At 43.5% G+C, this 72,089-nt stretch overlaps 1 protein-coding gene and 1 long non-coding RNA gene across 2 annotated transcripts; both read right to left on the reverse strand.

The window, feature by feature from the left end:
• Positions 1–18,932: 18,932 nt before the first annotated feature.
• On the reverse strand, positions 18,933–24,431 carry LOC117971875 (uncharacterized). The gene is made up of 4 exons (XR_009311072.1): positions 24,222–24,431; positions 23,021–23,053; positions 22,039–22,090; positions 18,933–20,918 (listed from the first exon to the last, which is right to left on the reverse strand). It is a non-coding gene; the product is annotated as an uncharacterized LOC117971875 (long non-coding RNA).
• Positions 24,432–31,579: 7,148 nt separating this feature from the next.
• On the reverse strand, positions 31,580–41,321 carry LOC131707236 (major histocompatibility complex class I-related gene protein-like). Its single transcript, XM_059009497.1, has 4 exons — positions 41,066–41,321; positions 33,078–33,411; positions 31,716–31,723; positions 31,580–31,608 (listed from the first exon to the last, which is right to left on the reverse strand). Exons 1-4 carry the CDS (start codon positions 41,319–41,321, stop codon positions 31,580–31,582), a joined length of 627 nt encoding a protein of 208 aa, XP_058865480.1.
• Between the last annotated feature and the right edge of the window lie 30,768 nt (positions 41,322–72,089).

Genomic DNA, 72,089 nt, shown 5'->3' on the forward strand with positions numbered 1-72,089 from the left:
AAGAACTACGTCACATGGTTCTGGTTTTCAGGTCATAGACTTACAAATACCAAGCATCAGTACAACTATTTAGTATTACTGTCATCTTTAAATAATTGAACAACTAATAATTATAACAATAAAGTAGTAACGTTTACAGAATAAAAGCAAATAAACCAAATATGTAAAACTCAATTTAACGTACAGTACTACACGTAGATAACAATGAACGGTAATTCTTAATTTCTTTAAATGCTGTAAAATACCTGCTGTTATATGCTGTTCCCGTGCCATTAACGCCTAGAATCGCACTGAGTTCAGAGAGCCTCTCGTTTTCCTCTTCTAAAATATTGTTCATCCCTCGGATCCCAGAGGAATTTGTGCTCTAAACAGTTCAATTAGAATAATTAAATCCACCTTCATTACAGAAAGCAGTATATATATATATATATATATATATATATATATATATATATATATATATATATATATATATATATATATATATGTCAAAATAAAAACGTCCTTTTATGGTTATATTATCACAGTGCTGCGGAGTAACAGTTTAAAAAAAGGTAACAAAATAACATAATATGGACATCGGTTTAGCAGAGTTACAAGAGCTACGTTTTTATTCCCCTATTATTATTATTATTATTATTATTATTATTATTATTATTATTATTGCTGTCTTTTATACAAAGGTATTTTAAATATTAAGAAGGGTAGATCTGAACAAAGGTGCAGTTCGGGCGTAGTTAACGATAGTTGGACAAAGATTTTAAGTAGTTTTAAAAACTTGTTAAAAGTAACTCTCCCAGCATTGGTTGTTATCAAAATAGTCCACTACCAAAATAACGATGTGTTGACCAACCTTCATAAAACTCGTATTTCTTTCTCCTGAGTCCAGGTAATTGCGGCTTTCGTTTCAATTTCAACTGTTGTTTTCACTGTAGCAGACAGAATCAGGTGACACACACCAGTGCTCTGACTGGACATTGCCTGGAACCTGCTGCTTGGAGTAGGATTGCTGTCCACTCAAGCAATCGCGCTGCCACGCATTTGCCAGAACGTTGACAGTACGTTGTCAGGGCTGTTACACGGGGCAATCCTCACGGGATTTGGTCGCAGGCGATAAAAGTTGCTGGTAAATTGACTCGTGTAACAAGGGCTTAAGTCCCTCTTTTATGATGCCACATGTTCTCCTGTATATATCCCATGATACATGTGGCTTTTTGAAGATTCCAACTTTATTTGTTCAATAAATGCACAAGATTGACATTCGGTAGATTTGTTACTATTTTTGGACAGATATTGCTATTGAAAAGTTTGACCAGTAATAACGTATAAATGCAGGGATACACAATACAACTTAGCATTGCATAATTTGAGTTTAAAGACAGACGTTCATATGATACCCATACCAAATTCATTAATGTCTGTAAACATTGTTAAATTGCCCGGTAACGTATGGAACATGTTTGACAGACATGGTTTCATATACGAAACTAAATTTTAAGAACAACATTTTTACCTAAAGTTAAAAAAAAAAAAACAACAACAACAAACACCCAGACAAAGACCCACAGCTATCCACTTCATTGCATGTCCATCATTACTCACCTGGAGAAAAAATATCTTATACAATGCTAAACTGAAAATCACTCCACCAGAATGTCCCATTTACCACTACAAAAAAGTCTGGACAGTCTTACCATTTATATGAATAACTTTTTTATTATTATTATATTACATGTACACAGACGCAGTTCCACTGAACACTACTGTGTAAACTGGGACATACAAACCTGCAAAACCGAAATGTTTTTTTTTTTCTAAAAGTAATATAAAAAGACTATATATAAAATATGTTTCATATTAGGCACATAAGTTGCTACCCTACCTGTCACTTCAGTTTGCTGCACGCATCTGAGTGCAGCGTGTCCTTGTAGCGTGAGAAACAGAAACTGCATCCCTGAGATAGAGCGGGTCTGTGCAGCCACGTGACCAAACGCGTCATTGATGCGCTGCAGCCCCTTCCTTATCAACGGAAAGATGGAAACGAAGCTTCCCGTGTTTAAAATCTCAGTAACCTATTATGTACTATTAACGTATTAAATACCAATTCATCCCCTTTATTTTGATGCAGTTCATGTGCCGATCTGACATAACAAAAGGAAAATAGAATACGTTGCATGAGTACGACGAGTGCGCATCTTTACGTTGTAGGTGTTTAACGATTATATTTGTGTGAAATTGATCGGTTTTTTTTCAGCATGCATAAAAAATAAAAATGTAATTATTACATGTACTACTTAATATGCTTCATAAGGTGTAGTTGAGTTCAATTTTAGGGACACATTGTGAGTCAGTGTAAAGTAATATTTAGTGAGCGTTCAAGACCCTAGCCAGCGGCACCCGAGGCACGGGCCTCAGTAAAAAATCATAGGAATCTATCCAGGCTCTTTTACACGTTGCTTTGCCGCAAAATAAAATGCATTTTAATCCGTCGTTTTGTGAGTACATGAATCCCTGAGTCCCGCTGATATCTACAGCCACTGCTTTTCAACATCTTTACTATTTACTTATGACGCGTGATTGATGTGTGTAGCAGGCTACTGTCTTTCAATTTAATGTCGTTATTTATTTATTTTTCTCTTTTTTTTCTGACGATGTACCTGCCTTTAAATATGTTTTATGCCGACTCTGTTTTTATTAAAAAAATAAAAACGCCCGGATGAACTTCTGAGCTTTTATTATTATTATTATTTGTTTATTTAGCAGACACCTTTATCCAAGGCGACTTACAGAGACTAGGGTGTGTGAACTATGCATCAGCTGCAGAGTCACTTACAACTACGGAGCACAAGGAGGTTAAGTGACTTGCTCAGGGTCACACACTGAGTCAGTGGCTGAGGTAGGATTTGAACCCGGGACCACCTGGTTACAGGTCATTTTCTTTAACATTTTCTCCCCAATTTGAAATGCCCAATTATTTTTAGGCTCAGCTCACCGCTACCACCCCTGCGCTGACTCGGGAGGGGCGAAGATGAACACACGCTGTCTTCCGAAGCGTGTGCCGTCAGCCGCTCGCTTCTTTACACTCTGCACTCACCGTGCAGCCGCCTCAGAGCTACAGCGTCGGAGGACAACGCAGCTCTGGGCAGCCTACAGGCAAGCCCGCAGGCGCCCGGCCAGACTACAGGGGTCGCTGGTGCGCGGTGAGCCGAGGACACCCTGGCCGACAGCTTCTCATACAGCCAGGCACAGCTTTTCATACAAGCACTGCTTCTCATACAGCCAGACAGAGCTTCTCATACAGACACAGCTTCTCATACAGCCAGACAGAGCTTCTCATACAGACACAGCTTCTCATACAGCCAGACAGAGATTCTCATACAGCCAGGCACAGCTTCTCATACAGACACAGCTTCTCATACAGACACAGCTTCTCATACAGGCACAGCTTTTCATACAAGCACAGCTTCTCATACAGCCAGACAGAGCTTCTCATACAGACACAGCTTCTCATACAGCCAGACAGAGATTCTCATACAGCCAGGCACAGCTTCTCATACAGACACAGCTTCTCATACAGACACAGCTTCTCATACAGGCACAGCTTTTCATACAAGCACAGCTTCTCATACAGCCAGACAGAGCTTCTCATACAGACACAGCTTCTCATACAGACACAGCTTCTCATACAGGCACAGCTTCTCATACAACCAGGCACAGCTTCTCATACAGACACAGCTTCTCATACAGCCAGGCACAGCTTCTCATACAGGCACAGCTTATCATACAACCAAGCACAGCTTCTCATACAGACACAGCTTCTCATACAGCCAGGCACAGCTTCTCATACAGACACAGCTTCTCATACAGGCACAGCTTCTCATACAGCCAGACAGAGCTTCTCATACAGACACAGCTTCTCATACAGCCAGGCACAGCATCTCATACAGACACAGCTTCTCATACAGACACAGCTTCTCATACAGGCACAGCTTCTCATACAGCCAGACAGAGATTCTCATACAAGCACAGCTTCTCATACAGACACAGCTTCTCATACAGACACAGCTTCTCATACAGACACAGCTTCTCGTACAGACACAGCTTCTCGTACAGGCACAGCTTCTCATACAGGCACAGCTTCTCATACAGGCACAGCTTCTCATACAGGCACAGCTTTTCATACAAGCACTGCTTCTCATACAGCCAGACAGAGCTTCTCATACAGACACAGCTTCTCATACAGCCAGACACAGCTTCTCATACAGACACAGCTTCTCATACAGACACAGCTTCTCACACAGGCACAGCTTCTCATACAGGCACAGCTTCTCATACAACCAGGCACAGCTTCTCATACAGACACAGCTTCTCATACAGGCACAGCTTCTCATACAGCCAGGCACAGTTTCTCATACAGACACAGCTTCTCATACAGGCACAGCTTTTCATACAAGCACTGCTTCTCATACAGCCAGACAGAGCTTCTCATACAGACACAGCTTCTCATACAGCCAGGCACAGCTTCTCATACAGACACAGCTTCTCATACAGGCACAGCTTCTCATACAGACACAGCTTCTCATACAGCCAGGCACAGCTTCTCACACAGACACAGCTTCTCATACAGACACAGCTTCTCATACAGGCACAGCTTCTCATACAGCCAGGCACAGCTTCTCACACAGACACAGCTTCTCATACAGCCAGGCACAGCTTCTCATACAGGCACAGCTTCTCATACAGACACAGCTTCTCACGCAGGCACAGCTTCTCATACAGGCACAGCTTCTCATACAGCCAGACACAGCTTCTCATACAGACACAGCTTCTCATACAGCCAGGCACAGCTTCTCATACAGCCAGGCACAGCTTCTCATACAGGCACAGCTTCTCATACAGCCAGGCACAGCTTCTCATACAGGCACAGCTTCTCATACAGACACAGCTTCTCATACAGACACAGCTTCTCATACAGCCAGACACAGCTTCTCATACAGACACAGCTTCTCATACAGCCAGACACAGCTTCTCATACAGGCACAGCTTCTCATACAGACACAGCTTCTCATACAGGCACAGCTTCTCATACAGACACAGCTTCTCATACAGCCAGGCACAGCTTCTCATACAGCCAGGCACAGCTTCTCATACAGGCACAGCTTCTCATACAGACACAGCTTCTCATACAGCCAGACACAGCTTCTCATACAGGCACAGCTTCTCATACAGACACAGCTTCTCATACAGCCAGGCACAGCTTCTCATACAGCCAGGCACAGCTTCTCATACAGGCACAGCTTCTCATACAGACACAGCTTCTCATACAGCCAGGCACAGCTTCTCATACAGCCAGGCACAGCTTCTCATACAGGCACAGCTTCTCATACAGCCAGGCACAGCTTCTCATACAGCCAGGCACAGCTTCAAATACAGGCACAGCTTCTCATACAGACACAGCTTCTCATACAGGCACAGCTTCTCATACAGCCAGGCACAGCTTCTCATACAGGCACAGCTTCTCATACAGCCAGACACAGCTTCTCATACAGACACAGCTTCTCATACAGACACAGCTTCTCATACAGACACAGCTTCTCATACAGCCAGGCACAGCTTCTCATACAGGCACAGCTTCTCATACAGACACAGCTTCTCATACAGCCAGGCACAGCTTCTCATACAGCCAGGCACAGCTTCTCATACAGACACAGCTTCTCATACAGCCAGGCACAGCTTCTCATACAGCCAGGCACAGCTTCTCATACAGGCACAGCTTCTCATACAGACACAGCTTCTCATACAGGCACAGCTTCTCATACAGCCAGGCACAGCTTCTCATACAGGCACAGCTTCTCATACAGCCAGACACAGCTTCTCATACAGACACAGCTTCTCATACAGACACAGCTTCTCATACAGACACAGCTTCTCATACAGGCACAGCTTCTTGTCTAACTTTGCTTTTAAAATCTATTCATTTATTTATTATTTACAAAAATATTACAGGTACGTTGAAAACTTCACATATTCTGTAAATCTCAAACCCACAATTGGATTAACCATGAATTATGCTTCAGTAAAATAATAAATTGGTTAAAAATGTTTTTACATGTTTTATTTATTGCATTTATATAGCGCTTTTCATAGAAAAGTATCACAAAGCACTGCACAGCACATTGCAAAAAGCATTTCCATTAACACAACACAATGCCTTTGTATAAAGGACCCCAGGCATGTCACACACACAACTGCTACACATTAAATAGCATATTTAAAAAACACTATATAAAAAAAAAAAAAAACACTATATCAACGGAAAGATGGAAACGAAGCTTCCCGTGTTTAAAATCTCAGTAACCTATTATGTACTATTAACGTATTAAATACCAATTCATCCCCTTTATTTTGATGCAGTTCATGTGCCGATCTGACATAACAAAAGGAAAATAGAATACGTTGCATGAGTACGACGAGTGCGCATCTTTACGTTGTAGGTGTTTAACGATTATATTTGTGTGAAATTGATCGGTTTTTTTTCAGCATGCATAAAAAATAAAAATGTAATTATTACATGTACTACTTAATATGCTTCATAAGGTGTAGTTGAGTTCAATTTTAGGGACACATTGTGAGTCAGTGTAAAGTAATATTTAGTGAGCGTTCAAGACCCTAGCCAGCGGCACCCGAGGCACGGGCCTCAGTAAAAAATCATAGGAATCTATCCAGGCTCTTTTACACGTTGCTTTGCCGCAAAATAAAATGCATTTTAATCCGTCGTTTTGTGAGTACATGAATCCCTGAGTCCCGCTGATATCTACAGCCACTGCTTTTCAACATCTTTACTATTTACTTATGACGCGTGATTGATGTGTGTAGCAGGCTACTGTCTTTCAATTTAATGTCGTTATTTATTTATTTTTCTCTTTTTTTTCTGACGATGTACCTGCCTTTAAATATGTTTTATGCCGACTCTGTTTTTATTAAAAAAATAAAAACGCCCGGATGAACTTCTGAGCTTTTATTATTATTATTATTTGTTTATTTAGCAGACACCTTTATCCAAGGCGACTTACAGAGACTAGGGTGTGTGAACTATGCATCAGCTGCAGAGTCACTTACAACTACGTCTCACCCGAAAGACGGAGCACAAGGAGGTTAAGTGACTTGCTCAGGGTCACACACTGAGTCAGTGGCTGAGGTAGGATTTGAACCCGGGACCACCTGGTTACAGGTCATTTTCTTTAACATTTTCTCCCCAATTTGAAATGCCCAATTATTTTTAGGCTCAGCTCACCGCTACCACCCCTGCGCTGACTCGGGAGGGGCGAAGATGAACACACGCTGTCTTCCGAAGCGTGTGCCGTCAGCCGCTCGCTTCTTTACACTCTGCACTCACCGTGCAGCCGCCTCAGAGCTACAGCGTCGGAGGACAACGCAGCTCTGGGCAGCCTACAGGCAAGCCCGCAGGCGCCCGGCCAGACTACAGGGGTCGCTGGTGCGCGGTGAGCCGAGGACACCCTGGCCGACAGCTTCTCATACAGCCAGGCACAGCTTTTCATACAAGCACTGCTTCTCATACAGCCAGACAGAGCTTCTCATACAGACACAGCTTCTCATACAGCCAGACAGAGCTTCTCATACAGACACAGCTTCTCATACAGCCAGACAGAGATTCTCATACAGCCAGGCACAGCTTCTCATACAGACACAGCTTCTCATACAGACACAGCTTCTCATACAGGCACAGCTTTTCATACAAGCACAGCTTCTCATACAGCCAGACAGAGCTTCTCATACAGACACAGCTTCTCATACAGCCAGACAGAGATTCTCATACAGCCAGGCACAGCTTCTCATACAGACACAGCTTCTCATACAGGCACAGCTTTTCATACAAGCACAGCTTCTCATACAGCCAGACAGAGCTTCTCATACAGACACAGCTTCTCATACAGACACAGCTTCTCATACAGGCACAGCTTCTCATACAACCAGGCACAGCTTCTCATACAGACACAGCTTCTCATACAGCCAGGCACAGCTTCTCATACAGGCACAGCTTATCATACAACCAAGCACAGCTTCTCATACAGACACAGCTTCTCATACAGCCAGGCACAGCTTCTCATACAGACACAGCTTCTCATACAGGCACAGCTTTTCATACAAGCACAGCTTCTCATACAGCCAGACAGAGCTTCTCATACAGACACAGCTTCTCATACAGCCAGGCACAGCATCTCATACAGACACAGCTTCTCATACAGACACAGCTTCTCATACAGGCACAGCTTCTCATACAGCCAGACAGAGATTCTCATACAAGCACAGCTTCTCATACAGACACAGCTTCTCATACAGACACAGCTTCTCATACAGACACAGCTTCTCGTACAGGCACAGCTTCTCATACAGGCACAGCTTCTCATACAGGCACAGCTTCTCATACAGACACAGCTTCTCATACAGGCACAGCTTTTCATACAAGCACTGCTTCTCATACAGCCAGACAGAGCTTCTCATACAGACACAGCTTCTCATACAGCCAGACACAGCTTCTCATACAGACACAGCTTCTCATACAGACACAGCTTCTCACACAGGCACAGCTTCTCATACAGGCACAGCTTCTCATACAACCAGGCACAGCTTCTCATACAGACACAGCTTCTCATACAGGCACAGCTTCTCATACAGCCAGGCACAGTTTCTCATACAGACACAGCTTCTCATACAGGCACAGCTTTTCATACAAGCACTGCTTCTCATACAGCCAGACAGAGCTTCTCATACAGACACAGCTTCTCATACAGCCAGGCACAGCTTCTCATACAGACACAGCTTCTCATACAGGCACAGCTTCTCATACAGACACAGCTTCTCATACAGCCAGGCACAGCTTCTCACACAGACACAGCTTCTCATACAGACACAGCTTCTCATACAGGCACAGCTTCTCATACAGCCAGGCACAGCTTCTCACACAGACACAGCTTCTCATACAGCCAGGCACAGCTTCTCATACAGGCACAGCTTCTCATACAGACACAGCTTCTCACGCAGGCACAGCTTCTCATACAGGCACAGCTTCTCATACAGCCAGACACAGCTTCTCATACAGACACAGCTTCTCATACAGCCAGGCACAGCTTCTCATACAGCCAGGCACAGCTTCTCATACAGGCACAGCTTCTCATACAGCCAGGCACAGCTTCTCATACAGGCACAGCTTCTCATACAGACACAGCTTCTCATACAGACACAGCTTCTCATACAGCCAGACACAGCTTCTCATACAGACACAGCTTCTCATACAGCCAGACACAGCTTCTCATACAGGCACAGCTTCTCATACAGACACAGCTTCTCATACAGGCACAGCTTCTCATACAGACACAGCTTCTCATACAGCCAGGCACAGCTTCTCATACAGCCAGGCACAGCTTCTCATACAGGCACAGCTTCTCATACAGACACAGCTTCTCATACAGCCAGACACAGCTTCTCATACAGGCACAGCTTCTCATACAGACACAGCTTCTCATACAGCCAGGCACAGCTTCTCATACAGCCAGGCACAGCTTCTCATACAGGCACAGCTTCTCATACAGACACAGCTTCTCATACAGCCAGGCACAGCTTCTCATACAGCCAGGCACAGCTTCTCATACAGGCACAGCTTCTCATACAGCCAGGCACAGCTTCTCATACAGCCAGGCACAGCTTCAAATACAGGCACAGCTTCTCATACAGACACAGCTTCTCATACAGGCACAGCTTCTCATACAGCCAGGCACAGCTTCTCATACAGGCACAGCTTCTCATACAGCCAGACACAGCTTCTCATACAGACACAGCTTCTCATACAGACACAGCTTCTCATACAGACACAGCTTCTCATACAGCCAGGCACAGCTTCTCATACAGGCACAGCTTCTCATACAGACACAGCTTCTCATACAGCCAGGCACAGCTTCTCATACAGCCAGGCACAGCTTCTCATACAGACACAGCTTCTCATACAGCCAGGCACAGCTTCTCATACAGCCAGGCACAGCTTCTCATACAGGCACAGCTTCTCATACAGACACAGCTTCTCATACAGGCACAGCTTCTCATACAGCCAGGCACAGCTTCTCATACAGGCACAGCTTCTCATACAGCCAGACACAGCTTCTCATACAGACACAGCTTCTCATACAGACACAGCTTCTCATACAGACACAGCTTCTCATACAGGCACAGCTTCTTGTCTAACTTTGCTTTTAAAATCTATTCATTTATTTATTATTTACAAAAATATTACAGGTACGTTGAAAACTTCACATATTCTGTAAATCTCAAACCCACAATTGGATTAACCATGAATTATGCTTCAGTAAAATAATAAATTGGTTAAAAATGTTTTTACATGTTTTATTTATTGCATTTATATAGCGCTTTTCATAGAAAAGTATCACAAAGCACTGCACAGCACATTGCAAAAAGCATTTCCATTAACACAACACAATGCCTTTGTATAAAGGACCCCAGGCATGTCACACACACAACTGCTACACATTAAATAGCATATTTAAAAAACACTATATAAAAAAAAAAAAAACACTATATCAACGGAAAGATGGAAACGAAGCTTCCCGTGTTTAAAATCTCAGTAACCTATTATGTACTATTAACGTATTAAATACCAATTCATCCCCTTTATTTTGATGCAGTTCATGTGCCGATCTGACATAACAAAAGGAAAATAGAATACGTTGCATGAGTACGACGAGTGCGCATCTTTACGTTGTAGGTGTTTAACGATTATATTTGTGTGAAATTGATCGGTTTTTTTTCAGCATGCATAAAAAATAAAAATGTAATTATTACATGTACTACTTAATATGCTTCATAAGGTGTAGTTGAGTTCAATTTTAGGGACACATTGTGAGTCAGTGTAAAGTAATATTTAGTGAGCGTTCAAGACCCTAGCCAGCGGCACCCGAGGCACGGGCCTCAGTAAAAAATCATAGGAATCTATCCAGGCTCTTTTACACGTTGCTTTGCCGCAAAATAAAATGCATTTTAATCCGTCGTTTTGTGAGTACATGAATCCCTGAGTCCCGCTGATATCTACAGCCACTGCTTTTCAACATCTTTACTATTTACTTATGACGCGTGATTGATGTGTGTAGCAGGCTACTGTCTTTCAATTTAATGTCGTTATTTATTTATTTTTCTCTTTTTTTTCTGACGATGTACCTGCCTTTAAATATGTTTTATGCCGACTCTGTTTTTATTAAAAAAATAAAAACGCCCGGATGAACTTCTGAGCTTTTATTATTATTATTATTTGTTTATTTAGCAGACACCTTTATCCAAGGCGACTTACAGAGACTAGGGTGTGTGAACTATGCATCAGCTGCAGAGTCACTTACAACTACGTCTCACCCGAAAGACGGAGCACAAGGAGGTTAAGTGACTTGCTCAGGGTCACACACTGAGTCAGTGGCTGAGGTAGGATTTGAACCCGGGACCACCTGGTTACAGGTCATTTTCTTTAACATTTTCTCCCCAATTTGAAATGCCCAATTATTTTTAGGCTCAGCTCACCGCTACCACCCCTGCGCTGACTCGGGAGGGGCGAAGATGAACACACGCTGTCTTCCGAAGCGTGTGCCGTCAGCCGCTCGCTTCTTTACACTCTGCACTCACCGTGCAGCCGCCTCAGAGCTACAGCGTCGGAGGACAACGCAGCTCTGGGCAGCCTACAGGCAAGCCCGCAGGCGCCCGGCCAGACTACAGGGGTCGCTGGTGCGCGGTGAGCCGAGGACACCCTGGCCGACAGCTTCTCATACAGCCAGGCACAGCTTTTCATACAAGCACTGCTTCTCATACAGCCAGACAGAGCTTCTCATACAGACACAGCTTCTCATACAGCCAGACAGAGCTTCTCATACAGACACAGCTTCTCATACAGCCAGACAGAGATTCTCATACAGCCAGGCACAGCTTCTCATACAGACACAGCTTCTCATACAGACACAGCTTCTCATACAGGCACAGCTTTTCATACAAGCACAGCTTCTCATACAGCCAGACAGAGCTTCTCATACAGACACAGCTTCTCATACAGCCAGACAGAGATTCTCATACAGCCAGGCACAGCTTCTCATACAGACACAGCTTCTCATACAGGCACAGCTTTTCATACAAGCACAGCTTCTCATACAGCCAGACAGAGCTTCTCATACAGACACAGCTTCTCATACAGACACAGCTTCTCATACAGGCACAGCTTCTCATACAACCAGGCACAGCTTCTCATACAGACACAGCTTCTCATACAGCCAGGCACAGCTTCTCATACAGGCACAGCTTATCATACAACCAAGCACAGCTTCTCATACAGACACAGCTTCTCATACAGCCAGGCACAGCTTCTCATACAGACACAGCTTCTCATACAGGCACAGCTTTTCATACAAGCACAGCTTCTCATACAGCCAGACAGAGCTTCTCATACAGACACAGCTTCTCATACAGCCAGGCACAGCATCTCATACAGACACAGCTTCTCATACAGACACAGCTTCTCATACAGGCACAGCTTCTCATACAGCCAGACAGAGATTCTCATACAAGCACAGCTTCTCATACAGACACAGCTTCTCATACAGACACAGCTTCTCATACAGACACAGCTTCTCGTACAGGCACAGCTTCTCATACAGGCACAGCTTCTCATACAGGCACAGCTTCTCATACAGACACAGCTTCTCATACAGGCACAGCTTTTCATACAAGCACTGCTTCTCATACAGCCAGACAGAGCTTCTCATACAGACACAGCTTCTCATACAGCCAGACACAGCTTCTCATACAGACACAGCTTCTCATACAGACACAGCTTCTCACACAGGCACAGCTTCTCATACAGGCACAGCTTCTCATACAACCAGGCACAGCTTCTCATACAGACACAGCTTCTCATACAGGCACAGCTTCTCATACAGCCAGGCACAGTTTCTCATACAGACACAGCTTCTCATACAGGCACAGCTTTTCATACAAGCACTGCTTCTCATACAGCCAGACAGAGCTTCTCATACAGACACAGCTTCTCATACAGCCAGGCACAGCTTCTCATACAGACACAGCTTCTCATACAGGCACAGCTTCTCATACAGACACAGCTTCTCATACAGCCAGGCACAGCTTCTCACACAGACACAGCTTCTCATACAGACACAGCTTCTCATACAGGCACAGCTTCTCATACAGCCAGGCACAGCTTCTCACACAGACACAGCTTCTCATACAGCCAGGCACAGCTTCTCATACAGGCACAGCTTCTCATACAGACACAGCTTCTCACGCAGGCACAGCTTCTCATACAGGCACAGCTTCTCATACAGCCAGACACAGCTTCTCATACAGACACAGCTTCTCATACAGCCAGGCACAGCTTCTCATACAGCCAGGCACAGCTTCTCATACAGGCACAGCTTCTCATACAGCCAGGCACAGCTTCTCATACAGGCACAGCTTCTCATACAGACACAGCTTCTCATACAGACACAGCTTCTCATACAGCCAGACACAGCTTCTCATACAGACACAGCTTCTCATACAGCCAGACACAGCTTCTCATACAGGCACAGCTTCTCATACAGACACAGCTTCTCATACAGGCACAGCTTCTCATACAGACACAGCTTCTCATACAGCCAGGCACAGCTTCTCATACAGCCAGGCACAGCTTCTCATACAGGCACAGCTTCTCATACAGACACAGCTTCTCATACAGCCAGACACAGCTTCTCATACAGGCACAGCTTCTCATACAGACACAGCTTCTCATACAGCCAGGCACAGCTTCTCATACAGCCAGGCACAGCTTCTCATACAGGCACAGCTTCTCATACAGACACAGCTTCTCATACAGCCAGGCACAGCTTCTCATACAGCCAGGCACAGCTTCTCATACAGGCACAGCTTCTCATACAGCCAGGCACAGCTTCTCATACAGCCAGGCACAGCTTCAAATACAGGCACAGCTTCTCATACAGACACAGCTTCTCATACAGGCACAGCTTCTCATACAGCCAGGCACAGCTTCTCATACAGGCACAGCTTCTCATACAGCCAGACACAGCTTCTCATACAGACACAGCTTCTCATACAGACACAGCTTCTCATACAGACACAGCTTCTCATACAGCCAGGCACAGCTTCTCATACAGGCACAGCTTCTCATACAGACACAGCTTCTCATACAGCCAGGCACAGCTTCTCATACAGCCAGGCACAGCTTCTCATACAGACACAGCTTCTCATACAGCCAGGCACAGCTTCTCATACAGCCAGGCACAGCTTCTCATACAGGCACAGCTTCTCATACAGACACAGCTTCTCATACAGGCACAGCTTCTCATACAGCCAGGCACAGCTTCTCATACAGGCACAGCTTCTCATACAGCCAGACACAGCTTCTCATACAGACACAGCTTCTCATACAGACACAGCTTCTCATACAGACACAGCTTCTCATACAGGCACAGCTTCTTGTCTAACTTTGCTTTTAAAATCTATTCATTTATTTATTATTTACAAAAATATTACAGGTACGTTGAAAACTTCACATATTCTGTAAATCTCAAACCCACAATTGGATTAACCATGAATTATGCTTCAGTAAAATAATAAATTGGTTAAAAATGTTTTTACATGTTTTATTTATTGCATTTATATAGCGCTTTTCATAGAAAAGTATCACAAAGCACTGCACAGCACATTGCAAAAAGCATTTCCATTAACACAACACAATGCCTTTGTATAAAGGACCCCAGGCATGTCACACACACAACTGCTACACATTAAATAGCATATTTAAAAAACACTATATAAAAAAAAACAAAACACTATATCAACGGAAAGATGGAAACGAAGCTTCCCGTGTTTAAAATCTCAGTAACCTATTATGTACTATTAACGTATTAAATACCAATTCATCCCCTTTATTTTGATGCAGTTCATGTGCCGATCTGACATAACAAAAGGAAAATAGAATACGTTGCATGAGTACGACGAGTGCGCATCTTTACGTTGTAGGTGTTTAACGATTATATTTGTGTGAAATTGATCGGTTTTTTTTCAGCATGCATAAAAAATAAAAATGTAATTATTACATGTACTACTTAATATGCTTCATAAGGTGTAGTTGAGTTCAATTTTAGGGACACATTGTGAGTCAGTGTAAAGTAATATTTAGTGAGCGTTCAAGACCCTAGCCAGCGGCACCCGAGGCACGGGCCTCAGTAAAAAATCATAGGAATCTATCCAGGCTCTTTTACACGTTGCTTTGCCGCAAAATAAAATGCATTTTAATCCGTCGTTTTGTGAGTACATGAATCCCTGAGTCCCGCTGATATCTACAGCCACTGCTTTTCAACATCTTTACTATTTACTTATGACGCGTGATTGATGTGTGTAGCAGGCTACTGTCTTTCAATTTAATGTCGTTATTTATTTATTTTTCTCTTTTTTTCTGACGATGTACCTGCCTTTAAATATGTTTTATGCCGACTCTGTTTTTATTAAAAAAATAAAAACGCCCGGATGAACTTCTGAGCTTTTATTATTATTATTATTTGTTTATTTAGCAGACACCTTTATCCAAGGCGACTTACAGAGACTAGGGTGTGTGAACTATGCATCAGCTGCAGAGTCACTTACAACTACGTCTCACCCGAAAGACGGAGCACAAGGAGGTTAAGTGACTTGCTCAGGGTCACACACTGAGTCAGTGGCTGAGGTAGGATTTGAACCCGGGACCACCTGGTTACAGGTCATTTTCTTTAACATTTTCTCCCCAATTTGAAATGCCCAATTATTTTTAGGCTCAGCTCACCGCTACCACCCCTGCGCTGACTCGGGAGGGGCGAAGATGAACACACGCTGTCTTCCGAAGCGTGTGCCGTCAGCCGCTCGCTTCTTTACACTCTGCACTCACCGTGCAGCCGCCTCAGAGCTACAGCGTCGGAGGACAACGCAGCTCTGGGCAGCCTACAGGCAAGCCCGCAGGCGCCCGGCCAGACTACAGGGGTCGCTGGTGCGCGGTGAGCCGAGGACACCCTGGCAGACAGCTTCTCATACAGCCAGGCACAGCTTTTCATACAAGCACTGCTTCTCATACAGCCAGACAGAGCTTCTCATACAGACACAGCTTCTCATACAGCCAGACAGAGCTTCTCATACAGACACAGCTTCTCATACAGCCAGACAGAGATTCTCATACAGCCAGGCACAGCTTCTCATACAGACACAGCTTCTCATACAGACACAGCTTCTCATACAGGCACAGCTTTTCATACAAGCACAGCTTCTCATACAGCCAGACAGAGCTTCTCATACAGACACAGCTTCTCATACAGCCAGACAGAGATTCTCATACAGCCAGGCACAGCTTCTCATACAGACACAGCTTCTCATACAGACACAGCTTCTCATACAGGCACAGCTTTTCATACAAGCACAGCTTCTCATACAGCCAGACAGAGCTTCTCATACAGACACAGCTTCTCATACAGACACAGCTTCTCATACAGGCACAGCTTCTCATACAACCAGGCACAGCTTCTCATACAGACACAGCTTCTCATACAGCCAGGCACAGCTTCTCATACAGGCACAGCTTATCATACAACCAAGCACAGCTTCTCATACAGACACAGCTTCTCATACAGCCAGGCACAGCTTCTCATACAGACACAGCTTCTCATACAGGCACAGCTTTTCATACAAGCACAGCTTCTCATACAGCCAGACAGAGCTTCTCATACAGACACAGCTTCTCATACAGCCAGGCACAGCATCTCATACAGACACAGCTTCTCATACAGACACAGCTTCTCATACAGGCACAGCTTCTCATACAGCCAGACAGAGATTCTCATACAAGCACAGCTTCTCATACAGACACAGCTTCTCATACAGACACAGCTTCTCATACAGACACAGCTTCTCATACAGACACAGCTTCTCGTACAGGCACAGCTTCTCATACAGGCACAGCTTCTCATACAGACACAGCTTCTCATACAGGCACAGCTTTTCATACAAGCACTGCTTCTCATACAGCCAGACAGAGCTTCTCATACAGACACAGCTTCTCATACAGCCAGACACAGCTTCTCATACAGACACAGCTTCTCATACAGACACAGCTTCTCACACAGGCACAGCTTCTCATACAGGCACAGCTTCTCATACAGGCACAGCTTCTCATACAGCCAGGCACAGTTTCTCATACAGACACAGCTTCTCATACAGGCACAGCTTTTCATACAAGCACTGCTTCTCATACAGCCAGACAGAGCTTCTCATACAGACACAGCTTCTCATACAGCCAGGCACAGCTTCTCATACAGACACAGCTTCTCATACAGGCACAGCTTCTCATACAGACACAGCTTCTCATACAGCCAGGCACAGCTTCTCACACAGACACAGCTTCTCATACAGACACAGCTTCTCATACAGGCACAGCTTCTCATACAGCCAGGCACAGCTTCTCACACAGACACAGCTTCTCATACAGCCAGGCACAGCTTCTCATACAGGCACAGCTTCTCATACAGACACAGCTTCTCACGCAGGCACAGCTTCTCATACAGGCACAGCTTCTCATACAGCCAGACACAGCTTCTCATACAGACACAGCTTCTCATACAGCCAGGCACAGCTTCTCATACAGCCAGGCACAGCTTCTCATACAGGCACAGCTTCTCATACAGCCAGGCACAGCTTCTCATACAGGCACAGCTTCTCATACAGACACAGCTTCTCATACAGACACAGCTTCTCATACAGCCAGACACAGCTTCTCATACAGACACAGCTTCTCATACAGCCAGACACAGCTTCTCATACAGGCACAGCTTCTCATACAGACACAGCTTCTCATACAGGCACAGCTTCTCATACAGACACAGCTTCTCATACAGCCAGGCACAGCTTCTCATACAGCCAGGCACAGCTTCTCATACAGGCACAGCTTCTCATACAGACACAGCTTCTCATACAGCCAGACACAGCTTCTCATACAGGCACAGCTTCTCATACAGACACAGCTTCTCATACAGCCAGGCACAGCTTCTCATACAGCCAGGCACAGCTTCTCATACAGGCACAGCTTCTCATACAGACACAGCTTCTCATACAGCCAGGCACAGCTTCTCATACAGCCAGGCACAGCTTCTCATACAGGCACAGCTTCTCATACAGCCAGGCACAGCTTCTCATACAGCCAGGCACAGCTTCTCATACAGGCACAGCTTCTCATACAGACACAGCTTCTCATACAGCCAGGCACAGCTTCTCATACAGGCACAGCTTCTCATACAGCCAGACACAGCTTCTCATACAGACACAGCTTCTCATACAGACACAGCTTCTCATACAGACACAGCTTCTCATACAGCCAGGCACAGCTTCTCATACAGGCACAGCTTCTCATACAGACACAGCTTCTCATACAGCCAGGCACAGCTTCTCATACAGCCAGGCACAGCTTCTCATACAGACACAGCTTCTCATACAGCCAGGCACAGCTTCTCATACAGCCAGGCACAGCTTCTCATACAGGCACAGCTTCTCATACAGACACAGCTTCTCATACAGGCACAGCTTCTCATACAGCCAGGCACAGCTTCTCATACAGGCACAGCTTCTCATACAGCCAGACACAGCTTCTCATACAGACACAGCTTCTCATACAGACACAGCTTCTCATACAGACACAGCTTCTCATACAGACACAGCTTCTCATACAGGCACAGCTTCTTGTCTAACTTTGCTTTTAAAATCTATTCATTTATTTATTATTTACAAAAATATTACAGGTACGTTGAAAACTTCACATATTCTGTAAATCTCAAACCCACAATTGGATTAACCATGAATTATGCTTCAGTAAAATAATAAATTGGTTAAAAATGTTTTTACATGTTTTATTTATTGCATTTATATAGCGCTTTTCATAGAAAAGTATCACAAAGCACTGCACAGCACATTGCAAAAAGCATTTCCATTAACACAACACAATGCCTTTGTATAAAGGACCCCAGGCATGTCACACACACAACTGCTACACATTAAATAGCATATTTAAAAAACACTATATAAAAAAATGAATGTTAAAAACTCACATTTCATAAAAGTATGTAAAACTGTAACAGTCTCAGCTTCCCTGTGAAGAAGGGAGGGCATTTCATCATTTAGCAGCTCTGCATGAAAAAGCCCTTCCTCCCGTGTTCATTCTGTTAACGCTAGGAATGACCAGTAGCCCTGCATTGTGTGATCTGGATGATGTATTAGCATCGAGTTATTTGCAGGAGTAACTGACCCCGTCAAATAACTAGGTGCTAATACATTTAGGGCTTTATAGGTTAACAGCAAGATCTTAAAATCAATTCTATGTTGAATTGGTAGCCAATGTAAGGAGGCTAAAATGGGTAATATGTTCACTTTTCCTGGTTTTAGTCAGAATTCTAGCAGAGGTATTCTGAAAGTGCTGTAAGTGAGACAGCACACCTTTTGGGATACCAGAGAGAAGTGCATTACAGTAATCAATTCTAGATGAAACAAAGGCATGCATTAGTCTCTCGGCACAGATGTATTGGTCTAAGTTTGGCTATATTTCTCAAATGGTAAAAAGATACTTTTGTAACTGAGCTAAGATGAGTCTCAAATGAGAGATCAGGATCAAATATGACCCCCACATTTTTAATTTCTAGTTTAATAGTTAATTAAATTACTAGGGTCGAATTCATGTAATCCCACATTTTTAGTTGGTTCCAAGAGCCCACTAGCATAACCTCTGTTTTACCTGAATTTAGTATTAAATAATTCTGAGACACCCAACACTTGATGTCTGCAAGACAAGCAGCAAGTAACTCCCCAGCAGAAGTATTTCCTGGCTTTAGGGACAGATATAGCTGGGTATCATCCGCATAGCAACGGAAGTTCACTCCGTGTGTGTGGATAATATCACCTAACGGTAGCATGTATAATGAAAATAACAAAGGACCTAAGACTGAGATCTATGGAACACTTCGGACATGTAGCAACAATTGCTAAAAATATAGCTAACAAATATGAAAGGAAAGAGCAAGTATAGGAGTTAACAGGTTTGACCATTCCCCACCTTTGTATCTGTATCCAGTTACATAAACAGGCTGGTACCGTCTATGGGATCCAGTGCCTCAACATAAAACAAGCAGCAGAGTCGTTATCAGCAACAAACGTGAGTCTGTAGCATCGCAGCTTCCACACGAAGGGTGACAGAAAAGAGCAGCAAAGACTGAGTCGTTATCAGCAACAAACGGGAGTCTGTAGCATCGCAGCTTCCACACAAAGGGTGACAGAAAAGAGTAGAAGATGGTGAAAGGTGCACCTCACATGAAATAGGGTTTCATACTTTTTTAAAAGAGACCAGAACCTTCTCATAATTTCCGGTATTTTTCTTCTGAAACTTCGTTACATCAGTGCCCCTGCTCACCAGACATCACACCATCGATCTTCTTGCCTCTGATGCCCCGACTGTACTGCAGATTCTCTTCTTCCTTTACAAGCAGGTGCTTTCCAACAAACAAGTAGTAATCCTCGAAGTAAAATCAATTTCTTCTTGTTTTCTTGCATGTCCCATAAAGCAATGTTACATTTTCTTAATGACAGGTTATTTAGAGCCTAGGCTACTACATACAAACGACTACAAATCCTTAATTCTTAACACAGATGACTGCAACCTTGTCTATCAGTTTGTCCGATCGCTCTGTGTGACACTATCGGGGTAAATAAAGTGTAAAAGATGAAGCCTCAGCTGAGTTGTTTATTCTGTCTGTGTCATCAGCTTCTCTGCAATGGAGTCACACCTGGAACAATACAGACATGGAACAAAGAGACTGTGGTTAGTAAAGCACATGGGTGAGAAAAGCACAATGGAGCCAGTCTGTGTTTGTGTTTGCACCCTCAAAACTAGCAAGAAACAACTCAAAATCCTAACTGCTGCTCCCTGCACCTCTGTTACAGTCACACCGTTTCATCCTTACAGAAGATGGAGGCTCATTTTACTCTGCTGTGAACAGAATGAAAATGGTATCCAATCATTTATAAACTGTTTTAAATTAAATAAAACAGATGAGCTCAGTCAAAAGTGTCCAACATAGACTTCAGTCCTCATAACACATCCCTGTATAAAGCTATACTATAGCAGTGGCCAAAACAGAGTAGACAAAATACTGTGAAGCAGCTCAGCTCCGAGTGTCCCCAGGACTGAGTGCAGCAGGAATGTGAGAAGCAGGAGCGCTCTCAGGCTCTCCTCTGAACTCTACCCTCCTTGTTGGTGTGCTGTGCTCTGTCCTATCAAGACCATGCTGGAGTATCAGTGAGAAGCAGGAGCGCTCTCAGGCTCTCCTCTGAACTCTACCCTCCTTGTTGGTGTGCTGTGCTCTGTCCTATCAAGACAATGCTGGAGTATCAGTGAGAAGCAGGAGCGCTCTCAGACTCTCCTCTGAACTCTACCCTCCTTGTTGGTGTGCTGTGCTCTGTCCTATCAAGACAATGCTGGAGTATCAGTGAGAAGCAGGAGCGCTCTCAGGCTCTCCTCTGAACTCTACCCTCCTTGTTGGTGTGCTGTGCTCTGTCCTATCAAGACAATGCTGGAGTATCAGTGTACGTCACTGGCCAGGTTTACATGCAGTTCCAATTTTCACAAGCTGTTATCATCTTTATCAAGTTTAGCAGGAAGATGTCACATGAAACATCATGAGAATAGATTTACAATCATCACATTTGATTAAGAAGGGGACCCACAAGCGTACTTTTGACACTGGCGACTGTCATTCAAGTGAACAAAAACAGTACATATTTTGAAATGTAAGCAGTGCTGTTTTAATACATCTTTTTGGGGTGATGATTGATTGATTGATTTAGAAAAAGAACAAAACACAATTAAGTTAAAGTAATTAAAAGTGCATGAAAATGTATCTTTACCTGTCGTTGGTGGAGTTGGATGAGTTGGATGAAGCATCACTTTGTTCCTTTGCTGAAATAATAATAATAATAAAATCAATAGAAGGAGACACCAGGAATGAGGAGATCTTTCACAGAAGAGCCTGTAAAGCTCTTCTCACTTGGGTTTATATTTGAATGTTACTCTAGTTTAGTATCTAGCAGGTGTGGCATTAGAAAACAATGAGCTAGATTACATAGATTACAACTCTGAACCATAGAAAACAATGAGCTCCTAAAAGCAGAGCAAACCAGGTAGAGACAGCTCTGCAGAAACACATAGATTACAACTCTGAACCATAGAAAACAATGAGCTCCTAAAAGCAGAGCAAACCAGGTAGAGACAGCTCTGCAGAAACACATAGATTACAACTCTGAACCATAGAAAACAATGAGCTCCTAAAAGCAGAGCAAACCAGGTAGAGACAGCTCTGCAGAAACACATAGATTACAACTCTGAACCATAGAAAACAATGAGCTCCTAAAAGCAGAGCAAACCAGGTAGAGACAGCTCTGCAGAAACACATAGATTACAACTCTGAACCATAGAAAACAATGAGCTCCTAAAAGCAGAGCAAACCAGGCAGAGACAGCTCTGCAGAAACACATAGATTACAACTCTGAACCATAGAAAACAATGAGCTCCTAAAAGCAGAGCAAACCAGGTAGGAGACAGCTCTGCAGAAACACATACATCACAACTCTGAACCATAGAAATGATATGAAGAAGGTACAGGCGGTTTCTACAGATCGGTTTTCCGGTAGCGCAAGTTAAATTGTTCACAAGAACAGTATTTAAAGAACTGCATTCTAACCCCTATAACAAATTCAGAGTTGTCTTTTAAATTGTAATTCTTGAATTCAATTCTGTTTGTTTTTCTCCAGCCTTGATCTTCAACACATTAGAAGTGTTTTATTTCTTCTACTTAAATCTATACAATTAAAACACATCTAAAATACTCACTCTGTGCTGGTGTGTAGTCAGGGCTCCTGGCACCTAGGAGTAAATTACAAAACTCAGGGTTACTGTATTTACACGTGAATCTATCAGCAGCTTCATGTCATTGAGAAATGTATTGTCATTATTCCAGACACTGGAGAAGGTTGTGATTGCACTCATGTTATTAGAGCACACATGCCAGGGCTGGATTCACTTTCCCTGCACCCAGCCCTGCTTTATACAACTATAGGACCCTGTTGAGATTCATTGCTAAAAGCACTCCATAAAATCACACAGAATCTCTGACCTCGTGCACTAAAACCACAGCAGATATTTTTCTGAAGATTCTGCCAGTTACTCTCCTTCATGTGCAATTTTTATTTTAAACGCATTAAAAGAACAAAAATAGTAGCCCAAGTAAAGTCATGACGGGGGTCTCGAGTCATTTCTGCTTTAGTGACCAGGGTGACCCGTCCAGCTTTGGACAGGACTGCCCTGAAATTGTGGGTCAGTGTCCCTGTCCAGGGCCTCCCAAAATATCCCGGTTTCCTTGAGTTCCACCGACTGCAATGAGATAAAGACTGAGAGAATGTACAGCAGGTCTAGCTATATGCTGCATTCAGCCTCTGTGTCACTGATGTGTGGGTTCTTGCTGTAAAGCACTTCTAAAATACTAGATTCATGTCCTTATCGGCACCTGGAAGAGTCCCGTTGAGCTTATAAGCACACATTATCATCATGTTGTTTTCCAAGAGCATAGCATGTGTGTTAAACTCATGTTGGGTAACGTTTCCAGTACTCTGCAAATCTGGAGTGTCATCAGTGGTTCAAATCCTTGGGTAGCTGTTTCAGGAGTTAGGGCTCTATCCATCCTCACTGCCCCAGTGCTGGCAGTAGTTTATTCAGAACCTAAACTTTAAGGCCAGCTGAAAGCTGAGCCCAGAGACGACTGTGGAAGACATCTCTTCAGATTCCTACATGGAGGAATCAGCAGCCCAGTGCAAAGACTAGTACAGGCACCTTTTACACATTTACTGCAGGAGAGACCAGCGGCATTAAAAGACTGGGATAATCTAGAAATGGGAGTTTGTTCAGTTAATCTCATAAATATGTATATTTCATGTCTCCATCATGTCTATTCTGTACATACAGAACACAATTCATAAAGGAATTAGAAATGCAGCATTAATAAAGCAGCTTTTAACCCCGCCTCCCTCTCTCTCACCTGATGCTCTTTTCTTCCAGATGAGAGCTCCTATGATCACTGCGATGATCAGACCCAGAGCAGCCAGCACACCACCAGCAACAAACCCCATGTTGAGAGCAGCCTCTGGAACTGCAAACACACAGGAGACTGTTTAGCAAAAGCAATCAGTGAAGATAATAAATATCATATGGGAGTGTGTTGGGGTGCCAGCTCACCCCTATAATTTGTGTTATTATTATTATTTTTACTGTTGTTTTCATTATGTTTTCATTCTTGTTTGTTTTGGATTGGCAGGGAGGGGGTTAAATTCCTCCCTGCAAAATACATGTGAGAATGTGGCTGGAGCCTTGAGTGCGTAATTGTTAATTATTAGTTAATTGGGCTCCAGCCACAGACCATAAAAGGCAGCTGAAACCCTTTGTCTAGTGGAGTGGTTTGGTTTTGGAGAGACGCAAAGTGAGTGAGTGAGTGAGTGAGTGAGTGAGTGAGTGAGTGAGTGAGTGAGTGAGTGAGTGAGTGAGTGAGTGAGTGAGTGAGTGAGTGCGTGAGTGCGTGCGTGCTTGTTTAATTTGATTAATTTTTGTTCCGTGTTTTGTTGGAAACCTTTGTTTTGTGTTTATACCTTTTGTTTGGCCCTCGTGTCTTTTTATTTTGTGTTTTTTGTCAATTAAAGTATTTTTTGTTTCACTGCATTTTCTGACTCTGAGTCTTCCCTCTGCGGCTATCCTGCCACAGGGAGATACTGAAATTGAAGAAGGAATCTATGAAAAAGACTTTGGAGTTTATGTTGACTCAGAAATGTCTTCATCTAGACAATGTGGGGCAGCTATAAAAAAAAGGCCAACAAGATGCTCGGATATATTGTGAAAAGTGTTGAATTTAAATCAAGGAAAGTAATGTTAAAACTTTACAATGCATTAGTAAGACCTCACCTAGAATATTGTGTTCAGTTCTGGTCACCTCATTACAAAAAGGATATTGCTGCTCTAAAAGAGTGCAAAGAAGAGCAACCAGAATTATCCCAGGTTTAAAACGCATGTTGCATGCAGACAGGCTAAAAGAATTGAATCTATTCAGTCTTGAACAAAGAAGACTATGCGGCGATCTGATTCAAACATTCAAAATCCTAAAAGGTATAGACAATGTCGACCCAAGGGACTTTTTTGACCTGAAAAAAGAAAAAAGGACCTGGGGTCACAAATGGAGATTAGATAAAGGGGCATTCAGAACAGAAAATTGTGAGGGTCTGGAACACAGAGAATTGTGAGGGTCAGGAACCAACTCCCCAATAATGTTGTTGAAGCTGACACCCTGGGATCCTTCAAGTAGCTGCTTGATGAGATTCTGGGATCAATAAGCTACTAACAACCAAATGAGCAAGATGGGCTGAATGGCCTCCTCTCGTTTGTAATCTTTCTTATGTTCTTATAGTGAAGATAATGTCCCACATCCTTCAGCAGGAATCAGGCTGTATTTAAAGCACAGTAATACCAGTGCTGTGAAAGTCCCTCTACAAACTGGCATTCTGGGTAATTCAGCATGATTTACGGGTCCCGACCAAATCCTTATTGAAATGAATGGTGTGCTCCCCTCTACAATCCCTATTGAAATGAATGGTGTGCTCCCCTCTACAATCCCTATTGAAATGAATGGTGTGCTCCCCTCTACAATCCCTATTGAAATGAATGGTGTGCTCTCCTCTACAATCCCTATTGAAATGAATGGTGTGCTCCCCTCTACAATCCCTATTGAAATGAATGGTGTGCTCCCCTCTACAATCCCTATTGAAATGAATGGTGTGCTCCCCTCTACAATCCCTATTGAAATGAATGGTGTGCTCCCCTCTACAATCCCTATTGAAATTAATGGTGTGCTCCCCCCTACAATCCCTATTGAAATGAATGGTGTGCTCCCCTCTACAATCCCTATTGAAATGAATGGTGTGCTCCCCTCTACAATCCCTATTGAAATTAATGGTGTGCTCCCCTCTACAATCCCTATTGAAATTAATGGTGTGCTCCCCTCTACAATCCCTATTGAAATGAATGGTGTGCTCCCCTCTACAATCCCTATTGAAATGAATGGTGTGCTCCCCTCTACAATCCCTATTGAAAAAAAAAAAAAATAGTCTTCAAGCCAGTAATCTGTGAAAACTGCATGATGTGGGAAATCCGAGAAAACCCAACAGAGCTCAACCAAGTTTGTGTAAAGTGCCGCACCATCCAGGACTTGCTTCAACGATTAAGCCTGCTAGAAAAGGAGCTGGAGGAAATGAGACAGCAACAGGAGCTTGAGGAGCTGACACACCCACAATTCATGGAAGTCTGCACCCCTAGCAGACTGAAAGCCAACAGGGAGATGGAAGAGAGTCGAAACAGCTGGGTTCAGATAGGCAGAAGCAGGGAAAAAAAGAAACTTCGTCAAACACAACCACCAGAAATCCAGACAGCCAACACATTTGAGCCACTTCAACATTTAGATGACCAAAACCAACATCAAGAGAATGAAAGAAACAACACCCAGGACCCTATAAACAGTGCTGACCAGGCAGCAAAAAGAAGGGAGGTCATGATTGTTGGGGACTCCATACTGAGAAACACAGCAAGTTCAGGTCGCAGTCTGGACCCCCTTACTACAACAGTGTGCTGCCTTCCAGGAGCCTCAGTCAAGCACATCACTGAGAATGTGGACAGGCTCCTACAACGAAAAGGAGACGACCCGGTAGTAGTCGTCCACATTGGTACAAACAACATTGGAAGAGACAGGCCAAGATCCCTGCAAAACAAATTCAGAGAGCTAGGAAGGAAATTAAAAGACAAGACCAAAACTGTGGTATTTTCTGGGATACTGCCGGCGCCTTGTAAAGGACCATATGGACAGCTGGAAATACAAAATCAAAATGCATGGCTGAAATCGTGGTGCACACAGGAAGGCTTCACCTTTCTTGAACATTGGAGCACTTTCTACAACAAGGACTATCTATACAGGTGGGACGGACTGCACTTAAACAGAAAGGGAACCAATCTACTCGGAGAAAGGATCCTTCAGGCGGTCCAGAAGCATTTAAACTAGAAAGGAAGGGGGGAGAAAACAAAAAAACAGAAGGGAGACCACATCAAAACAAGGGCAACAACTCAGGTAAGACCATTATTAAATGTATTTATCTTAATGCTAGAAGTCTCAGAAACAAAATGTTAGAACTTGAAGCTACTGCACTAACAAGTAACTACGATGTGATAGGTGTTACAGAAACTTGGTTGTCTGAGAGTGATGGAGACGAATATAATATTAGTGGGTACACATTGTATAGGAAAGACAGGCAGGACAGAAGAGGCGGAGGGGTAGCGCTATACATAAGAAATAGCCTTGAAGCCCAGGTGTTAAATCAGGACAAAGAAAACAATGCAGAATCAATATGGGTCAGAATAATGGACACAAATTCAAAGGGCATAATAATAGGAGCATGCTATAGACCGCCAAATTCAGACACTGAGCAAAATAATCTGTTGTACAATGACATTCGAAATGCGTGTAGAAAAGGAGAAGCCATACTAATGGGGGATTTCAACTTCCCCTCTATAAAATGGGAAAACCCAATGGGGGGCACGACGGACGAAATTGAAATGGTGGAAATGACAAATGACTTCTTCCTAACGCAATTTGTCAAGGCACCGACTAGAGGGGAGGCATGCCTTGATTTAGTCTTTTCAAATAATGAAGACAGAATAACTAAAACAGAGGTCAGAGAGCTATTGGCAAACTCAGACCACAACATGGTGTCATTTGAAATATTTTTTAAAACCCCAAAAGAAATGACTAAAGCTAAGGTTTACAATTTTAGAAAAGCAAACTACGAAGGTATGAAACAGAGACTAATAGAAGTAGATTGGAGTAAAATAGAGAAAACATCCACAGAAAAAGGGTGGCTGTTTTTTAAAAATGTAGTACTAGAGGCACAAAACAATTACATCCCAAAAGTAGACAAATCTAAATATAAAACAAAATGGCCAAAATGGTTTAATAGATCAATTTAAAAAAATATTCAGCGAAAAAAGGCACTTTACAGAGCATTTAAAAGGGACCAAAAACAAAGCACACAGAAAGAGTACTTGGAACTGCAAACACAAGTCAAAAAGGAAGTTAGAAAGGCCAAGAGAGAGATAGAAATCAATATTGCTAAAGGGGCTAAAACCAATTCCAAAATGTTTTTCCAATATTATAACAGCAAGAGAACATTCAAAGAGGAGGTTAAATGTCTAAGAGACACAAATGGCAAAATCATAGATGAAGAAAAAAAAATAGCAAATATATTAAATGATTACTTTTCACAGGTTTTTACAAAGGAGGACACGGACAACATGCCCCACATGTCGACCTGTTCCTATCCAATTTTAAATAAATTTAGCATAACAGAGGCAGAAGTGTTAAAGGGACTAGGAGCTCTTAAAATAAACAAATCCCCTGGGCCGGATGAGATCCTCCCAATAGTACTGAAAGAAATGAAAGAAGTTATTTACAAACCGCTAACCAAGATCATGCAACAGTCTCTTGACACAGGGGTTGTACCAACAGAATGGAAAATAGCAAACGTAATACCAATCCACAAAAAGGGAGACAAAACCGAACCAGGTAACTACAGACCAATAAGCCTGACTTCTATTATATGTAAACTTATGGAAACTATAATAAGATCCAAAATGGAAAATTACCTATATGGTAACAATATCCTGGGAGACAGCCAGCATGGTTTTAGGAAAGGGAGATCATGTCTAACTAACCTACTTGACTTTTTTGAGGATGCAACATTGAAAATGGATAACTGCAAAGCATACGACATGGTCTATTTAGATTTCCAGAAAGCTTTTGACAAAGTCCTGCATAAAAGATTAATTCTCAAACTGAACGCAGTAGGGATTCAAGGAAATGCATGCACATGGATTAGGGAGTGGTTAACAGGTAGAAAACAGAAAGTACTGATTAGAGAAACCTCAAAATGGAGTGAGGTAACCAGTTGTGTACCACAGGGATCAGATTTAGACTCTGGTATAGTAAGCAAACTCGTTAAATTTGCAGACGACACAAAAATAGGAGGAGTGGCAGACACTGTTGAAGCAGCAAAGGTCATTCAAAATGACCTAGACAGCATTCAAAATTGGGCAGACACATGGCAAATGAAATTTAATAGAGAAAAGTGTAAAGTATTGCATGCAGGCAATAAAAATGTGCATTATAAATATCTTATGGGAGATAGTGAAATTGAAGAAGGGAACTATGAAAAAGACCTAGGAGTTTATGTTGACTCAGAAATGTCTTCATCTAGACAATGTGGGGAAGCTATAAAAAAGGCTAACAAGATGCTTGGATATATTGTGAGAAGTGTTGAATTTAAATCAAGGGAAGTAATGTTAAAACTCTACAATGCATTAGTAAGACCTCACCTAGAATATTGTGTTCAGTTCTGGTCACCTCGTTACAAAAAGGATATTGCTGCTCTAGAAAGAGTGCAAAGAAGAGCGACCAGAATTATCCCGGGTTTAAAAGGCATGTCGTATGCAGACAGGCTAAAAGAATTGAATCTATTCAGTCTTGAACAAAGAAGACTACGCGGCGATCTGATTCAAACATTCAAAATCCTAAAAGGTATAGACAATGTCAACCCGGGGGACTTCTTTGACTTGAAAAAAGAAACAAGGACCAGGGGTCATAAATGGAGATTAGATAAAGGGGCATTCAGAACAGAAAATAGGAGGCACTTTTTTACACAGAGAATTGTGAGGGTCTGGAACCAACTCCCCAGTAATGTTGTTGAAGCTGACACCCTGGGATCCTTCAAGAAGCTGCTTGATGAGATTCTGGGATCAATAAGCTACTAACAACCAAACGAGCAAGATGGGCTGAATGGCCTCCTCTCGTTTGTAAACTTTCTTATGTTCTTATGTTCTTATGAATGGTGTGCCCCCCTCTACAATCCCTATTGAAATGAATGGTGTGCTCCCCTCTACAATCCCTATTGAAATGAATGGTGTGATCCTCTCTACAATCCCTATTGAAATGAATGGTGTGCTCCCCTCTACAATCCCTATTGAAATGAATGGTGTGCTCCCCTCTACAGTCAATGTGAATCTGACTTCAATCCAGCACAGGGTCATGTTATTTTTCATTTCAAAGTGTAAAATAAAAAACAAAAACAACACGGCAAGAAACAAGATATTCTGAATTGAGCAGCTGCTGAACAGCAAATAAAATAAATGCCTGAACTTTCTCACAGTGAGCTATCTCTTGAACATCCTCACACAGTGAGCTATCTCTTGAACATCCTCACACAATGAGCTATCTCTTGAACATCCTCACACAGTGAGCTCTCTCTTGAACATCCTCACAGTGAGCTATCTCTTGAACATCCTCACAATGAGCTATCTCTTGAACATCCACACAATGAGCTATCTCTTGAACATCCTCACAGTGAGCTATCTCTTGAACATCCTCACACAGTGAGCTATCTCTTGAACATCCACACAATGAGCTATCTCTTGAACATCCTCACACAGTGAGCTGTCTCTTGAACATCCACACAATGAGCTATCTCTTGAACATCCTCACAGTGAGCTCTCTCTTGAACATCCTCACAGTGAGCTATCTCTTGAAAATCCTCACAGTGAGCTATCTCTTGAACATCCTCACAGTGAGCTATCTCTTGAACATCCACACAATGAGCTATCTCTTGAACATCCACACAATGAGCTATCTCTTGAAAATCCTCACAGTGAGCTCTCTCTTGAACATCCTCACACAGTGAGCTATCTCTTGAAAATCCTCACAGTGAGCTATCTCTTGAACATCCTCACAGTGAGCTCTCTCTTGAACATCCTCACACAGTGAGCTATCTCTTGAACATCCTCACAATGAGCTATCTCTTGAACATCCTCACAGTGAGCTATCTCTTGAACTTCCTCACAATGAGCTATCTCTTGAACATCCACACAATGAGCTATCTCTTGAACATCCTCACAGTGAGCTGTCTCTTGAAGATCCTCACAGTGAGCTATCTCTTGAACATCCTCACACAGTGAGCTATCTCTTGAACATCCTCACAGTGAGCTATCTCTTGAACATCCTCACACAGTGAGCTATCTCTTGAACATCCTCACACAGTGAGCTATCTCTTGAACATTCTCACAGTGAGCTCTCTCTTGAACATCCTCACACAGTGAGCTATCTCTTGAACATCCTAACAATGAGCTATCTCTTGAACATCCTCACAGTGAGCTATCTCTTGAACTTCCTCACAATGAGCTATCTCTTGAACATCCACACAATGAGCTATCTCTTGAACATCCTCACAGTGAGCTATCTCTTGAACATCCTCACACAGTGAGCTATCTCTTGAACATCCGCACAATGATCTCTTAAAAGAAAATGTGCACTTATCAAAAAAGCTGAATGTTTACCAAAACTAAAACACAAAAATAACAAAGTGAAAATTCAAAACGCAAGGCAAAGAGTTTGAGATACTCTGTCGACTGAAAAGAAACAGAGAAAACCTGAATGCAGCAGAAAGCTCCTGAATCCCACATGCAGGTACAGAGCGAACGAGAGAACATCTTTCTACAGGAGAGGGTTAAACAGGCTCCTGAATCCCACATGCAGGTACAGAGCGAACGAGAGAACATCTTTCTACAGGAGAGGATTAAACAGGCTCCTGAATCCCACATGCAGGTACAGAGCGAACGAGAGAACATCTTTCTACAGGAGAGGGTTAAACAGACTCCTGAATCCCACATGCAGGTACAGAGCGAACGAGAGAACATCTTTCTATAGGAGAGGGTTAAACAGGCTCCTGAATCTCACATGCAGGTACAGAGCGAACGAGAGAACATCTTTCTATAGGAGAGGGTTAAACAGGCTCCTGAATCCCACATGCAGGTACAGAGCGAATGAGAGAACATCTTTCTATAGGAGAGGGTTAAACAGGCTCCTGAATCTCACATGCAGGTACAGAGCGAACGAGAGAACATCTTTCTATAGGAGAGGGTTAAACAGGCTCCTGAATCTCACATGCAGGTACAGAGCGAACAAGAGAACATCTTTCTATAGGAGAGGGTTAAACAGGCTCCTGAATCCCACATGCAGGTACAGAGCGAACGAGAGAACATCTTTCTATAGGAGAGGGTTAAACAGGCTAGGTACAGAGCGAACGAGAGAACATCTTTCTATAGGAGAGGGTTAAACAGGCTCCTGAATCCCACATACAGGTACAGAGCGAACGAGAGAACATCTTTCTATAGGAGAGGGTTAAACAGGCTTGTGCTAATAACAGGTTAAGATGCTGTACCCCGATTCTGTACTGTATTGAATAAAATATCTTTGTTGAAATCTACAATGCAGTTCGGAATCACAGTAATTTTATATTCACGGATGCACATTTATTAATATGTTAAAATCAACAGCACAGTGCTCTGCTACACTTAGCTAATACCAGGTATACCAGTCAACTTTCATAAGGGTGCATCCATGAGATAAACTAATCTAGCACCAACTGTTCTTAAAGCAGACCCCTTTGTGAAGTGCTATCAGGAGGGAACTTCAGCTGGGAAATCCCTGTTGCAATAAAAAGCTTTTGAATTGAAGAGAGTGGCTGTAGTGTTTGTGATTTCTCATTGTATACTTCAGGTACAGCCTCCCTCCCTCCCTCCCTGCTCACACAGTCTATTTCAGTAACAGGTTCTCAGGTACAGCCTCCCTCCCTCCCTCCCTGCTCACACAGTCTATTTCAGTAGCAGGGTCGCAGGGTCGCAGGGTCTCTGTCTCTCTCTGTCTCTGTCTCTGTCTCTGTCTCTGTCTCTCTCTCTGTCTCTCTCTCTGTCTCTCTCTCTCTCTGTCTCTCTCTCTCTCTCTCTCTCTCTCTCTCTCTCTCTCTCTCTCTCTCTCACATCCATCTTCTCATCCAGACTGGCGTGGTTCACCTGGCAGGAGTAGCTGTGTTTCTTCTGGTCCTCAGGACTCACTGTCAGGGTCTTTCTCAGCTGGTAGGTTGTGTCCCCGTTGGGTAGCACCTCTCCACTCCACACCCCCTCCTCCAGCAGAGCCTCACCGTCTCTGATCCAGTTCACCTCAACCTCTCGGGGGTAGAACCCCGTCACGTGGCAAATGACGTCCGTTCCTGCAGATTCCCGCGCTTTCCTCTGTATCAGAGTCACTGCAGGACAGACTGGTGAAGGAGAACATCAGTACTGTTACAGTTACACCCCGGGATTGTTTCATGCAGTAATCAAATCAGACTGCAGAAACATCCTGCACTCTGATTGACTGAGAGGGTATATGTAAATGGAGCTAATGTATGGCTGACCTGAGTGTAGCTCTAGCCCTGGCATGCTGGTCAGTTTCAATTGGAACTGATCTCATCAAAACAGATCAGCTCAGCAGTGTCTTAGTTAACAGCAGAACAAACAGGCATTGTGTTTTTACAGGTACCTTTGTGTTTATAGTAATTGAATAGCACAGCCTGTGCATTATAATAATTATCAGTGCTCTTAGCATAGCAATCACATATAGTGATTGATATATGTGATTCCGTTCATCACGATTTCATTTTTTCGGATTAAAAATGATTATTTCGGAGCTTTTCTGAATGCATACAGTAGTACCTCATTATGATCTAATTGAGTAACTTTAATATCACCTGAAATTATCTATATACAATGCAATACAAAAACTCGATACATGTGAGCAACACGCTGGTGTGACAGAGATGGAATGATTCTTGGTGTTTGATCTCCCTCCCGATCTGTGAGGGCGCTGTGCAAAAGGAACAGAGTACCCTTAACTAAATGGCACAACAATTTATTCTGTAGGGTAGGTGGAAGTCGGTCATTTAGGAAGGGGGCGGAGCTACGGTACCCAAACTCAATGACTCGGACGGGAAACGGCGTGGCATCCGAGGATTGGAGGAGCGGATGCGCTCGTTAACCTAGGGGTCATGAGCGAGGGTATATATAGGGGTCATAGCGGATGTGATCTATTCCTTTGTAAATGGTTAGTGTTTTAAACCTACAAAGAGTCTGTGTTGCAGTATCATGAACTGTGAGTTTTGTCTTGTGTTTGTTAGTGTTTGTTAACTGTCGTCTGTTTTTAATAGACTACCAATAACACGATCCGGAGCTGTAGCGAAAGCCAGCATAAACCCGGACATCACTTTCACCCCTGCATTTCACAGAGAACTGCAATACACCACTTGCACTTATTCACTATCACCAAGAACTGTGTTTGTGTTTCGTGTTTAGTGTTGGTGTGTAAAACTGGACTTCTGGTTGCGGGTCAAACCCGGGGATTTACAAATACCGAGTGATACACGCTGCTGTATCACTCCATCATTATTATTTACAGGTGTTTGCCATAAGGATCTGGACATTGTCAATTAAATCAATAAACACCCTTGCACCTGGAAATCACTGTCTGTCTGTTTTGTATCCGCTCTGCACTGCACTCACCTGTATTCACTCACCACTTTGCCACAGCTGGTTACCAGCTCAATGGATTATTAGCATGCAGCAGTGCAGGTGAAAGCAGAAAGCTGAACATGAAATCAAATCTTCACAGTTTATACAGATGGGCAACATACAGGCCACATTCATCACATAACATCAGGGTTACTAGACTACTTTACCAAACTTCCCAAAGCTGAACAGCACAAATATAAAGAATACATTGTGTAGGAAGAGATGTGAGGAAACTGAATGAATGGGCTCTACACAGACATTTCCAAATAAAGCTCACTGAATAAAGACTTGTCATAGTAATGCAAACACCAGGCAGTGTTTACAAACTGGTTAACCCAGAATACAACTGCATTTGAACAACGGACAATAAAAACGTTAGTGAGGCAGAGCAGGGCTCTGCCCTTAGAAATACTGGCAGGGAAGGAGTTGAATTCTCCTCCCTGGCCAGGTTGATTGCTTCAGGTGGGAGCAATCCACCAATTAATTATTCAATTATTACTCAGCCACCTGGCATAAAAGGAGGCCTCAGCCTCCCAGCTGGGGAGAGAGAGTTCTAGAAGGAGTAGAGTGTTTTTGTGTGTGCTGTGTTGTTAGTTTTTTTGCAAACCAATGAAGGCAACGCCCAGCCTGGAAGCCTTATTTGTAAGTTTTGTTTTGTGTTTATTATTTTGTGTTTAAAACCTTTTTGTCTGGCCCTTGTGCCGATTTATTTTGTATTTTTGTTAATTAAAAACTTTATTTTGAACTTTAAACTGTCCTGAGCCTCAACCTCGGTCATTTCCTTGTCACAGTTAGGTTATTATCATAACCCTGGTTCCCTCAAATAGAAATGTATCCATTACACACAATGGGTTAACCTATTACACCCGATTCAACTGAACACTTCTATCAAAGCTGTGTCTTACACCCACGACATCAGCATGCCTGTCTCCACCCCCCCACAAGAGACAAACCTGCTTGTAGGACGGCGCTCACTGCCATAGATATTCTTCAGTCTACTGCATAGAATTTACACAGCAACCAAAGGATTGTAATGGGTACATTTCTATTTCAGGGAACCAGGGTTATGATGATAACCTAACGTTCCCTTTCAAGTACGAAATGTATTCCATTACACAACGGGTAAGTGTACCCAAGCTGTCGCAAGGACATGACTTGCAGAACAGCCAATCTGGCGGGACCCATGGTCTGCCACAGTCATAAGGCACGGTAACGTCCACAGAATGCAGGAATACCTCATGCATGTGCTTCTGAGTCCGGCTGAGACGCCGCTGTCAGCACTCTGGTTCCAAAGGCAGGGTTCCAAGGATCCAGGACATTAAGCCTGTAAAACCTTGTGAAAGTGTGGAGCGTGGCCCACACCGCTGCATCGCACATGTCAACGTAATACGCGAATGCCCTAACCAGACAAAGCGTATGCAGCCGACGCTCCTCATCTGACTGGAATGGTGGAGGATGAAAGGCCTCCAATTCCACCGCCTGATTGACATGGAAGGTTGATAGGCATTTGGGCACAAAGGCCGGATTCGTGTGGCGCATGACCTGAGTCCTAGACCATAAAAAACAAACAAGCTTTTGCCACTGAAAAAGCTTGCATCTCACTCACGCATCTAGCGGAGGTGATATCAAGTAAAAACGCTGCCTTCAGAGACAGGTATTTGAGTTCTGCAGAATGCAGAGGTTCAAAGGGTGGTTTTGTGAGTGCACGCAGCACCACATTTAACCTCCACTGAGGAACTTTGTCCTTCAAAAGGAGGTCGAAGCCTCCACGCCCCTTTCTGAAACTGGCCAGAAAACGAGCCCCTGGGGCAATTTTAACAAGTAAACCTTCAGAGTCGAGGGGGACTTACCCTCATCAAAGAGGTCCTGCAAAAACTGCAGAATGACTGGCATGGGGTCGTGGGATCAACCTGATGTGCCAAACACCAGGTTTGGAGCACGCCCCACTTATATTCATACCGACAGCGCGTTGAAGCAGCTCTCGCATTCCGGAGAGTCGACAGGACTCTCTCTGACAAGCCTAACTTGAAAAGAGAACCGCAGATATTTCCTGTGGCCGGGTCTTATCAGGACATGGAAGTAGGCGTCTTTCAGGTCCACCGTAGTGAACCAGTTGCCCGGTCTGACAGAACGCAAGAGCTGTTTCATTGTCAGTATCTTGAACTTCCTGTGCCTCAAGAACAAATTGAGCTGCCAGAAAGTACCTGGAATAAAACCCCGACTCCAGGTCGGAGGGGTCTATTACCTGAAAAGCCCTTCTTTGGGTCTTCACCTCTTGGAACACCACCAGGGCGTCTTGAGGGTTGGACACAGAAATTGTATCCACTCCCGAAAAGGGGGGAGGGCCCTGTTTGCCCTGGAGTGAGTAGCCGAGCTGTACTGAGGTGAGCACCCAGATGTCCGTGGTGCTTGATCACCAGTAATCCAGTTGGCTCCTTGAATAAGGGCCCTGGACCTGTGGCAGCAAACCCCTAGTGCTACTGCTGAACTGCTGGTGATTTCGTTGTTGCTGGTAGTGCAGAAAGCGGTCGGCGGTATTTGGCGGTGGTGCCCTCTCTGTGTCTGGCCGCCCCTATGGTGGGGAGCCCCCCGACGTGCAGGCAGGCTGGAGCTGCTGAGCCCTAGGATGCCAAGGCGCCGTTTGCTTCCTGGCTTGACAAGCCTTTCTGGACAGCAAGCGAACCAGCTCTTTAGTGGTTTTGCAAGCCTTCTGGGAGCTCAGCTGGAACGAACGTATGGCCTGGTGTGACCGGGGCATCCAAAAGGGAGGCCTTGTCCCTGTCAGGCACTCATGCCTGGGAGAGCCAAAGCTGCCGTCGAGCTGCTATCAGGGCTGCAAGGCCTCGGCCAAGAGACTGTCCATTGTACTTGGAGAGCTGCAGCAGATGGTCAGTGACCAGGTGCAGCTCCTCTAGTGTCTGCTGGGGGGGCCTGTGATTCACTGACAAGCTCTGCACAAGCGTCGACTGGTAAGCCACCAGGATGCTCGTGTAGTTACACCTCTGTGTCGTGGACCCAATATAACAGGTCAGCAGCCCTGGGGACGGTCGGGGCCGTCGTGGGGTGTCCCCAAGTTGATTGGACCTCGTGCAGAAAGTCCGGGTGGACAGGGGGCACCGAGGACCTTCTAGAGGAAACTGAGGGCCTGTCAAGAAGAGGATGAGGCCGATGCAGAAGACTGCGAGGGGCTTCTGCCTCTGTGCTATTGTTTTTTGGACTGGAACACGATCAGTGAGGGGGACATATCCCTCTGAGAGGAGGTCGAGGGAGCAGGTTCTGCAAAACGCTTGTGCCTGCGCTCCACCGAACGCCTGGTGAGCACTGCACAGGCCTCACAAAAACTAGTGATCCTGGAATGCCTGCTGAGCATGCTCAGCCCCAAGACACCACACACGCTGATCGTGTTTATCCTCTGAAGGGACAGGCTTCTTGCAGGTCGTGCAAGAATGGAACCCAGGCATCATTGCAGCAAGACGCACGGGTGTACAGTATTGAAACACGGTACGATGTGATACGGTATACTATGCACAGTATGGTGTACTACGCTGCGGTACACTATGGTGCACGGTGCAAGATACCCGTACGGTATGCACGGTACAGTATGGTGCACGAGGGCACTGTGCAGTACACTATGGTGCAACACGGTGTGGCGCACGGTACGGTACACTGTGTGGTATCGTGCATGGAGGCACCGTATGGTACACGGTTGGTACTGGCAGGGCCTAAGCAAACTGCGCATGACCAAGGCAGCAACACAGGGATCCAATGCAAGAACCTGAGAGCACCTGCTTACAGTTCTCTCCTACTGACAAGCCTTCACAAAGCGGTGCCGAAGCTGCCAGCGCGAGAGCTAACACAGGGCCCGTCCAGGAGCGGGCTCGCAAGCTAGTCTGTGCAGCGCGAGAGCTAACACAGGGCCCGTCCAGGAGCGGGCTCGCAAGCTAGTCTGTGCAGCGCGAGAGCTAACACAGGGTCCGTCCAGGAGCGGGCTTGCAAGCTAGTCTGTGCAGCGCGAGAGCTAACACAGGACCCGTCCAGGAGCGGGCCCGCAAGCTAGTCTGTGCAGCGCGAGAGCTAACACAGGGCCCGTCCAGGAGCGGGCCCGCAAGCTAGTCTGTGCAGCGCGAGAGCTAACACAGGACCCGTCCAGGAGCGGGCTTGCAAGCTAGTCTGTGCAGCGCGAGAGCTAACACAGGGCCCGTCCAGGAGCGGGTTCACAAGCTAGTAAACTAGTCTGAGCCCAGACTGCTGCGACTGCTTCAGCTGGAATAAAAACAGGGACAAACACAAATACAGCTGTTTCAACCACAAATACATATTTAAACATAGTTTAAATTCACTATAATGTTGTAAAAAACAAGACTATAAAACTCCAGCCAGAGTTAAGGTAGCATAATTATATTAATAATACTGTGTCACTGATCTGCGTAGTGCAGAAGCAGGCCAGCTCGCCCCTGTGCTGGCCAGGAGGCCGCGAGAAAACAGACTCACGGGAAAAAACACAAATAAATTATTTAAACCATTTTTATCTGCAAGGGGAAAAAACAAGCAGAAATAAAATAAGACAAGCTTATATGAGTGCTTCTGGTCCTTGTGTTCCGTCTTTCGGGTGAGACGTAATTGTAAGTGACTCTGCAGCTGATGCATAGTTCACACACCCTAGTCTCTGTAAGTCGCCTTGGATAAAGGCGTCTGCTAAATAAACAAATAATAATAATAATAATAAGATAGCATATCTTCATTCTCTCGAATGCTGGGTCACTCTGGGTAGCTGAAAAGGCTGAATAGAAAATGGCAGTGAGCGCCGTCCTGCACGCAGGTGTGTCTCCTGTGGGGGTGGAGACAGGCATGCTGATGTCGCGGGTGTAAGACGCAGCTTTGGTAGAAGTGTTCAGCACACGAAAGGGAAATACAAATGTAATTTAAAATATAGATTATAGTTACAAAACGCAAGGGCAATCCAGGAGAAATAGTCGGAGTGTAAGTGCTTTTTCAGTTTGATATTAGAGGTACCTTTTCTCAGAAGCTGCACACAGCACAGGTAGGTCACCATATCAACTCTATTAGGAATATCACTGTATCTCTGCCATATCAACTCTATTAGGAATATCACTGTATCTCTGCCATATCAACTATATTAGGAATATCACTGTATCTCTGTCATATCAACTCTATTAGGAATATCACTGTATCTCTGCCATATCAACTCTATTAGGAATATCACTGTATCTCTGCCATATCAACTCTATTAGGAATATCGCTGTATCTCTGCCATGTTGAAACTTTATCTAGCTGCTTGTGAGATCTCTTCTGACATAAGCAGGCAGCAGGGTCTTCATGTAGTTGAAAGCGTGTGTAAATCCCATACCGTGTAAATCCAGGTATGTAATCTGTGTCTGTTTTCAGCATGATCACCTGCAGGTTCATTTATTAATGCCGTGTTTGCATCTCGAGTTTGAGCAGCAAGCAAACACAGGCTGGAAGCTGCACATATATTGAGGGGCAGTTAAGCTTCAATGACTTTATATGTGGACTTATCTTTTTATTATTTAAAGTTAAAGGAAATAAATCATACCAACTGTAAACACAGAAATCATATTTGTATGTGTAAAATAAAAACCTTTCTGACTTAATGAGAAGCATAACCAGTTACCAGCAGCGGCACCAGCAACAGACCGACAGAAGCTTTTACCTAAACGAAAATACATTTACGATAGAAAAATACATGTGTACAGGATCTCATACAGGAATACTGCATGAGAGTGTTACTTTACCTTTAAATTATAAACACTCAGTTAGTATCTGATGAGTTAAACACAAGGAATACTGTATGAGATTGTTACTTTACCTTTAAACTATAAACACTCAGTTAGTATCTGATGAGTTAAACACAAGGAATACTGCATGAGATTGTTACTTTACCTTTAAACTATAAACACTCAGTTAGTATCTGATGAGTTAAACACAAGGAATACTGCATGAGATTGTTACTTTACCTTTAAACTATAAACACTCAGTTAGTATCTGATGAGTTAAACACAAGGAATACTGTATGAGATTGTTACTTTACCTTTAAACTATAAACACTCAGTTAGTATCTGATGAGTTAAACACAAGGAATACTGCATGAGATTGTTACTTTACCTTTAAACTATAAACACTCAGTTAGTATCTGATGAGTTAAACACAAGGAATACTGCATGAGATTGTTACTTTACCTTTAAACTATAAACACTCAGTTAGTATCTGATGAGTTAAACACAAGGAATACTGCATGAGATTGTTACTTTACCTTTAAACTATAAACACTCAGTTAGTATCTGATGAGTTAAACACAAGGAATACTGTATGAGATTGTTACTTTACCTTTCCTCTGCAGGGTCTCCATCCCATACTGGAGGCACCACTCCAGCAACTGGAAACACTCCTGTTGATAATACTTGAAAATGATCTGTTGCAATGCTGTGTCAGCTTCCATCTTCTGTTTATAGAAGACAGCCTGCGGCACAGCAGCAGTCCAGGTCAGGGTCTCCACATCAAAACTAATAAAATCCTTTCCATCATACGCGTGAGACAAATATGCCTGCTTGGTCCCGTTATCATGCAGCTCACAGTAACCCATGTACTGATAAGTGACAACTGCAGTAAAAACACAAAGACAAAAGACAGGCTAGGCATTAGTGTCTGTTCAAAGTAAATCTTTCTGAATTTGTAATGTAGAAGTCAGTGCTGGCATTCCAGAGAACACTGAAGAGCCTGCTACTCAATAAGCAGCCCCAAGGACCACATGTGGCATGAGAATACCTTGTGAGTGACCACACACTGACCCACGATCATTACACTCATGCAGTATTGATTATTAAAGACATGTATTAACAGACTCCTTATAGAATATATTATTGATTATTAAAGACATGTATTAACAGACTCCTCATAGAATATATTATTGATTATTGAAGACATGTATTTAACAGACTCCTTATAGAATATGCTCTTGCACTCTGGTCAGTCTCAGGTGTATGCATGCAGTTTATTTATTGCATTTATATAGCGCTTTACATACAAAACTATCACAAAGCACTGTACAGCACATAGCAGAAAAAAAGAACAAACCACCATACATTTGTATAGCATGTCACTCATATGACTGACACAATCAGACCATTTAAATAACAGATTTAAATAACAGTATACACATAATACAAACGCAGCAAAGTTACATTAAAACCCACTAAGGCCGGACCAAATCAAAACTTTGACAGCCGCTAATCACACTTAACAAAATTGTATTTAATAGTGTTTTCTTTTTTTGTAAGTATCTTATTTCTTCTACTCATAAAAAGAAAACACTATTAAATACAGTTTTGTTAAGTGTGATTAGCGGGTTGTCAAAGCTTTGATTTGGTCCGGGCCTAAGATAAGAAAGCCATTTTATAAAAGTGTGTTTCAGTCTTGACTTGAAAACTGTAACGGTCCCAGCTTCCCTGACAGACGAATTTTCCATAATTCAGGAGCTCTACAAGAAAAAGCCCTGCCTCCTCCCGTGTTGCTTTTGATGACCCTAGGAATAATCAGCAGCCCCGCATCCTGTGATCTCAGAGTGCGGTTTGGAAGATTCGGGGGTAATATCTTCACTTTTCCTGGTTTTAGTCAGAATTCTAGCGGCAGTATTCTAAACAAGCTGCAAGCGGGATACCACACGTTTTGGGACACAAAAAAAAGTGCATTACAATAAACAACTCTAGATGAAACAAAGGCATGCATTAGTCTCTCTGCATCAGATACAGAAATAATTGGTCTAAGTTTGGCTATATTTCTGAAATAGTAAAAAGATACTTCAGTAACTCCCCTAATATGTATCTCAAATGAGAGATCAGGATCAAAGATGAGCCCCAATCAAATACCAGGTTTCAAACCTAACCTATGGCGTCAATAATTACACTAAATGAAAAGTGTAAACTGTTTGCTAAATATTAACATCTGTGCATCCAGAATGCAGTAATTATTTAAACTGATTGATAATATATTTGTGTATGAGTTCTCATTATATTAAATGCATTCTTACTCATTCTTCACTCATTGCTCGAAGCGGGAATCTTTTACCTCAGCAACTGTGTTACGTCGGTGGAAATGAAACGCCGGGACCCACAAAACACAAAAAGGAGTTCAGGTATGTTTAAAATTCAGTTGTTATATTATTTTAAAAGTGTATTGTATTTCGAAAATTCACAAGTTGTTCTAATTATTGCTTTTGATGTATTGATACTAAAGTAAAATCTATGCTTTTGACAGCAACCTGTACAGGTTTATTTGGAGTCTTCAGAGATGTTGGTACAGTCTTGGGTTTGCAGTGTAAATGATGCGCATTATTACTATATTACTATCTTTTTGCAAGCACTACACACTATATATATATATATATATATATATATATATATATATATATATATATATATATATATATATATATATATATAGTGTAAGGGATTGGTCAATAAAAACTAAATGTAAGACAATTTAAACAAACTGGATGGTAAACAAATAAATACATAGTGTAAAGTGTTTTGGGGATCAAAACTAAAGCGGGGGTTAAAGAATGCAAGAACTAAAGCGGGGGTTAAACGATAACTTTGTTAAATAAGGGAAACTAAAAAGTAAATAAGTACGGTTTAAAATAAATGGTTACTATGGTACCAAGACAATACACGGGGCACTAGGACCATGGGGAAACTACTGGAGTCAGGGATGGCTCCAGTTCAAATGAATTATTAAATTTCATGTCTTGTCAATTGTTTTAACGATGTAATGGATTACCATTTAAAAGCTCTGTGTTTATGAGTGTTGGTTGAGGGAGAACGTGAGTGAGTATTCTTACTGTCATCAGAAAGTTATGAGCGGATTGGAAAAAAAAAAAAAAAAAAAAAAAATATCAAGTGGTTTCTTTTTGCATTGATCCGGGTTGTAGTAATTAGTCAGTTTTTCAGAAACGTCATGTAAGGTTTTCACACATAGTTTGTTTATTGCGGAGTCTGTGCTGTGTACCTCTTGTGCCATTGCTCGGTATGTATTTATTAATTCTGCAACTTTATTATATGTTTGATGGACTCTCACTTCACGGCTTTCAAACCACTGAATCAGATCCATCAGTCCCTTGGCATGCGTCGTAATTAGGGAGAGTTGAGATTTTAAACTTTGCACATCTTTAAGCAGTTTCTGGAGGTCCTTTAACACTACAGTGTTTGGTGAAATGTGCATTTCCTTTAACGCGAAGCCTGCGTAAAAAGGGATGTATTTGGAATGACATATTCAGCAGCAGAATACCAAGCGCCCCATCGTGTTATGCATGGATCAAGTGGCAACTTTTGTCAAATGTACTGAATTGGGCAGTAAACCTTGAAGAATGTCATTGTATGCCTTGATCATGTAACTGGCATTATCGGAGACAAATCCAGTCACGTTATTCAAATTAACTTCAAATGCTTTTAAACATCTTAAACAGCTTTCACAACACCCTGTGCCACCAATGAGTAATTCAGAGTGCAGATTAACAGTATCGGCTAATATTACTTTCAGTTCGAAGGTATTCGATAGTCCTTGGAGAACAAACAAAATGTGCAAAACATACTGATCTTTTGCATTTGTAGACTCTTCAGTAACTACAGATACACTGTCAGACATCTTTACCAGTTGTACAATTTTCATCTTGTGCAACTCAGCAATTTGGGGTAGATATTCCCTTCTCAGTTGACCTGCTGTAGGAATTGCTCCCGCATTTATTACATGTTTGTTCAGAAATGCACGTAGTTTGGGATTATCAATTTTTTCCCAGGGGAATATTAGCACAAACAAATGCCTCTGTCAAATCCAAAATAACATCTCGTCTGCGTTCATAATTTTCGTTCCCCTTACGTTTTTTACTGGAGGACGCCGTCTCATAGCTGTCAATCTCAGCCTTTCGTTTTCTGTGTTTTTCTGATGATGATAAATGTCGGTCTATTGTTGACTTTCGAGTGTGGCCCAAAGATAAATTGGAAGTTGTGCAAAATAAATGATACCCATCGGTGTGCAGAACACCAGGTGGATATTGTTGCGTGCGTTCGCTCAATGAAATGCTTTTTGATTGCGATGTCTTTGACTCCATGTTTAGGTCTCTCGATTTTTCTTTTAACGCATCAATTTATTCAATTACCATGTATACTCATCATAATTAGCTTTTATTTTTCTAATTAGTCAAAGTGTAATGTGTTGATTTCTTAGTTGTGAATTCGATTACTATAACTGGAGTGGCTGCAGGGACATCTAGGGGATAGCAGTTGAATTAAAACTGAAAAAAACAGGTCACGTAAAACGCAGGACCATAACCATAGATCATAGCATTCTTCTTGACCGCCTTCAGAAGTATGCTGGGATCTCTGGAACCTGTCTCTCCTGGCTGTCCTCTTACCTATCTGGACGCATGCAGTCTGTTTTCTATGATGGAAGCAGTGCTGATGCAAACCCGGTGACATGCAGTGTCCCTCAAGGGTCTGTTCTTGGGCCTCTTCTCTTTAACATCTACATGCTTCCCTTGGGTCACCTCATCCGATAACACAGCCTCATGTTTCACTCCTATGCAGATGACACCCAGCTCTACTTAAAATTCGACCCTGGAAGCCCCTCTGCCATGGTCCGGCTCTCGGCTTGCATTCAAGACATCGAGGCCTGGATGTCTGCCAATTTTCTTCAGCTGAACACTAGCAAATCTGAACTCCTTCTAGTAGGATTGAAAACTCAACTCAAGAATCTCAATATTGCTGTCTTGAACCTCGGAAACTGTCTTCTGCTGTCTTCCCCCTCTATACGAAGCCTTGGTGTACTTCTGGATAGTAACCTCTTCTTTGATGCCCAAATCTCCTCTGTAGTCAAATCCTCCTTCTACTACCTCCGAAACATCTCAAAGGTCTGTCCCTACATTTCCATCCCGGATGCAAAGATACAACTGCACTACTGACTACTGCAGCTCTCTCTATGGTGGTCTTCCATCACGTGCCATAAACCGATTGCAGCTGGTTCAAAATGCTGCTGCTAGGATCCTTACCAGATGTAAAAAACATGATCACATTAGCCCCTGTCTTGCCCAGCTGCACTGGCTACCTGTGCAGCTGTCAACACTGCACATTCCAGAGTGATTCATTCAGAATGGAGCTGTCAACACTGCACAGTCCAGAGGGATTCATTCAGAATGGAGCTGTCAACACTGCACAGTCCAGAGGGATTCATTCAGAATGGAGCTGTCAACACTGCACAGTCCAGAGTGATTCATTCAGAATGGAGCTGTCAACACTGCACAGCCCATAGTGATTCATTCAGAATGGAGCTGTCAACACTGCACAGTCCAGAGGGATTCATTCAGAATGGAGCTGTCAACACTGCACAGTCCAGAGTGATTCATTCAGAATGGAGCTGTCAACACTGCACAGCCCATAGTGATTCATTCAGAATGGAGCCGTCAACACTGCACAGTCCAGAGGGATTCATTCAGAATGGAGCAGTCAACACTGCACAGTCCAATAGCCTGAAGAAAGTACTTTAGTTTACACAATACTATTTTTCTAACAAACTGCTGTATCACGTTGTTTTGAGCAAATTATAGATCTTAATAGAATAATTCATACTGTGGTAAATATTGTGCAACTTTAGGGTTCTTTTAAAGTTTTTAAAAGTCTTAAAAAAAAAACCCACATAATTACTATGCCTTTTTTCAACTTTTTGGTGTAGTAAAATATGAAATGCGAAAGTTCAAATCATTGTGTGAAAGGAAGTGTTTGACAGCGCCTGGATACACAATCATTACACAACAGAAGCACATTGGCTCGGTGTGCAGGACGGCAGTTTTTCTTTTTAAAGAGGTGGTGTGAACAAGGTCTTGTGCAGGGCTAGTTTTAAAATATTTTATAGGAATATATATGTGTGTATATATATATATATATATATATATATATATATATATATAATATATTTAAAAAAATCCCCCTTCATCGGGGACCCCCTTCAAGGCGTTGGGCCCCAGGGAAATTTCACTATCCTCTCGGCGGGCCTGTTCATACCAGGTGGTTCCCGGTTCAAATCCCAACTCGCACTGTGTGTGACCCAGAGCAAATCACTTTGTCTCCTTGTGCTCCGTCCTTGAAGCATAAAACCGAGGTCCTATTGGAGGTGACTGTGATGCATAGTTTACCCCTAGTCTTTGGAAGTCGCTTTGGATAGAAGCATCTGCTAAAATGACTAATTAATAATAATGAATTATTAAGAGGCAAAACTGCTTGATGCAGAAACTCCAGACCACACCCAAATTCCCATTGAGAACAGGTAATAACCATTTGTTTTGACTGCTATGCCTTTATATTGTTTGGTACTGTACTGGAAGTTAAATAATGGTTTTGTTGATTGATGAGCTACTCTTGCATCAAGTGTCTGATTTATTACTAACACCTTCCAGGAATATTCTAAAACATTTGTGAGGTTTAAAAATCTTACACTCTTGAAAAAGTATTCCAAGAAACCGTATTTCAGGGGTTCCAAATAGTATACAAAGAACCTTTTTAAACAGCAGGCTAATCAACCATAAATAAACGTTGAACTCTTGAAGGATTAATAAGAAACCCTAAAACACCCAAAGAACCCACAGGGTTTCTGATTTATAGAGCCTTCTAATACTAAAAAAGCCATGCAAATTGATTAAAACACACAGATTTTGTGCATGGCTCCACATTTGAAAGCCATATATTCAATTAGACTTCAGCAGTAAATACCGCGTTGGTGACTAAACATTCTGCTACTTATTAGCAATAAAGGTCACACTGTAGCGAGGGCTAAACTGAGTTTAAAATATAATTTATGGTAGCCTCCTATCCCACTGAAGGCACTACCTTAAAATTAAAATAGAGGAGGCTGTGTGGTCCATTGGTTAAAGAAAAGGTCTTGTAACCAGGTGGTCCCCGGTTCAAATTCCACCTCAGCCCTCACTTAACCTCCTTGTGCTCCGTGTTTCGGGTGAGACTTAATTGTAAGTGACTCTGCAGCTGATGCATAGTTCACACACCCTAGTCTCTGTAAGTCCTCTTGGATAAAGGCATCTGCTAAATAAACAAATAATAATAATAGGTTGTTATCACCAGGTTATTTTATTTGGGCCAGGGGATGAGGTCTTGACCAAATACAACACAAACACAATAGAAATGGCAGGGATGTAAAATAGTCAAATTTATTTAAAACACAATTTCGTTTTAATTCTCATTTTGCACAAACTAGTGCTGTCTGTTAGTTACAGCCAAATACTTCAATTCGATACATTGTTTCAGCGGTTCAGTCATTCTCTCAGGCATTACACTGTCACATAGTTTACTATAGCAGCAACTCATTTAGAGCAAGAATACATTGTTTCATTTCTCTCTCGTATTCAGACACACACAGCACTAGACAAGACAGGAGGTTCCCAAATTAGACATAAAAACGATTTATGAAAATGTTTATTTTATATATGCATATGACACACAATGTAAAAACAAATTCATTTTTGAAGAAAATGGGAAATGCATCAAGGTTTCTGTATTTGAAGTCACCCTGCATAACATGAAAATCTAAACTGTTTTTCTTTGTTTGCTCATTTTTCCTTACATGTTGTAAACTACATAATTGTGTGTTTGCTTGCCTTTGCACTGAAATTACATTGTATCCATTTTTTATGAAATATCTGTATATATGAATATGTTAACTACATTTAAACTTTATCATTGTAAGCAAGAACAAAAAAGTTGTGCAAAAAAGTTGTGAAACTGTTGCAGCTATATATACACGTGTTATTTTTTAAATCACATATATACTGACTGTTACAGTTAGGGGCCACCAGCAATTCTAGACCTTTGCAATGGTTCTACTTGTGCAAATACTGTTACTTTATCACCGCCTTCCCTGCAAAGTAGAAAGGCGGCCGCACTATATTCCACTATAAAGAAAAAGAGAAAAACTATGTTAATCAATATGGTTCTGCTAAAATAATATTAAATAGATAGATAATATAAAAACAAAATAAATAGTTGTATTACCCGGAATGGGCAGTTAAAGGTGGGTTCTTTCAATAGTGTTATGTTGTTCTCACTTAGTTGTATTGTGTGTATCATTTTCATACTCTTTGCAGCTTCGGAACCCCGTGTTACAGACTATTCTTTACCAGACCGCTTTGTGCTTTAAAATGCCTCTGTGCTTCAAAAATGCTTACCTATGCATTTTACCATACCTCTGTGTTTTAAAATCCTCCCATGTGCTTTACAATGCTTCCATATGCTTTACCATAGCTCTCTGACCTTTACAATGATTTACCATATCCATCTGTGCCTCCTATTTTCTGTTCTGAATGCCCCTTTTATCTAATCTCCATTTGTGACCCCTGGTCCTTGTTTCATTTTTCAGGTCAAAGAAGTCCCCTGGGTTGACATTGTCTATACCTTTTAGGATTTTGAATGTTTGAATCAGATCGCCACGTAGTCTTCTTTGTCCAAGATTGAATATATTCAATTCTTTCAGCCTGTCTGCATATGACATGCCTTTTAAACCCGGGATAATTCTGGTTGCTCTTCTTTGCACTCTTTCTAGAGCAGCAATATCCGTTTTGTAACGAGGTGACCAGAACTAAACACAATATTTGATTTAAATTCAACACTTTTCACAATATATCCAAGCATCTTGTTGGCCTTTTTTTTTTTTTATAGCTTCCCCACATTGTCTAGATGAAGACATTTCCGAGTCAATATAAACCCCTAGTTCTTTTTCATAGATTCCTTCTTCAAATTTCAGGTGAGGTCTTACTAATGCATTGCAAAGTTTTAACATTACTTCCCTTGATTTAAATTCAACACTCCTCACAATATATCCGAGCATCTTGTTAGCCTTTTTTATTGCTTCCCCACATTGTCTAGAGGAAGACATTTCTGAGTCAACATAAACTCCTAGGTCTTTTTCATAGTTCCCTCCTTCAATTTCAATATCTCCCATATGATATTTATAATGCACATTTTTATTGCCTGCATGCAATACTTTACATTTTTCTCTATTAAATTTCATTTGCCATGTGTCTGCCCAGTTCTGAATGCTGTCTAGATCATTTTGAATGACCTTTGCTGCTGCAGCAGTCTTTGCCACTCCTCCTATTTTTGTGTCGTCTGCAAATTTACCAAGTTTGCTTACTATACCACTGGTTACCTCGCTCCATTTTGAGGTTTCTCCTCTAATCAGTACTTTGTTTTCTACATATTAACCACTCCCTAATCCATGTGCATGCATTTCCTTGAATCCCTACTGCGTTCAGTTTGAGAATTAATCTTATGCGAAACTTTGTCAAAAGCTTTTTGGAAATCTAAATAAACCATGTCATATGCTTTGCAATTATCCATTGTCGATGTTGCATCCTCAAAAATGTATCCCTGTGCTTTACCATAATTCGTTGTGCTTTCCAATGCTTTGCCTGACCTCTCTGTGCTTTAAAATGCTTCCCGGTGCTTTACCATACCTGTCTGTGCTTTACAATGTATCCCTGTGCTTAACCATAACTCTCTGTGCTTTACAATGCTTCCCTGTGGTTTACCAGACCTCTCTGTGCTTCACCATAATTTGCTTGATTTGTCGTCTATTTCTGGTATTTTATGTCTAATGCTGAAAACTAGATTTTAGCAAACCAAAACAATGTAGCACTGAGTTTGTCCCATCTGCTACGCTCAGTACAGCAGGTCACAGAAAAGCCAGTACAGACGCACTGATAGGCTGATTAAAACCGCTTTAGAGTATGTATTATTTAAAATATATTTCAGTGAGGTTTTTGTTTTGTCTAAGTGCTTAGAAATACAAAAAACGCCCATCTACAAAAGAAAGATACGTAGTTTGCGTCGCTTGCGTTGTGCAGTAGTTCACGAGGTTTCTTTCCTTCCCTCACCAACTGAAAAAGTGTCCTGATTTTTCACTCTTGCTATCTGGTCACCCTAGGTCAGCATGGCTAAATAAATATGCACACAGGTTTAAGAGTTTAGTTCAGTAGAAAGGCTCGAGTGAGCATAATTAAGACAGCTAGCCGAATGGTGACAAATAGCTTAAAATTGCTGTGGTTTGAAGAGATATGTGCGAGTTTCTGGAGTGTCATGACTTTATAACTGCAAGCCCCGACGCTTTATCCTGTGTAAGGTGAAGAGGAGAAGAGAGGACACTAACTAGGCAATGGTAGGTAACTGACGTATTTCATTGTATTTAGTAATGCTTAAAATGTAAGATTGTGTTCTCGCTGGTTCGGCGACGCTGCCTATTTGACTTTTTAAAATGCATTCACTGCCAATATATGCAAGTACATTTATTTTCTGTATTCTTAAAACATTTAAACGGTTTACATGCGAGCTATATAGTGGTTGGGAGTGTACCGTTGACAGTTTTCCATCTTAAATATTTTGAGAACTGAAAAATGTGTGTTTTGAATGTGTAGCAATGGCGGGAATTGGCGAATTAAAGTTGCTTTCAGCTTCTTGCAATTTACCGTGAAAAAAATAGGTATTTTATTTCTTACAGTATTTCACTCTATGAATTCATACTTTTATCAGCGCTGTGCATTTGGTTACTATGGCAACGCGGTCAAACATATAACGACTTTATCATGATTGGTGTTCGAGTCATACTACAAATGACCTAGCAAGGGGACTTTTTTGACCTGAAAAAGGAAACAAGGACCAGGGGTAACAAATGGAGATTAGATAAAAGGGGCATTCAGAACAGAAAATAGGAGGCACTTTTTTACACAGATAATTGAGGGTCTAAAATCAACTCTCCAGTAATGTTGTTGAAGCCGACACCCCCTAGGGGGACAGACCAAAACGAATGACAAAACGGAATGCCCATTGACTACAACGGGGAAAAACAGAAGGACGGTCAATATCTCCAAATCCCAGACAGGAATCTTAAAATCCCGAATACACTTTCTTTAAAATGAACTAGTACACAAAATAAAAGTGGAATGACAGGGAATGACGGCTGCTTTCTATGGAATGACAGGCCTGGAGTACCGAAAACACACTAAAAACATAGCAGAAATAGGAATGACAGCATATATATCTCCAAATCTCTAACAGGAATCTTAAAATCCTGAATACCGTTTCTTCAAAATAAAGTAATACACAAAGAAAAGCACTGAGGGTGTTTTTCACTTAATCAGCTGAACAATAAAGGGCTGGTACCCCCTAGGTGTAAACAGTTATATCTCAGAAACTATTCGGAGTTGAATGCTGATATTTTAATTTTCCACACTTCAATCACTTTTACTAACTTTGTGTTGATTTTCACAAAACAGAAATATTTTGATTTACAAGCAGGTCTCACAAATGAAATACTTTGGAAGTTTTATGGTGTTTGTTGAAAGGCAAGCTCCATGATACTACTTGCATTGACAACAAAGAACCATGCAATCAGCAGTTGAAAAGTTGCCAGAACATGAGCTATCTGCACAGGTATACCATCTGCTGTTGTCATGGTTAGGAAGTGTAGATAAGAAGTGTATTAGTGGTTTTTCTGTTACAGGCATGCACATATCTTTTGCAACAAGGGTTTTGTGCAGTTTTGGATAGGAACGTGGAGCTATCCTATCCTGCCTTCTGCACTTGCAGTGTTTGTGATCTGAAATAATCACTGCAACCCATTTACGTACAGATGTACTCTGAATATAGCCATATGTTTTACCTGCGATTATTGTAAATGCATTTAAAATTGGGTACAACCCACAGTCATCTGAATTGCTTTGCTGCACAGCATCGGAACACAGGATCACATTCCACTCATCTTTATTGAAAGTTGCGTCGGCTATCTGGTAGCAGGCAGCAACAATACATAGCAACACTTCACCATGTGCTTTGGATCTGATTTGTTTTTCATAGAATCAAGAATGACTAGTTCATGTGTAGAAAAGATTACCACACCAAAACACCAGTGGAACCCAGTCCTCCAGACATCAGTGTTCAATGGAATTAACAAAATGTCTTTGTTGAGAGCTGCAGTGCCTTCCAGAAAAGGATAGAAAAACGTCAGGTGTATCAGCTTTCACACACTGATATATGTATGTTGGGCATGCTAAAACGTTGCTGTTTTGCTTTGTATTGCAAACAAGAGCAGAAATTGCATCTTCAATCACTGAAGAATTGAGCCAATTTCCAGGCTGTAATGCTTGCATGTCATTAGTTTGCGGAATTCCCTGATATTTGATTTCAGGCATGTCCCATGGAAAGCTAATCACTTTGTTGCTTGGCTTTGGTGTGGAATGTTTAACTGGATTTTCATCTTCATCACTGAAGTCAAAGTGCCCAGTTTCTTCTCCAAATAAGCTTGTATGTGATGCACATTCAGCTATTTCACTGAAATTTAGTGTTTCACATGGTACTTGCTTAATTTCCTGTGTGGGAGTTAAGCAAGCAGAATGTAGTGCATTTCCTATGCTGTGCATTTACTCAGTTCTATTCTGCTTGGGTTTAGGATTATGCATTGTGTCTTCACATTGTTTTCTCTTCATTGCACCCTTTGAGGAGTCCGACGTTGGTTCCACGTCACAATCCTAGTCATCTTTCCTGGGCTTTTTTTTCCCCAGACTGGTTTGCTCTTCCACGTTTTCTTTTGTGCAGCACTGAGAGTGAATATGTGCGCTTATCTTCAGCTTCTCTGTAACCAATTGCCATCTGAGCAGCAACAATGTGGTAGCATTTCCCAGTACTTGGACAAGAGCAAGTAGAAGGCTCAGGTAGAAGCTTTACTGCATGAAAATGTGTTCCATCTATGCTTTTTACTACAAAAGTGCTACTTTGTGCACAGAGTGAAACATTTCCAGAATCTACACTGTATCTGGCCATAGATGTTTGTGATATCCGGTACTGTTGTCTTTTCTCCACACATGCCACTTGTGTTGCAGTACTACCTTTAATCTGTTCAATGATTGTTTCTAGAGGATAAAACACTGGAAGTGACATGTGAATAGGGCTCTCGGCCAGGTGTTGAAAATTCTTGAGTTCATAGTTTCCAAGCCCAATGTGTGAACTCATGGATGTAATACATCTGCATGTAGAACATTGCCAGTACCATGCTGTCGACAGGCATGCTTATCCAATCAGTTTGCTGCTTTATCACTTTATGCATGCTTTCACTGATATTGTTTGTCGCAGTCATGTTATTCTGGAAGGCAGCAAACCTCTCTGTAATAAATTTTGCAGCATGCTGTGCAATAGGATCCTTGATTTGTTGGTCAAAATACTCTTGAAATGGAATGCTCCATTCCAGACAAAAATGGTCACACAGCTCTTAAAGAATCCAATGAAGAGCTATTGATGAGTTGTTTTACATGATCTTTTAAAACTTTTGTGTCATCCTTTAACCCTCCATGCTGTTTGATCCAATTGTCTACATCTGAAATGTGATTAGAACAGAAGATGTGTGGGAGGTTTGGGTAACCTTGCTGAATGGAATCCACAATTCCTCTTTCTCTGTCACTCACAAAAGGAATGGCATGTATTTTGTCACCATTCAGCAGGTTCAAAATATACCTTAGATAGTTCTGATGATAGGTTTTAAACTTCCTTTCATGTAACAGGAAGGCAACTGGAAACACTGGATCCCCAATCAAAGATACATTGCGAATTACAAAGGGTGATATGTAGAAATCACCAAGATTTCCATTACACGAGAGTAGATGTTAAAACTTCATGCTGATTTGAACTCGGCTCTCGCCAAGATAAGCACCAACTAAGACGTAGCTTTACAGTAAACTAATGTGATCCATATGTGTCTCCATCCATTTATGTTTCCTTCCATATGATGATGTAGATATCCTTCGGTCTGGTGTTAATGGCTGAAGTGTAATGCTGGCTCCAGGGATCAGCTTATTTTGCCTCCCTGGCGCATCAGCACACACAACAGCTGCGATGCTGGCTCCGGGGATCAACCACAGTGCGGCCTCCCCAGCGCATCAGCATGACACCCGTCTGGACAGCTAAGTAGGGTACATCTGTGGGGTCTTCAAGTGGGCACCTTCCATCCTCAGTGTTTCGTCGACTAGCCCACGACACCTCAAGAGGGCTCGACGGTGATTCTGGCGTCCCAGCATCACCCCCCTCCATCCCCCACTCAACTCAGCCCAGCTTACTTACCTGTACATCAGCGTTTCTTTCTTTCTATTGTGCTTGAGATCCCCAGCCAGAATCTTTCCGTCTCAACCACAGCCAGTTGCTGCTCCTCTCTGCTGCTTCAGATAAGTTCTTCAATGTGCGACGCAACTCTTGGCCACTGAATCCGACGTCTCTGAGAAACCGGGTTGTAGAATGTGCCACAAATCCTCAACAACCCACCTCCACTGGGTAAACCGGGACTCTCCATCCTCGCTGTTCCGCTTCAGTGGCTAGTTGAGCATACCGCAGTTTCTTCCTCTCATACGCCTCATCTACAGCATCCTCCCATGGCACTGTTAACTCTACCAGGTGAACAAGGCGTGCTGATCCAGACCACAAGACAATATCTGGTCGAAGGTTAGTGGTGGCAATCTCAGGTGGAAAAATAAGCCGTTGACCAACATCTGCCAGCATTTTCCAGTCTCTAGCAACTTCCAGTTGTCCTGGGCGAGGATTGGTTTTAACACCTTTTCTTGGTGGTTGCTCTCCTGGGCGGAGGAATGTTGTCTTTTGTGTGTAATGTTTTGATGGAACAGGTGGCAACTTATTGGTCATGTTACGCTTGTCTTCCAATGCTAAGGCCAAACATCTCAGCACCTGGTCATGGCGCCAAGTTAACCGTCTTTGGCTAAGAGCCACCTTACATCCTGTCAAAATGTGCCTTAATGTTGCAGGTGATGAACACAAAGGACATGAGGGATCCTCTCCTACCCAGAGGTTTAGGTTCTGTGGTGATGGGAGAACATCATATGTTGACCTGATGAGGAAACTGATCCTGCTCTGTTCCATTGACCATAGGTCTTGCCAGCCCATCTTGCGTTGTTCCACACTCTCCCATCTCATCCATTCTCCCTGCTTGGCCTGGGAAATGGCCTTTATACACCTCATCCTCTCCTCCTGCTTTTGCACCTCGTTGACTACCAGCTTCCTCCTTTGAGCTGGGGCTGCCTTGTGCCATGTAGGAGGAACTGAACTGAAACCAGACCCCCTCTTCCATGCTGAACTTGCCCCATGATATCACCAATTCGAAGGGCAGCCTTTGCAGTTATCCTTGGTTCTTTTTCTACCATTGGCACTATCCTTCTGTTCAATCTGGGGTCGATTTTCCTCTTGCGGCCAAGCCCAGGGAGGTTGGCTACATTTCCATGGACCTTAAACTTCTTAATAATATTTGCAACTGTTGTCACAGGAACATCAAGCTGCTTGGAGATGGTCTTGTAGCCTTTACCTTTACCATGATTGTCTATTATTTTCTTTCTGATCTCCTCAGACAACTCTCTCCTTTGCTTTCTCTGGTCCATGTTCAGTGTGGTGCACACAATGATACCAAACAGCACAGTGACTACTTTTCTACATTTAAATAGGCTGAATGACTGATTACAAGATTGGAGACATGTGTGATACTAATTAAAAAAACGAATTAGTTTGAAATATCACTATAATCCAATTATTTATTATCTTTTCTAAGGGGTACCAACAAATGTGTCCAGGCCATTTTAGAATATCTTTGTAGAATAAGCAATAATTCATCTCTTTTCACAGCTTCTTTGCTTTATTCTATGACATACCAAAGGCATGCAAGTATACATGATAAAATAGCTTTTAATTCCATCACTTTTCAGGAGGAATGAAGCATTATTTCAATGAGCTGTAAGGGTACCAACAAATTTGAGCACGTCTGTAGGTGGGACGGACTGCACTTAAACAGAAAGGGAACCAATCTACTCGGAGAAAGGACCCTTGAGGAGGTCCAGAAGCATTTAAACTAGAAAGGAAGGGGTGAGAAAACAAAAAAAACAGAAGGGAGACCACATCAAAACAAGGGCAACAACTCAGGTAAGACAACTATTAAATGTATTTATTGTAATGCTAGAAGTCTCAGAAACAAAATGTTAGAACTTGAAGCTACTGCACTAACAAGTAACTGCGATGTGATAGGTGTTACAGAAACTTGCTTGTCTGAGAGTGATGGAGACGAATATAATATTAGTGGCAGGACAGAAGAGGCGGAGAGGTAGCACTATACATAAGAAATAGTCTTGAAGCCCAGGTGTTAAATCAGGACAAAGAAAACAATGCAGAATCAATAAGGGTCAGAATAATGAAAAAAAATTCAAAGGGCATAATAATAGGAGCATGTTATAGACCGCCAAATTCAGACGCTGAGCAAAATAAACTGTCGTACAATGACATTCCAAATGCATGTAGAAAAGGAGAAGCCATACTAATCGGGGATTTCAACTTCCCCGTATAAAATGGGAGAACCCGATGGGGAGCACGACAGACGAAATTGAAATGGTGGAAATGACAAATGACTGCTTCCTAACGCAATGTGTCAAGGCACCGACTAGAGGGGAGGCATGCCTTGATTTAGGCTTTTCAAATAACAAAGACAGAATAACTAAAACAGAGGTCAGAGAGCCATTGGCAAACTCAGACCACAACATTATCTCATTTGAAGTGATTTTTAAAACCCAAAAAGTAATGACTAAAGCTAAGGTTTACAATTTTAGAAAAGCAAACTATGAAGGTATGAAACAGAGACTAACACAAGTAGATTGGAGTAAAATAGAGAAAACATCGAACATTCAAAGAGGAGGTTAAATGTCTAAGAGACACAAATGGTAAAATCATAGATAAATAAAAAAAATAGCAAATATATTAAATGATTACTTTTCACAGGTTTTTACAAAGTAGGACACAGACAACATGCCCCACATGTCGACCTGTTCCTACCCAGTTTTAAATAACTATAACAGAGGCAGAAGTGTTAAAAGGACTAGGAGCTCTTAAAATAAACAAATCCCCTGGGCCGTATGAGATCCTCCCAATAGTACTCAGGGATTGTACCGACAGACTGGAAAATTGCAAACGTAATACCGATCCACAAAAAGGGTGACAAAACCGAACCAGGTAACTACAGACCAATAAGCCTGACTGATATTATTTGTAAACTTATGGAAACTATAATAAGATCTAAAATGGAAAATTAACTATATGGTAACAATATCCTTGGAGACAGTCAGCATGGTTTTAGAAAAGGGAGATCGTGTCTAACTAACCTGTTTGATTTTTTGGATTATGCAACATAGACAATGGATAATTGCAAAGCATACAACATGGTTTATTTAGATTTCCAGAAAGCTTATTACAAAGTCCTGCATAAAAGATTAATTCTCAAACTGAACGCAGTAGGGATTCAAGGAAATGCATGCACATGGATTAGGGAGTTTTTAACATGTAGAAAACAGAAAGTACTGATTAGAGGAGAAACCTCAAAATGGAGCGAGGTAACCAGTGGTGTACCACAGGGATCAGTATTAGGTCCTCTGCTATTCCTAATCTACATTAATGATTTAGATTCTGGTATAGTAAGCAAACTTGTTAAATTTGCAGACAACAAAAAATAGGAGGAGTGAAAAACACTGTTGCAGCAGCAAAGGTCATTCAAAATTATCTAGACAGCATTCAGAACTGGGCAGACACATGGCAAATTACATTTAATAGAGAAAAGTGTAAAGTATTGCACGCAGGCAATAAAAATGTGCATTATAAATATTATATGGGAGATACTGAAATTGAAGAAGGGAACTATGAAAAAGACCAAGGAGTTTTTGTTGACTCGGAAATGTCTTCATCTAGACAATGTGGGGAAGCTATAAAAAAGGCCAACAAGATGCTCGGATATATTGTGAGAAGTGTTGAATTTAAATCAAGGGAAGTAATGTTAAAACTTTACAATGCATTAGTAAGACCTCACCTAGAATATTGTGTTCAATTTTGGTCATTACAAAAAGGATTTGCTGGTTGTGGCAAAGTGGTGAGTGGATACAGGTGAGTGCAGTGCAGGTACAAATCACACAGACAATTACTAACAGGTACAAGGGTGTTTATTGATAAATTACTACAATATCCAGAGCCTTAAGGCAAAACACCTGTAAATAATATTGCTGGAAGTGATTACAGAGGCATGCATCACTTCGGTTTTGTAAAATCCCATGGTTTGACCCACAACCAAAAAGTCCAGTTTTATCACCCACACAAAACGATAGGTTGCGAATGCAACCCCGGTTCCCTGAAAGAGAAAATAACCATCAAGTATGGGATATTGCCGTCAGACAGTAGGGATTGGCTGAGCTTTATAGCAAAGCTGCCGATAGTCCTCTGCACGAGATGACGTGTAAACCCGCCCCTTGGAAACTTACTATACGCAGCGCGCAGAGATCCTCTTCCTCTTTTGCTTCAGGCCGTGAAGGCATCCGGAGCAACCTCGCGGCTTGATGGTTATTTCCTCTTTCAGGGAACCGGGGTTGCATCCGCAACCTATCATTCCCTTTCAATTTGAAAATAACCATCAAGTATGGGAACAGTGTACCCAAGCTGTCGTGAGGGAGGATTCTCGGCAGTAGGACAGACTTACGTCATAACGCAACTGCGTAGGCAATCCATCTACGCATATGCAGAGCAGCGCTTCAGCGTCTATGCTCGCAATGACACCTGTCTTAAGGTGGAATACTCAACACCATATTGTCAATTTTCTCTATATGTCCACATCCTGAGGCGTCATAGAGTCTAACACAGATGCTCCAAATGACGGAGCAGAGGAATCCAGTGTGGAGTAGTGGTTAGGGCTCTGGACTCTTGACTGGAGGGTCATGGGTTCAATCCCCGGTGGAGGACACTACTGCTGTACCCTTGAGCAAGGTACTTTACCCAGATTGCTCCAGTAAAAACCCAGCTGTATAAATGGGTAATTGTATGTAAAAATAATGTGTAAAAAATAATGTAATTGAATGTAAAAAATAATGTGATATCTTGTAACAATTGTAAGTCGCCCTGGATAAGGGCGTCTGCTAAGAAATAAATAATAATAATACATTCAACCAGTAAAACTTTGTAAAAGTATGCGATGTAGCCCAAGTGGCTGCAGTGCAAATGTCAGATACGGGCACCCCTCTACCCCTAGTGGAATGCGCCTTCTGCTGCCCTGGCGGCGGAAGGTCTGCTGATTCATATGCTAACTTAATAGCATCCACTATCCAAAGGGAAATGCGTTGTTTAGACAACAGCTAGCCCAGAGTCCTAGAACCATGGCATACAAACAATTGTTCGGTTTGCCTCACGCTCCTCGTACGGTCGATATAGCACCGTAATGCCTGCACCGGGCAGAGCACGTGTAATCCATCCTCCTCTGGGGAGGATGGAACACCATCAACTCCACTGACTGGTTCACATGGAACGGGGATATGACCTTGGGCAAGAAGGCTGGATTTGTACGCATGGAAACTCTAGCTCTGTCTCCTGCGAAGTGAGTACAAGATGGATGCACCTGTAACTCGCCCACACGTTTTGCTGATACCACTGACAGCAGAAACGCAGTCTTCATAGACACAAGCTTCATAGCCACACTGTGAAGAGGCTCGAACGGTGCCTTGGTAAGGGTTTCTAGCACCATGTCAAGGCTCCACGACGGTAAACTGGTCGTCCTTGGAGGTCGCAAGCGTCTTGCGCCTTTTAAGAACTGAGATGCCAGAAAATGACAACCTAGTGATAAACCATCAATGCGTACATGGCAAGCTGATATGGTGGCTAAATACACTTTAAGTGTAGAGGGAGATCTCCCTTCACTCAACAGCTTCTGTAGAAACTGTAATATCACTGCCATAGGGCAAGATATTGGGTCATGTCCTTCAGCCAGACACCAATCATGAAACAACTGCCATTTGTATGAGTACTGCGACCTAGTAGAGGGCACTCTCGCACTCTGAATGGTCGAAATAACCGCCGTCGATAGCCATAACTCTCCCTGGGCCTGGGATAACAGGTCTGCTCCAGTTATCCGATCAGAATTACTGTCGCCTGCTCTACCCTGACCTTCTCTAGGAAGGTGGGGAGCATCGGTATCGGTGGAAATGCATATAGGAGCCCTGGCAGCCATTCGTGGGCCAGTGTGTCGACTCCTAGGGGGCTGTCGAGGTATTTCACTGAGAACCACAGAGGGCAGTGCGTGGACTCTCGTGAGGCGAAGAGATCTACTCATGCTGTGCCGAACCACTCCCAAATGCGCTCTGCCACCCAAGAAGGCGCCATTCGCCCGCAAGGGGACCTCCTCTGGATAGGAGATCCGCTGTGTGGTTGACTCTGCCCGGTAGATGAACCGCTCGAAGCCGGAAAACGTGGTTGTGCCCATAGCAACATCCGTGTTACCATCCGGTGAAGACCGGGGGACCCCAAGCCGCCCTGGTGGTTGATATACGTCACTACCGTGGTGTTGTCTGACCGCACTAACACGTGCATGTCTCAAAGTACCAGCAAGAAATGTCGCAGGGCGAGGTCCACCGCACCAGAGCATTGATGTGGGCTGACCTCCAAGGTCCTGACCACACTCCCCAGGTCCCTGTCCCATTCCAGACTGCTCCCCAACCTTCGTTGGAGGCGTCAGTAGTGATCACTTCCCTCTGGAAGATGGGACCCAAGCATACACCCTGGCGGATGTTCGAAGGAACTTTCCACCAGCGTAGAGCTTCCCAGCAGGTTTGGGAAATTTTCAACCTGCGGTGTTTGTTTCTCCACAGATGTAACGCGAAGGCATTGAACCAGGGCTGTAGTGGTCTCTGGTGTAGTAAGCCCAAAGGAAGGGCTTGCGAGGCAGCAGCCATCAACCCCAGCATGCGCTGACACAGCTCCATGCTGACTGTTTCTCTCAACCTGAATAGGGAGAGACACCGCTCCATCGAGGCAACTCTTTGTGTCGACAGGGTCTCTTCCATGGACACTGAGTCCAGATGCAGAAGCAAAAATTTGGTCTGTTGGCTCGGCACGAGGTGGCTCTTTTCTGAATTCACCTTCAAATCCAGCCGCTGAAGATGGTCTGTAACCATCACTGTGTGCTGTGCCAACTGCTCCTTCGTCATCCAGATAGTTCAGCAGTTGGACGCCTTGAGTCCGCAAGGGAGCCAAAATGGCATCCATACACTTCAAAAAGGTTCGAGGAGCCAGTGACAGGCCAAATGGAAGGACATGGAATTCGTATGCCTTGCCCTGAAAGACAAAATGCAAATACTTCCTGTGACCCGGGCAGATAGGAACGTGAAAGTACACAACCAGTCGCTGTGACGGACAGACCGGATGATGTGCCGGTGCGTAAGCATCTTGAACGATAACACCCATAGGTATTTGTTCAGTACTCGCAGGTCTAAAATAGGACGGAGCCCGCTGTCCTTCTTGGGCACTAGGAAGTATTTCGAATAGAACCCTTGCTCGATCAGAGCAGGGTCTACTTGCTGAATAGCACACTTGCTGAGCAATGCTTGTATTTCCACATTCAGAGCTGAAGACTGAGTGAAGTCCTTCACTGCAGTTACCACCTCTCCCCTAAAGGGGTGGGGGGTGGGTTAACCAGAATTGAAGGGTGTAACCGGTGAAAATGTTTTTTTGTACCCCGATGTCGTCCTTGCACAGTTGCCAGAATTGGAGCTGTGGGAGAGTGTAGGGGTGGGTTGACAGCTGCCTGAGTGTTTCAGGGCTGCTTTGGCTGTGCTCGCTCACAAGGGGCCTGACCGGAGCCACGAGGGTGTGGTCTACTGCCTCCTCTAGGACGCCAACCTCCACGCTGCGGCCTCAAGAAGGTAGGCTGCCCGCGTGTTGCCGCACTTCCGGGAGAGGTCTATAATGTTGCGGTGATTTCCTACGCCACTGGTGTTCTTGTGGGCGTTTTGACTGAAAAGGCTTATGCGGCCACATTTTAGCCATCTGCTGCGATGCCTCCTGGGCCTTAGCAGAGCGTTGCAGCATCTCCTCCACCGCTGGGCCAAATGTGTGCCCTGTGTAAAGGGGGCATCAAGTAGCGGAGCTTTATCATGCTTCTGGACTCTCGCCTACGAGAGCTAGAGCTGTCTTCTGGCCACCACCAGGGACACAATGCTCCTGCTTTGAGCCTGTGCATTCAGCTGGGCTAACTTGACTAGAAGTTTGGCGATTAGCCCCAACTCGGTTCTATGATGTACCGAAGGGCATTCTTGGAGGTCTTTTATCAGTGCCGTCTGATACACTGATAGGAGGCTGGCCACATTAGACAGCCTAACTGCCTCCGTGGCCGCCGAATAGCCCTTCTTGAGGTGCACCTCAGTGATCCTGCATTGCTTTTTAGGGCATGCAGGATCCTTTGTAAGCCCCGAGAGCATTGGCATCTTCACCAAGGCCGTGAACGAAGCGTCGACTGGTGGAAAAGATGCCAACCCTGCTTCACTCGCTTCCTGCATGGCAAAGGAGGCTGTGTGGTCCAGTGGTTAACGAAAAGTTTTCTTTCTGTTTTCTACATGTTAACCACTCCCTAATCCATGTGCAGGCATTTTCTTGAATCCCTACTGCGTTCAGTTTGAGAATTAATCTTTTATGCAGGACTTTGTCAAAAGCTTTCTGGAAATCTAAATAAACGATGTCGTATACTTTGCAATTATCCATTGTCGATGTTGCATCCTCAAAAAAATCAAGCAGGTTAGTTAGACACGATCTCCCTTTCCTAAAACCATGCTGACTGTCTCCCAGGATATTGTTCCCATATAGGTAATTTTCCATTTTGGATCTTATTATAGTTTCCATAAGTTTATAAATAATATCAGTCAGGCTTATTGGTCTGTAGTTACCTGTTTTGGTTTTGTCTCCCTTTTTGTGGATCAGTATTACGTTTGCAATTTTCCAGTCTGTCGGTACAATCCTTGTGTCAAGAGACTGTTGCATGATCTTGGTTAGTGGTTTGTAAATAACATTTTCATATTAATTTATATCTCTCTTTTTGCCTTTCTAACTTCCTTTTTGACTTGTGTTTTCAGTTCCAAGTACTCTTTCTGTGTACTTTGTTTTTGGTCCCTTTTAAACGCCCTGTAAAGTGTCTTTTTTTGCTGAATATTTTTTAAATTGATCTATTAAACCATTTTGGCCATTTTGTTTTAGATTTAGATTTGTCTACTTTTGGGATGTAATTGTTTTGCGCCTCTAGTACTACATTTTTTAAAAACAGCCATCCTTTTTCTGTGGATGTTTTCTCTATTTTACTCCAATCTGGACTGCCTTGCATAAGTATTCACCCCCTTTGGACTTTTCCACATTTTGTAGTGTTACAACCTGGGATTAAAATGGATTTAATTGTATTTTTACCATTTGATTTACACAACATACTTAACACTTTGAAGGTGGGAAATATTTTTTATTGTGACACAAAAGTTAATTAAACAAAAAAAGACATACTTGGTAGAAGCACCTTTGGCAGCAATTACAGCTGTGATTCTTTTGGGGTAAGTCTCTACCAGCTTTGCACATCTGGATCCTGCAATTTTTGCCCATTCTTCTTGGCAAAATTGCTCAAGCTCTTTCAAGTTGGATGGGGACCGTTGGTGAACAGCAATTTTCAAGTCTTGCCACAGATTCTCAATCAGATTGAGGTCTGGGCTTTGACTGGGACATTCTAAGACATTCAGGTTCTTGTTTTTAAACCACTCCAGTGTAGCTTTGGCTGTGTGTTTAGGGTCATTGTCCTGTTGGAAGGTGAACCTCCGCCCCAGTCCCAGGTTTCTTGCAGACTGAGACAGGTTTTCCTCTAGAATTTCCCTGTATTTGGCTCCATCCATCTTGCCCTCAATCCTGACCAGTTTCCCAGTCCCTGCTGATGAAAAGCATCCCCATAACATGATGCTCCCACCACCATGCTTCACCGTGGGGATGGTATTCTCAGGGTGATGAGCAGTGTTGGCTTTGCGCCACGCATAGCATTTTGTGCTATGGCCAAAAAGTTCAATTTTGGTCTCATCAGACCAGAGAACCTTTTACCGCATGTTTGCTGTGTCTCCCACATGCCTTTTGGCAAAATCCAAACGGGATTTGATATGTGTTTTTTTCAGCAATGGCTTTCTTCTCGCCACTCTTCCATAAAGCCCAGCTTTGTGGATAGTCCGGGTTATAGTTGTCCCATGGACGGTTTCTCCCATCTCAGCTGTGGATCTCTCCAGCTCTTTCAGTGTTACCATTGGCCTCTTGGTTGCTTCTCTGACGAATGCCCTCCTTACCTGATCACTGAGTTTTGGTGGACAGCCTTCTCTAGGCAGAGTCGCGGTTGTGCCATATTCTTTCTATTTTTTAATAATGGATTTAACGGTGCTCCGGGGGATGTTCAAAGTTTGGAATATTTTTTTATAACCCAACCCTGATTGGTGCTTCTCCAGAACTTTATCCCGGACTGGTTTTGATAGCTCCTTAGTCTTCATGATGCTGTTTGTTAAGATATGCTCTCTAACAAACTTTGGGGCCTTCCAGAAACGAAACAGGTGTATTTATCTGAGATCATGTGACACTTTAATTGCACACAGGTGGACTCCATTCAACTAATTATGTGACTTCTGAAGGAAATTGGTTGCACCATAGCTTATTTAGGGGTGTCACAGCAAAGGGGGTGAATACTTATGCAATCAAGACTTTTCAGTTTTTTATTTGTAAATAATTTTGAAAAATATGTAGATTTTTTCCACACTTCGAAATTATGGACTATTTTTTGTAGATCAGAGACAAAAATCCTAATTAAATCCATTTTAATTCTAGGTTTTTGTAACACTACAAAATGTGGAAAAATCCAAGGGGGTGAATACTTATGCAAGGCACTGTACTTCTGTTAGTCTCTGTTTCATACCTTCATAGTTTGCTTTTCTAAAATTGTAAACCTTAGCTTTAGTCATTACTTTTTGGGTTTTGAAAATCACTTCAAATGAGACCATGTTGTGGTCTGAGTTTGCCAGTGGCTCTCTGACCTCTGTTTTAGTTATTCTGTCTTTGTTATTTGAAAAGCCTAAATCAAGGCATGCCTCCCCTGTAGTCGGTGCCTTGACAAATTGCGTTAGGAAGCAGTCATTTGTCATTTCTACCATTTCAATTTCGTCTGTCGTGCTCGCCATCGGGTTCTCCCATTTTATACGGGGAAGTTGAAATCCCCCATTAGTATGGCTTCTCCTTTTCTACACGCATTTGGAATGTCATTGTACAACAGTTTATTTTGCTCAGCGTCTGAATTTGGCAGTTTATAACATGCTCCTATTATTATGCCCTTTGAATTTTTTTTCATTATTCTGACCCTTATTGATTCTGCATTGTTTTCTTTGTCCTGATTTAACACCTGGGCTTCAAGACTATTTCTTATGTATAGTGCTACCCCTCCATCTCTTCTGTCCTGCCTGTCTTTCCTATACAGTGTGTACCCACTAATATTATATTCGTCTCCATCACTCTCAGACAAGCAAGTTTCTGTAACACCTATCACATCGCAGTTACTTGTTAGTGCAGTAGCTTCAAGTTCTAACATTTTGTTTCTGAGACTTCTAGCATTACAATAAATACATTTAATGGCTGTCTTACCTGAGTTGTTGCCCTTGTTTTGATGTGGTCTCCCTTCTGTTTTTTTTGTTTTCTCACCCCTTCCTTTCTAGTTTAAATGCTTCTGGACCTCCTCAAGGGTCCTTTCTCCGAGTAGATTGGTTCCCTTTCTGTTTAAGTGCAGTCCGTCCCACCTACAGACGTGCTCAAATTTGTTGGTACCCTTACAGCTCATTGAAATAATGCTTCATTCCTCCTGAAAAGTGATGAAATTAAAAGCTATTTTATCATGTATACTTGCATGCCTTTGGTATGTCATAGAATAAAGCAAAGAAGCTGTGAAAAGAGATGAATTATTGCTTATTCTACAAAGATATTCTAAAATGGCCTGGACACATTTGTTGGTACCCCTTAGAAAAGATAATAAATAATTGGATTATAGTGATATTTCAAACTAATTAGTTTCTTTAATTAGTATCACACATGTCTCCAATCTTGTAATCAGTCATTCAGCCTATTTAAGTGGAGAAAAGTAGTCACTGTGCTGTTTGGTATCATTGTGTGACATTTTGGTATCAATCACTGACCAGAGAAAGCAAAGGAGAGAGTTGTCTGAGGAGATCAGAAAGAAAATAATAGACAAGCATGGTAAAGGTAAAGACTGCAAGACCATCTCCAAGCAGCTTGATGTTCCTGTGACACCAGTTGCAAATATTATTAAGAAGTTTAAGGTCCATGGAACTGTAGCCAACCTCCCTGGGTGTGGCCGCAAGAGGAAAATCGACCCCAGATTGAACAGAAGGATAGTGCCAATGGTAGAAAAAGAACCAAGGATAACTGCAAAGGCTGCCCTTCGAATTGGTGATATCATGGGGCAAGTTCAGCATGGAAGAGGGGGTCTTGGTCTCAGTTCAGCTCCTCCTACATGGCACAAGGCAGCCCTAGCTCAACGGAGGAAGCTGGTAGTCAACGAGGTGCAAAAGCAGGAGGAGAGGATGAGGTGCATAAAGGTCGTTTCCCAGGCCAAGCAGGGAGAATGGATGAGATGGGAGAGTGTGGAACAATGCAAGTTCGACTGGCAGACCTATGGACAATGGAGCACAGCAAGATCAGTTTCCTCATCAGGTCAACATATGATGTTCTCCCATCACCACAGAACCTGAACCTCTGGGTAGGAGAGGATCCCTCATGTCCTTTGTGTTCATCATCTGCAACATTAAGGCACATTTTAACAGGATGTAAGAACATAAGAACATAAGAAAGTTTACAAATGAGAGGAGGCCATTCGGCCCATCTTGTTCTTTTGGTTGTTAGTAGCGTATTGATCCCCGAATCTCATCAAGCAGCTTCTTGAAGGATCCCAGAGTGTCAGTGTCACATAGACGGCCGGAGTGGGTGGCGTCAGACCAGAAGCAGGAAATAAAACGACAGAGAGGTGTGGTTTGAACAGAAACCACAGAAAAAAACAGAAACAGAACAGAAACAGAACAGAAAAAAAAGGTTTGAAACAAAAACACAGGCACTTGTAGCCAAAATAAACAGACAAACAAAACGAACTAACACTTAACAAACGGTGCACGGAGACAAACAAACACGGTGAGTACAAAACACTTATTATTATTATTTTCCTTAATTTTACGTTCTCCTTCTCTCTCACCCGTTCTCCACAATCGAACACCCAACCCCGAGTGAAAGAAATGTGCATCTATATATACTGTTGTGCTGGGATTCAATTACTAATTAATTAGTCACTTGAATCCCAGCACATGAATTCATTACATGCAACCCCGTGCTCACATACTATACTTTCAATACACGTGCAGTGATGCACAATCCCGTGCCTAAATACAAATATACAATTTAAATCACACGTGAAACACAGACCCGTTTATATCTCGTGTACCAATCTCTATACACCAACATTAACACACACAACATACAACACATAACACACAAATGCACACAGGGGTGGGGCACATTGCCACATATATCCCCCCTTGTGCACAGCACACATGGCCTCAACGGCCACCTCCCCCCTTAAAAACCCAGCAGTCCAGGACAAAGTCTCGGGCTGGGAAGGGAGGCTTCAGTGGGCCCATGGCTGGCAATGCTGTCAGCACCCCTGCCGGTAGTGGCACGGCTGACAGCATGCTGGTCCACTCCTGCAGCGAAATTGCTGCGAGGGATGCTGGTCTCCTGACCTCTCCCCCTTTCTTTGTAGCCAGTAGCTCCCCTTGCTGGGGCTCCGACCACAGTACTTCCGGCAGCGAAGAAGCTGCAGTGGGAGCAGGTCTCCGGACCTCCCCCACGATCTCCGGCAGCGAAACTGCTGCAGTGGGAGCAGGTCTCCGGACCTCTCCCACACTCCGGCAGCGAAACTGCTGCAGTGGGAGCAGGTCTCCGGACCTCCCCCACGATCTCCGGCAGCAAAACTGCTGCAGTGGGAGCAGGTCTCCTGACCTCCCCCACCTTCAGCTCCCCTTGGTGGGGTTCCGGCCACAGTACTTCCTGCTGCGATGCGGAGCAACAGACAACCCCAGGCGATGCAGAGCGACAGGCAACCCCAGGCGATGCGGAGCGGCTGGCAACCCCAGGCGATGCGGAGTGGCTGGCAACCCCAGGCAATGCGAAGCGGCTGGCAACCCCTGGCGATGCGGAGCGACTGGCAACCCCAGGCGATGCGGAGCGACAGGCAACCCCAGGCGATGCGGCGCGACAGGCAGCCCCAGGCGATGCCAGACAGGCATCCTTGGGCAAAGCGTGGCAAGCAACCTTGGGCGAAGCGTGGCAGGCATCCTTGGGCGAAGCGAGGCAGGCATCCTTGGGTGAAGCGAGGCAGGGAGTCAAGACAAGCTGGGGTGCGGGTGTTGGCCCTCTTCTCGGCCTCTGCGGCCGGGCGGTTCTTCCCCGTGCTTCCCTCAGCAGCCTATGCAAGGGCTGCTGAGGACCGCCAGCATCTAGTCCTGGTCCTTCTGGTGAAGGGAGAGGCAACTCCTGCTCCTCTCCCCCTGATGGTGATGGAGGCAGAGGCAGCTTCTGCTGCTCTGCTCCTGGCGGTGGCGGAGGTAGAGGCAGCTCCTGCTGCTCTGCTCCTGCCGGTGAAGGTGGCGGAGGTAGAGGCCGCTCCTGCTGCTCTGCTCCTGCCGGTGAAGGTGGCGGAGGCAGAGGCAGCTCCGGCTGCTCTGCTCCTGCCGGTGAAGGTGGGAGCAGCGTGTAGTCTCCTGGCGACGAAGGTGGGAGCAGCATGTAGTCTCCTGGCGACGAAGGTGGGAGCAGTGTGTAGTATCCTGGAGACGGAGGTGGGAGCAGCGTGTAGTGTCCCCCTTTTGCAGGGGACTGGTGCTGCTCTGCCTCTCTTGCAGGGGACTGGTGCGGCTCTGCCTCTCTTGCAGGGGACTGGTGCGGCTCTGCCTTTCTTGCAGGGGAAACCAGCAGGCATTCTTCCTCTGCTGGTGGAGATGGGGACAGCAGGCATTTTCCTTTCTGCTGGTGGAGATGGGGACAGCAGGCATTCTCCCTCTGCTGGTGGACATGGGGACAGCAGGCATTCTTCTTCTGCTGGTGGAGGTGGAACCAGCAGGCATTCTCCCTCTGCTGGCAGCTTGGGTCCTAGGGCTGTGGAAGCCCCGACTTCCCTCTCTTTGGGCTGTGGACGCACCGACTCCCCCCTCTTGGGCTGTGGACGTTCGGGTTCCCCCCACTCAGGCATAGGACGTTCGGGCTCCTCCCACTCAGGCGTAGGACGTTCGGGCTCCTCCCACTCAGGCGTAGGATGTTTGGGCTCCTCCTGCTTGGGCTGTGGACACTCAGGCTCCTCCCGCTTGGGCTGTGGACGCTCTGGCTCCTCCCGCTTGGGCTGTGGACGCTCTGGCTCCTCTCGCTTGGGCTGTGGACGCTCTGGCTCCTCCCGCTTGGGCTGTGGATGCTCTGGCTCCTCCCGCTTGGGCTGTGGATGCTCTGGCTCCTCCCACTCAGATACTGGAGAGGGAAGTGACTGCTCCTCTCAATCTTGCTCACTGGAAGGCATCCCTCCCATGTCTGCAGCTAGGTACCCCAGCACCACCATGGTAATGTCACAAACTGATGCCGAGTTGTGCTGTTGCTCCCAGTCCTCCCATCGTTCCCCATCTCGCATCCACAGCGTGTTAATAACTTAGGGGAGGTCACTGGCGAAGTTCCCCTCGGGGTGCACCAGCCAGTCCCATATTTCCCGGGACGGTGGGGAACCCGGTGGCAGTGGGGGTAGAGGGGTGGCTACTGATGCTTGGGGTGAAAGCTGCTTCCGCTGCTTCCTGCAGCTCTTTCTCCCCATCCTCACCCGGTGAGACAAGGCTGGGGGCTGGTGGGAGCCTGCTACAATGGTAACAACGGTTACTCCCGCCCCTCTCAATATACCGGACATGTGGAACTCAAGCACAGATATAGTGTGGGGCCAAAATAACGACCCCTCACTAGTGCAAACTTGGGGACAGGTCCGGTCTATTGAAGGTAAGGATGTTGAAGGAGCTGGGGTGCTAGTATTTCCATATTTCATTATCAAAGGGCAATTACTGTATAGGGTAAACCTTGCCACGGGCACAGGACAGCCTGTAACACAATTATTGGTTCCCCCGTCTTCTCGACTGGAGGTCATGAGGCTGGCGCATGATATCCCTTTTGCGGGGCACCTTGGAGCTGACAAGACAAGGGAACGAATACTGGCTCAATTTTATTGGGTAGGACTTCATAAAGATGTGTCGAAATATGTAGCCACATGCCCAGACTGCCAGCGAGTAGCCCTGGGTCGAGTGCTCCCTGCCCCTTTGGTCCCACTGACGATTATTTCCACCCCCTTTGAACGCATTGAAATGGACATAGTCGGCCCTTTGCTACCTTCTGACGGAGTCAGAAGGTAGCAAAGAGTTCCATTGAGGTCCACTAGTGCCTCTGCGATAGCCAAAGAACTAGTGCAGATTATGGCTAGAGTAGGGATCCCCAAAGAGATTTTGACTGATCATGGAACTAACTTCTTGTCTAACACGTTACAGCAAGTATACAAAATATTAAAAATACATCCCATCAGGACATCTGTTTATCATCCACAGACGGATGGTTTGGTGGAATGTTTTAATCAGACCTTGAAGGCAATGCTGAGATGATTTGTAAATCAAGAGCAAAAACATTGGGCATCGCTTCTCCCCTACCTCCTTTTTGCAGTGAGAGAGGTGCCGCAGAGTTCGACAGGGTTCTCCCCCTTTGAGCTCTCGTATGGCCGACAGCCTTGCGGCATTCTCGATCTGCTGAGTGAGGGGTGGGAGGAGCACAAAGGACAATCTCAGATCGGCTCAGCAACGACAACAGCAGCATTATAATCAAAATGCATTAATTCAAACCTTTCAAACTGGAGCTAATGGACCAGGTTTTACATCCACATCGTGAATATGCGGCAGCGTATATTGATGATTTGGTGATTTACAGCTCCACCTGGCAAGAGCATTTGGCTAGGATCACAGCCGTCCTTCAGTCTCTAAGGGCAGCCCAGCTGACAGCTAACTTGCGAAAATGTGCGTTTGCCAAAAAAAAGACATAATACTTGGAATTTACAATGGGGAATGGCAGGGTGGATCCCATTGTCACCACGGTCCAGGCCTTGGTGGAAGCGGCAAACCCCAAAACCAAGGTTCAGGTGAGGTCGCTACTGGGGTTAGCCGGTTACCACCGCTTTATCCTCGAGTATGCCACAGTGGTTAATCCCTTAGTTAACCTCACCAGAAAGAGCGCAACAAATTCAATTAAGTGGTCAGAAGAATGTCAGGGGGCGTTTGATATTGTTAAGCAGAGACTTT

Source organism: Acipenser ruthenus, chromosome 39 (genome assembly GCF_902713425.1).
Source record: "Acipenser ruthenus chromosome 39, fAciRut3.2 maternal haplotype, whole genome shotgun sequence".
NCBI classification, from domain to species: domain Eukaryota; kingdom Metazoa; phylum Chordata; class Actinopteri; order Acipenseriformes; family Acipenseridae; genus Acipenser; species Acipenser ruthenus.

Bases quoted from the DNA above. Each gene is read 5' to 3' on its own strand.
- LOC131707236 (XM_059009497.1), bottom strand. From the start codon at position 41,321: ATGGGTTACTGTGAGCTGCATGATAACGGGACCAAGCAGGCATATTTG. The intron at 33,412-41,065 runs GTAAAGTAACAA...CTCCTTCACCAG, and splicing joins GGAGACCCTGCAGAGGAAAG to TCTGTCCTGCAGTGACTCTG.